We start from the raw sequence: 72,089 nt of genomic DNA, 5'->3' as shown, positions 1-72,089 counted from the left end.
TGAAATACTGTAGTTTGTACAGATGTAAACTGAAACTTCAAGAACTGTTCATTTGAAAATGTGTACCATGACACCAAGATTTACTTAAGCTAAGTCCTTTCCTCAAAGGAAAAAAAAAAAAATATATAGACTTGTTTTACAGATCATGTCAGAGAGTGCATGAGACCTTATGCATAAAAATGTTTTATTCTCCAGTTTGAATTGTACATAGAAATTAGATAAATATTATCCTACTTAATGCTTAGAGAATTTTTTTGCATGATTTGAGAACCTCTCACACTAGGAACTTTGTTTCAGTACCTGTGATCATGCCTGAGTCAAACTGTTCACATTTACTCTGTGCCACTTGATGTACTCTACTTTATGGATTTGTTTGCCAGTTGATAAGGCTTTTCAAGTATGACCTGAAAAAGTTCCAGTTTTTGGTGGGTCTTTTTCTTGTTTTTTTTTTTTTGACTAGTGTTTGATGACTAATACTTGCATGTATGTATCTATACTTCACAGCAGTCCTACGGAGCTTTCCTATTCTCAGTTGTCTTTCTGCTTTTTAAGTACGTGCATCCCAAGATTCTTTTCCACATCTGTTGTGCTGTTTCAGCATCCAGACCTGTAGAGGACAAATCAAAGACTGGTAAGATATGCCCTTGATACTGACAAGGGGCAACTCCTTCAAAGTCAGGGTTATCTGTTTTCACAGTGATTCTCACAAACGTTGAGGACATTTGTGTAGAACTCTGGAGGATTTCTGGAGGATTAATGAATCTTGATTCTTCTGAACAGCCAAAGAAATGTTCTGTTTCAGTGCAGACAACAGGCAGCATGGCAGAACTGTACAGCAATGAGATAAATAAGGACATATTTCCCATTCAGCAAGTTTTTGAAGTACATTGTCCAGGTCAGCAGTCTTGTGTGTTTCTTCAACCTCCACTAATTCTTGCGGTCAACCTCTCTTATTACTGTTAACCTTAATGTTAGTCTCTAAAAATTTATTAATGTTACATTAATTACATTAAAGTAAAAATTCAATATCCAGTTTTATAAGGGCTACATGTGAAAATGCAAGTGCAGTTAGTGACCTGAATTAATCCAGTCAGCTCTTCCTTAGCCTCTAAATAAAAAGCGTAATCTCAAAATCTATGTCACACTGCACAATGCAAAGCTCAGTGCTGATGTCTGCTCAATCATGACTTAGAATCATAGAATGATAGAATTGGTCAGGTTGGAAAAGACCTTAAAGATCATCAAGTCCAACCACAACCTAACCATACTACCCTAAATCCAACAACTATCTGATAAATCATGTTCCTGAGCACCACATCCAGATGGATTTTAAACACATTCAGGGATGCTGTCTCAACCACTTCCCTGGGGAGCTTATTCCAGTGCTTAACAACCCTTTCTATAAAGAAGTCTTTCTTGATGTCCAACGTAAACTTACACTGGCTCAACTTGAGGCCATTTCCCCTCATCCTGTCACCTGTCACCAATGAGAAGAGACCAACCCTGCTCTTGCTGTAAGCACTTTTCGGATATTGGAAGAGAGTAATAAGGTCTCCCCTCAGCCTCCTCTTCCCCAGACTTAACAGCCCCCGTTCCTTCAGTCTCTCCTCATAGGCCATATTCTCCAAGCCCCTCACACTGTCCTTTGTAGGACCTGCCCCAGCACCTCAATGTCCTTTCTGTACCAAGGTGCCCAAAACTGAACACAGTACTCAACATGGGGCCTCACCAGTGCCAAGCATAGGGGCAGGATGACTTCCCTAGTCCTGCTCACCACACCATTCCTGATACAAGACAGGATGCCATTGGCCTTCTTGGCCATCCAGCCAGTGTCTCACCCAGCCATCCAAACCGTGGGCAGACGGCTTCTCCACAAGAATATTGTGGGTGAGAGTGTCAAAGGCTTTACTGAAGTTCAGGTAGACCACATCGACAGCCTTCCATTCATCCACTGTGTGGGTCACCTTATCGTAGAATGAAATCAGTTTTGCCAATCAGGATCTAGCATTCATAAACACACGCTGACTGGGCCTGATTAGCTTGTTGACCTTTAACTGGTCCATTATGGCTCCCAAGATTATCAGCTCCATAACCTTCCCGGGCACCCAGGTGGGACTTCACACAAACTGTAGCATTATGTGGTTCATTACAACAAGAATCACAATTTCACAAAGAGAAGTAATTCCCTTATAAGAAGGGATGAGAATAAATGACAGAAGGGGCCAGAAATCTCATAACAGCTTCCAGAAATGAAGTTAGAACAGCTGACATCTTGCTCAAGAAGACAAAGAAATTTAAGCATCTAGTTAAAGACTTTTTGCACTAGTCAGCACTGTTCTGACTTGAAAAGAGCATTTAACATTTCCACAATAGTTCTCAGAGGTAGCCAGAGGCAGTTCTTGGAGTCTGAAGAAGAGACAAATGATTTTGCACAAGTTCAAGTTATTACTATAGTTATTATTATTCCTCAGAGACCTCAATGGCCTCAGGCAGTGCAATGATTCAGTTGTATGTGTGAATCATTGAGAAAACTGCATTGTTAGAGGAGAAATTTCCCATACATCACTTTCCTCTATATGTCAACAGAATCACTGGTGGTGGAAATTGACGTTCTGTTTCAAAATACGGTTCTGAGCACAGTGGTCATCTCTGCAAGAGAGATGAGCCAGATCTCTCTCCAGATCTTTTATCTTTTCAGTAGATACAAAATTTAAACATCAGATGAACATAAGGGGATTTTTTTTTTTATAATAATGTTTTTGTTTACAACTGATTGGATTCTTGTAAGACAAAGTACACCAGACTCTGAACACAATAAATGGCTTCTGAAAACATCAGTCTCAGTAAAATACAGTGCATGAAATGATCTCTCTAGCTGAAGAAAAATGTTTAAGATTTGTTATTTATGAAAAACAGTTCTCTTTTTCAAAAAAGTGTGATTCACATGCTTAAAGGTTTTGATGCACAGAGTCTTTTTATTTTTACCTTCAAGAAGGGAACACAGATCCTCTCTGAATTTGTTGTTCTTGCCAGTTGCCATCTGGAGAGGAGCACCACTCTTTCTCAAATTCTCTGGCTTCTGCCACATAAGAGGAACTTTCCTTTGTAGTCATAATGTAGAATTCATAACTAGAGCAAAGAAGCAGGCACTTACAAGGTAGGTAGAGCCCAAAGTCATCCACTTCAAAACACTCTTATCTGTTCAGTCCATTGAATGCACACTCCACTGTCAATCTCTTCAGAATGACTTAATTTGTTTTACCATGCAGAACTCTAGTTAACAGTTTACAGGGCACCCTGTTTTTCTTCCAAAATATTAGCAATAATTTAAACATGATGAGCATGTCTTGTGTATTTGGAGCAGTTTCTCCGTTTTTCCTGTGTAAGCATGAATTTGTGACTGGCATTAGAGAAACAACTTTGCTGAGTAACCAGATCATCAGTGGCTAAATAAACATCTCTTGAACTGCATTTCTGAAGAACATTTCATCCTTGTGTAGCAGGAAAAGTATGAGTGCATGGATCCCTCATAAAATGGTATCACATGGGAATTTGCAGGTAAAAACATTGAGAAAGTGCCTACTTTCAGTGCTTTATGGCCCTAAGATTGGAATGGCAGGGATAGATACTAAAAGCAGAGGTCTTCATAGTATTTTCATTCATGCAGTCTCCACTAAGCATGACAGATCTGTGTTATGGTCATTTCCCAGCACATTCTTTATCCCCTGATCAGAAAATTAAATTATTTCAAAAAACTTTCCTGTTTTCTACTCCCCACTCCTTCCTGGTGCCGTCACTTCATTTGAGCAGCCAAATGACTTATCAAATTAGTCTGTGCTTTGTGTAGCTAAATCAATGCTGTATGGAGATCTCAGTCTATTTGTATGAGACACGGCATACAGAAATTTTGCTTTCTGTTAGCTGATGGCAATTTGAAAATACATTGGTACACCAAAAGGAGATCATATAATCATAGAATCACCGAGGCTGGAAAAGATATCCAAGATCATCTAGTCCAACCATCCATAATTCCTCACTAAACCATGTCCCTTAGTACAACATCTAACTGTTCTTTCTTGAACACCTCTAGGGATGGTGAAACAGCTCATTCCAGTGCCTGACCACTCTTCCTAAGAAGAAATTTTACCTGTCATCCAATCCGATTCTCCCCTGGCACAACTCAAGTCCTCCCTCTAGTCCTATTGCTAAATATGAGGGAAAAGAAGCTGACCCCCATCTCACCACAACTTTCTTTCAGGAAGTTGTAGAGAGCAATAGGGTCTTATTTGAGCCTCCTCTTCTCCAGACAAAATAATCACAGTTCCCTCAGCCACTTCTCATTAGACTTATGCTCCAAACTGCTCACCAGCTTTACTGTCCTTCTCTGGACATGTGCTAGGGCTTTGATGTCTTTCTTGCACTGAGGGACCCAAAACTGAACACAGGACTCAAGATGCAGCCTCACCAGAGCTGAGTATAGAGGAATGATCACTTCCTAGCTCCCTTGCTGGCAACTTGATTTCTGATACAAGCCAGGATGCCATTGGTCATTGGACTGACACTTCCCGCCAGCTTTGTGTCATCTGCAAACTTACTGAGGGTGTGTTCAATTCCCTTGTCTAGATCATCCGTAAAAATAGTAAACAAGACAGGCCCAACTACTGACTGCTGGGGAATACCACTTGTGATTACTCACCACTCTCTGGGCCCTGCCATCCAGCCAGTTACTTATCCAGCAAAGGATGTGTCTGTTCAAACCACAGGCTGCCAACTTCTCAAGGAGAGTACTGCAGGAGACAGTGTTAAATGTTTTGCTGAAGCCTAGGTAGACTACATCAACAGCCCCTCCCTCATCCACCAGGTGGGTCAAATGAGATGAATTAGTAGAAATGAGTAGTTTGAACACAAGTCCTGCAATTCTGGCTGATTTCATCTGGCTCTACTGTATAATCACAACACACCACATAGGCAGATCCAGAACACAAACAGCTAGCACACCATCTGGAAAAGACACCACAGGATTCTTGCCCAGAGAATGCTATGTGCTCACTTTGAAATACGCCCCCTGTTCCTATGCCATTGTTGTAGAAATGAAGAAGGAAACAGCTGGCCATGTGGACATAGTTATTGCAGAATACAGTTTCTGCAGTAGGGTAGGAAAAAAGGTCACTGAAATGGTCCATGTGTAATGAACTATCCATATGCACATGACTGACTTGACTTTAGAGATCAGTTACTTTCACTCCTATCTTTTGTTTCCCCAGTAATTTAAACTCCAGCACCGATGCCACAAAAAATTTGTACATTATAATGGAAGATAATGATAATATGTTAAGTTTCATGATGATCGTGCATTCAAATGGCATTACTTTTGGCTAAGCAGAAAACTGGTGCTCACAACAAACTAGTTCTTCATGTCTGTGCATCCAAAAAAATGAAGCAAATTTAGTCAGCTTGTCAAGATAAAGTAACTTATAAAAACATCTTTCTTTTTGAAATTTTAAAGTAATTTAGAGAAGAGCTTGTTACAGGTCTGTATTCTAAAGGAAATGTCACAGTACAATAGGAAGAAGAAAATGCTGAACCTCTCTGGAGTGTGACTTAGTCTCACAGAATGAGTAAGTATGAGGAAATTGGAGCAGGCAGATACATACTGTTGGCTTATTGCTTGTCTGGATTTTGATATCATTTATTCTACCAGAAGTAAAGATTAATTGATTTGGATCTTTTCCAAGGTCTGTGTCTGTTTCCACCATCACGAGTACCTGAAGACCTGTACTACAACTCAGACTGTCTACAGAAGGGAACTCTGTGAAGGGTTACGCTAAGACACTGGGGAGTCTGTGTCTCCCGTTCTAGTTGCAGTGTCTAAACTCAAGGATCACAGGCATTCAGCTCTCAGAAAGGAGTGATTAGGCACCAGAACGAGACAGAAGAAACAAACCTTCTTTTCACTGTTCTCAGAAACGTCAAGAATGTCCAGAAGGTGTATACTGACCATATTCCCAAGGACTCACACTTCGCAGAAGTCACATTATGGTTTAGTATTAATTTCTTTACTTTTTCTTTCTTCTTCTTTTTCTTTATTCCTTTTTTTTTAACTGGCAGAAAAAGGATGTTTGCAAATATGAAAATATCATGTCAGATCGGCAGTACTGAGGATAAGGGAGTGGTTCTGTTTGCAAAAGTGGGTAGTATCCTTTGATCAGTACTCAGTAAATCTGCCTGAGGAGGAAGGTCTGGATTAATTTCTTCATAGGCTTGGCTCTGGGGTTAATTTAGATTATTACTTATGTAAACGGACAGGCCTTGCATAATTGCTATAGAGTGCATTCCAAATACTCATTAGTGAACATAGAGTGGATTTAAGAAATCATCATACGTTGAAGTCCATGCACTTCAAGTGGTACCTGGATGATTTATATGCACTACCAATAGATATTAAATTAAGTACTTTGACACTGGTAACTATATACATAAATAGTCTTCAAAAGCAAGCATTTCCTTCCTTAACAGTTCAATGTGCTTATTTTTTGCAGGCAATGTATGTATCACATTTCTAACATTAGAACTGTAAAATGCATGCACTGTTTCTCCAGACCCCATTTGTTAGTGCAATTTCTTAGTCATGAATAATTTTTCCCTGACAATCTATCTGACAAACTACAGTTCCTAAAATTGCTAGTTGCCTTCAAGCAAAAGGATAGAAATTCCGTTGCTCTTCATTTCCTGAAAATCAATGGATTAGTGCCCCCACCAAAGAAACAGTTTGAAGGGCAAGTTGTTAGTATTTGAACGTATTACAGCAGGCATTTTTTGCACTAGCAACATTAGAGAAGATGGTTAAGAGAGGAAATACTGGAGAAAATTAATAGGGTGCTTTAAGGTAAATATCATAGTGCAAAGAATTACTTTATGAAGAGGTCAGGAAAATCAGATTTATTATTTTAAATCAAAAATAATGTAGTCAGTGAGACTAGGAAAGTGGTCATCTCTCTCTAATCAGCCCTGATGAGTCTGCACCTCAAGTACTGTGTTCGGTTTTGGGTACTTCACTACAAGAAAGACATTGAGGTCCAGGAGCATGTCCAGAGAAGGGCTGGTGAAGGGTCTGGAGTAGAAATCTGAGGAGCAGCTGAGAGAACTGGAATTATTCCGGGTGAAGAAGAGCAAGCTAAGAGGAGTTCTTGTCACTCCCTAAATGAGGCTGTGGCAAGGCAGGGGTTGGCATCTTCTCACAGGTAACAGTGATTGGATGAGAGGGAATGGCTTCAAGTTGCATCAGGGGATGTTAGGTTTTATACTACAAGAAATTTATTTTCAGAAAGAGTGGTGAGGTGTTTGCACAGGCTGCCCAGAGAGAGGGTGGAATCACTGTCCCTGGAGGTGTTCAAGAACCAAGGAGATGTGGCACTAAGGGATGTGGTTATTGGCATGGTGGGGATGAGTTCATGGTTGGATTAGGCAGCTGTAGAGGTCTTTTCCAAACTTAATATTATATGACTATACAATTGTATGAAAAAGGGGAGCATAGTTTTCTTCATTCTGCAAAGAACTTTTATTATACTTGCTCATGAAATAAACAAAAAAAGCAGAAAAACTGAAACATGGATGTTAGTTTGGATTAGTGTCCATTCATATTAAATGTTTTGTGTTGCATTGTATACAAAGTAAGGCCCCCAGACAATTTAAGTTATCCCAATTAGAGCAATATACCAGCTCTCTATTAGTGCTGTGGGAATACATCCAGCAGACAGGAAATAATTTCTATGAGAAATGGTTAGTGCGTCAGCTTGAGTAAGAGTAGCACAGTTAGGGTCAACATGCTGTTGCATGGCCTGCTGTCCTGACTATCATTTTCCTTCTATTCACATGAAAGTGAGAAGTATTTTCTCACTGCAAAATTATGTGAGAAATAATCACCTCAGAATTCCTCCTGGCTTGGATAGACAAAGATTTCTTATGATACAAAGTGCTGACAAAGTCAAATTGCATTGCTTCATATCCACATATTCTTGTGAAAGCTCTAATTCTGGCCTGAAAACAAATATTTTTATCTGAACAAGAAATACAAATCAGGCTTTGCTCTGTTTGTATCTCTGTATTCTAAACTGGTTCTCTTACTGAAATAGCAGGAGGATTTATCCCCATGTTGAGATAAGCCATTATGAGGAAAAGGAAGTTGAAGGAAACTTTGCAGGTCATCTAGGTATTCCAGCAGTGGAGTTCTGATCAGCATTGGTCCCTGAGTATTCCTGTCCACAAATATGAGTCCTCAGAATTGCACATACTCAGAAATGAGTTGTGGCAGTAGGAAGTTCCAGTCCTCATCCACAGCAGGAGGTTGGAACCAAATGATCTTTGAGGTCCCTTCCAACCCAAGCCATTCTATGATTCTATAATTCTGTGAAGTTGACAGTGATCTGCGCTGTGACAGCAGCAGTTGTGATCATTGCCAGATTCACCACTGTGATTTATAGTGTTAAAGTGATACTCTTAAAGTAATGCTCTCGTGAGAGTTGTAAAAAGTATGTGTGAACTCCAGTTTTCATTTTGCAGTTCCTCAGGTTAGCATCTTTCACCCACATGTACTATGGTGTTGTATGACGTATGAAAAAAGTTCAGTCAAATTTTTGTATTGTGCCATTGCCCATTTTTCACAAACTAACTAATGGGCTCCAGTGTGCCTTTCAGAAGTTCCCAATATCAGCAAAAATATTCTGAACACCTGTAATAGAAAATGTTATTTTTTCACAGGCATGTAACTCTGTGAATTCACATAGGAATCTGATATAATCATACACATTAGAATTTATATTTATGTATGAATCCATTGCTGCAGGTCACAAAGGGAAAAATTTATTCTCTGGTAATGCTTCTCATGATGAGATTTTTCTCAGCTATCCTTAAAATACCTGATCACTGCAGAATACAGGATTCTTTTCCTAGTTACAGCTGTAGAACTCCTTTGATATTAACCAATACCCACAACCGGGCTTGGAAATGAAAGCTTGTTTCAAGTCAATTGAATGACTGTTTTTTATTTTTCTGTAATTATTTACTGCCTGGTACAAGAGAAGAGGTAAGGCTCCAGACAAATTAGCGTTCCTTCGCTTTGTCTTTGACACTGAATACCAGCGGTCAGACAGTTTGGCAAGCTTGTTTTCCTCAACTGCACTGCCTTATTTTAAAGTTTTCCTTTTTTTTTTTTTTTTTTTTTTTTTTTAAACAAAGATGAAGATTTTCTCAAGCTAACTGTTGATGTGAATTTTATTTCTACTGCATGGTAGGAATCAACTAAACAACAGTCTTTCTGTCCACTTGTCAGTAAGCATTCAGCAGAGAACTCCCATCAGAGACTAGATCCAGAAACTGTCCAGGACAGCTGCAGAAAACTGAAGAAGCAATTGAAAATTGAAGGCCGGGTTATGGTCCCCATGCCAGTAACATAAATCCTCAAAATTGTTTCAACTGGTAATACTTAGCGGTTTCATAAGCGCTATGCCTTCCAGAAGCGCTGTGTCCTTTTAGCTCCATGAGCCAGGAAAGCCCATGAGGCACTTGTTTCTCCTCATTCCAGCAGTACTGTTTCTGTAACTAAAGACTGGTGGTCAAAACCTCTCGAACATGCAAGTTTCTAGTTGTGCCTTGACCAAGCACTCTGTACCATTTATTTGTTTCTGCCAATTCTATTTCAAAAATCTCCATTTGAAACATTGGTTAATTTTTTTTTTTTTCAATTAATTAACAAAGTCCTAATTTATCTGCAATTTAATGTGGCTAGTTATTGTATATTTATGATAATTTATGCTAATGTGCTCCTATAGGAAAACTCATTTTTGGCTGCTTTTCACTACCTATGTTCCATCTCTGTATCAGATCAGCAACATTGCAAGTGGAGGATTATATTTGTAAGTTCATAAAATATACTTCTCCTATTTTTTTGTATGAGTTTTTGACCTTTTCAGATCAGAAAAGGACATAAAAATATACCTCATGTAAACAAGAAGTAGTGAAGTATTTTTCTTGGAGACAGAGTTCCTATGTCTTTGAGAACAATGTTACTTGAAATGTTTGTTATCGCTTCCTCTTTTAAGCAGTTCAATAAAACAACTTTAAACCAAAGCTACACTGATATTTGGAAAAGGTTAAGATAATATTTTTTAATTATTTTTTTCATCAGTGATTTCAAAGGGGGAAAACACATAATTTAATTCTAATTGCTGGTCCCATTTCCCCAGAATGGGATGTATTAATAAAACAGATGTAATCACAACCTTGCTGAAAGCTCTCATATACCATAGCATGAACAGGGGTAAACGAACCCAAAGAGAATAGGAGGAAGTAGGGATTCCATGAAACACTGTAAAATGGTATGTAAATACTTTATCAGAAAAATGCTATTTATACAATGTTAGAATCAATTAACAGCCAGCCCTCCAGAGATTGATTTCAGAATCACTACCTCTGAGAGGAAATGAAGGATCAGCTAGTGGAGGATATTCTCTGATGCTGGGGAGAAATGGAGGCATGTTGGAGAATCTTGCAGGACTAAAGCAGTTTTTAATTGCAAAAGTCCTCTCTGGGCCACTTCTGAGGCACAGATTGTCGGAGTACAGCAATGCTTTGACTACTCTTTGTACAATTACACCTCATGCCCTGCAAAGGCATGCGCTCATTCTCACGGCCTCGCAGAATGCTGTCTGAAGGCATTGCAATGTTTTTTTGCCTTTTAGGAACCAGTCAAATTTTGGAGTGTGTTACAAGATGTAATTCTGCGCCTTTACTGTTGTAAATAAAAGGTTATGAAGAATGGAGAGAGGATAAAGTGAACAGAAAAGACTAAGAGGGCATTAGTGTAAGAGTAGAAGCTACTAATGAGAAAAAAAAAGATAAATGATCCAAGCCAATGATTCTGGGCAGCCAAAGAGTCTATAATCCTTGGAACAAGTTGTAAAAATTCTACTGTAAAAAAAACCTGTATTTTCATAGAACTGGAAGTTCTTGACTAATCTACAGAAAAGATTTGTAGGTGTTTAGTGGAAGAATGGGATTAAACAACACTGTAATATACTGTCCCATTCATGCCTTCTCTTAATTGGTGAATAAGTAAACAAGATGAAAACTTCTGCAAAGAGACTAAGAGATTGGGGACTGTCTTTCCACAGAAGATCAGAATGAAACTCCAAAATATTGCAAGTTGTCTGAAATCTACTTGTTTGTACAAAACAAAATGTTTTATTTGGTGATTATTTGGTTCACTTTTTTACCCTTTTCATCTGGAATTATTTTGCCCTACTGCACAGCTGATAAAGGCATTTGACCTACAGGGTAAACGGTGCATTTAGAAATAATCCAAGGAAAAAGCCAGGGACAAATACTGAAACATTTTCCTTCCATTCCATATTTCTGTATCTCAGCTAAGAAAACCAAAGATTTGGGAGTTCTACCAAGAAATTTAGAGGAAGTAATTTGGCATCCATGTCAGTGTTTCAAGTCACTGTTAATGCAAGAGTGATGAAGAAAAGCAGGTATTTGAAAATGCCTTTGGAAAGTGTTATAATGGATCTGTTCTCATAAGTGAATGAATTAGGATATAGAACTGGCTTGAAAAATTCCTTATGGGTTTACAAGTTGCAGAAAGTCTCAGGGGAAATGGATTCTGAGCTATAAAGCCGCCAAAGTACACAGATCTGTGTGGTATAGACAACATTTGTGAGCTGACAACTTTCCACAACAAAGATGCCTCTGATACTGAAAACCAGACCTCTCTGTCTGTATCTTATGTGTTAAATCAGACTTAGCATAGACTTTCATTTAAGTTAGCAATTATGAAGAAGGAAAATTCCATATAATAGAAGGGGAAAAAACATGAAAATAAGTGTAATTGTTCTCTATCTAACAAATTTAGGAGGGTTTCTTCCTTGTTTCCTTTGATATCCAAACTCCTGTAGAAATGATTTAATGTTCATTAGTATCTTAGATGTGTTTTGCAAAAATATTTATCCTTCCCTTTCCTTGTCCTTTTCCTCTGTTTATTTCAATGCCACATGAAAATAATGACTCCAACTTACACTACCATTCAAAATTGTTGTTATGAAATGGGCACAGGATCGCTTGTTTGATCACCCACTCGGTGTATGCATTTATATTGGCTAACAACAGGCCAATGGAGATGGTGGATGTTGAAGCCAGCTTTGGTTCCTTCTGTCTCCTTTCTCTCATATTCTCCCTGTATTTAGTTGTCCATTTGTATAAAAATTCTTAATACAAAGTATTTTTCAGACCCTCTCTGTCAAATGTGCTTGAATTTAGACAGCTGATTCAAAATGTGATAGACCAACTACTAGAGTACAATGATCCCACTCCTTTAGTAAACCAGGCAAACACGAGATGGTATGATGAGGCTCTTAATTTCAGAAACCATACCTGTAAGTTCTACCCTCTACAAAACTCTAGCTGAAACTGTGTTTTTCTATAAAAATGATGAATATAACTTAATATGGTTATCTCGCCTTTGAATAATTTCTTTGTATTGTACGCTTGAAAATAGAGCTGTTCAAAATAAAGAGATCTATTTTCCTCATGGAAAACACCTATTTTCTAAAGATTGACAGAAAAGAGTATTTTTTTAGTTCAAGAAGCTGTAACAGTTAAGAGTTTTGAAGGAAAAAGTATTATGAGCAGAGTTCACCAGACCTCCCTCCTTCACAATACTCAGCTTTCTCCTCTGTAAAGGACAATGTGCATTCTATTCCATAGAAGCTAGAAAAGCTTGGTCTGTGAGGCTAATTCTGAGGAGAAAGTCATGTAAGGTGGCAACATTACACTGGAACACCTTAAATTGAAACAATGGTTTTCATTAGAAAATAGGTTTGTTTGTTTGTTTGTTTTTCCAAACAAAATTAAGCCAGTAATTTTCCAAGGAAAAGTAACACTGATAAACATTTTTCACTGATAAACTTACAAAGGTTTTCATATTTACCATTGAAGAGAGAGCAAGAATGGCAACAAATAGAAAACATCAAGAAGCTTCATAACTTGGAATAGAAAAGATGTCTTTCACTTTTAGATGTATTTTGCTTCAGTAGTATTATGTACAAATGTAGAACTGGACCAGTTTCACTGATGGGACAGTGGAACTGAATCTACCATATTCATATAGGCAGATCTTAAATAAATCTGAAACTCGTCCTTTATTTTAAGAGCTATATTTCCATTTCCAAATGCTACAGTACATGAGAAAAGTACTGAAAATAGGCATGACCAGGGAAGAGAGAAGAAAAAAGAGCCACCATTTCCATTAAAAACTGCTGTTTCTTAGCCACAACTTTTCTCTCCAGACACTGGAGGGAAATCTCTAAGAGTACAGTAGAGGCATGGATCTTATGATATCAGATAGCATTTAGCCCTAATCCTTTGACAACAGCACATTGATACACAAGTTAGCTATGATTGCAATGTATAGATAATGCATGATCGTAGTATATCTGATATACATACAACATTATCTGATCAAAGACAACGTGTTGCACATAAAAATGCATTGATACGGATTCGTTGATTCTGAAACTTTAAGTGCAGTAGGAAATGATATGCTTTATTAGCAAAATAGATGAATAGTTTGCAAAACAGTCCAGTTTCCTGCCTCACACCTAGGACACTAACGTTCTTGGGGAGCTTGGATTAATCCAGGTAGCCCTGCATCCACAAGGAAGCCTAAGCAACACATGAAACACAGAGCTCTGGAGCAGTGTAAGCAAATGTGTGCGTTAAAGCCTATGGTAGCAGAAGACCAGAGAGGTGAGGTTTTGATTGAAAGTCCAGCTTCAGATTGCAATTTGAATAGGAGTACATATTAAATGATGGCTTCTGGTTTGTTATATCCACAGGGTTAGTGGGGCTTCTGCCGTTCAAGGAGGTGATTGTGTTTGTTCACAACAGCAAAAAGGAATTTAGGATTTAGGATGACTCTTGGCTTTTTAATGAGAACAGCATATCTTTCTATATGAGTACCTACTTTGTTTAGCAATCATTTCCTTGATTTTTTTTCCAGTCTTTCAAATTTTCTGTACAATTTTTTTTTCTGTTTTCAGTGTATTCCACATGCATGCGTTTGTATATTTATTAGTGAAAAGAAATTGCTTATCAAAAAGAAGATGCAATAAGCAGATTTTAAGGACTGCTGAAGAGGACTTGAAGACTGATATTTTAATAATTATATTTTCCAAATGACTAGTGATTTTGGATGTATTCTTTATATCTGGGACTGCTTAACCAAATCTGAATAAGATCTGATTTTCTCAGAGCAAAGATTTACCACTGGGAAAGTCATATTACCATAGACTGTCCCAGATCAACAACAAAAATGCAAGAGGAGTATCAGACGCCTGCTCTGCCATGGAACACATAATTTCTCAGTCAAAGAATCTCCCCAGCTAGGAAAACTGTCTGGCATTCCAAACATTAAAACACTCTTCAAGAGGCAGCACTACTCATTGTCAGTGCTGTGTGGTATGGTGTGTGTTGCTTGACATTTGTGTTGGGCTTTGTATCTTGGTGAAATCTTACATAAGATGCAGTTACCATCACTTCTAAGGTTTTCTTCCGTGAACGTAGATCTCTTGGTTGTCTGAACACAGGGCTGTAACTCTTAATGAAGATTATACAATCAGCTTCAAATTTTGCAGATCTAAGGGAATAAGAGGAACTGTGCTGGTATCATGGAATGCAAACAGGTGTGTCTTTGCCTCCTCCTTCTACAGAAGTACTATTCTATTAACATTAGTCTGCCAAGTTAGGTATGTCATGTCCCAGCACAACACTGCCTCCAGTACTATCTATTTGGCAGACAATAAACTCTGTTTTCAACGGGTAGTCCAAATATAGTTGAAGGCTGCAATGTTGCAATTGGATTTCAATCATTCTTCCGGTCTGGTAGGTTATGTTCTGAGAAATAAGAGATGAACTGGTTATAACATATAAAAATATCTTCAAACTGTCCCAAGGAAAGTTGTGCTGCCTTCTGTGAAAAAGGTTGTGTCACTGTGTGGCTTTCACTAATGGACAGGTGGCATAAGCCATGTCCTCTGAAGGAACACGGTTGCGATTATTTACATTTCTACAGTGAGCTAGAAATAAAATCAGAGCCATACATACATTAAAGAAAGGTATTTTCTCCCCAGCAGTTTTCCTTGCAGCAGTACACAGGTAAAATGACACAAAGGTAGACAGTGACCAAAGGAGCAAAATGTACAACTCCTCTTCACTGCCTGGGGGACGCAAAGAAAGGCTCCTGGTCCGGAGATTCACAGCCTCAGGTTGCACACACCGCTGAATATTTTTCTCCAGGCATGGGCAAACCTGGTGAACTGTTTAAAGCAAGATAGCAACAATTTTAATAATCTTTAAAGAAAGGGAAAGCACACTTAGGAAATTACAGGCAGTGGGGGGAAAAGGAGGTTAGGCATGGAGTACAGGGAGTAGAGGAGGAAAAAGGAGGAAATAAAGGAAAGAAATGATAAAGTGAAAACAAGTGATGAAAGGACGGGCTACAGAATGGACTGACAATGTAAGAAGGTGAAATAAAACATGTTTCTTAGACAGACGTTCATGATTAGGAGAGGTTATTTCTCCATCATTTTTATTTCCTTGGCAGAGAACAGGGAGCTGTAGGGAGGAGGAAATTGTTTGGTGCTAGCACTGATGGAAACATTCGTTTCAGCTGCAGCTCAGGCAGAGGAAGAATTTCAGACTGGTCAGATCCAGGTGAGAGCTTACAGAGCAGAGGTGTCAGTGTTGGAGGCAGGAGCCCTTAATATCTGTCATAATTCGTCAGGCTTGTACTAAGGAATGCAGCGTTAATGAGGCTTTAACATACTTGCTGCTGCCATGTGACATGCATCTATAAATATTCAAGAGCTGATGGGATCACTTAAGCTCTCCTTCTTTGTTTCAACCTCAGTTCCCATCCCAAACTGAACTGGAAAAATTTTTATAGTCTTTGGCTTGTCTCGGTTAAATTAACCCCCCCACCCCTCTTTCTATACCTCCTTTCCTGTCTACTTCTTCTGAATCACTCTCGAGTGGTGTCCAGGATTCTTTCAGCTCTGGCGTTGAACTGTAGCTTGTCACTAAAAGCATCCTGGCATGTACATGAAAGGGATTTGGAGGTGGAAATGACCACCAGCTAAATCACCTCATCCTGCCTCTATTCAGTGCGGGATTGTTCTTGCAGCACGCTCCCAGGGACTTTGAGTTTCGATGCTTTGAGCAACAGAAATTCCAGCTCCACTCCCTTTGGGAGGGGTGCCTGAGGGCTAATAGATCACACTATTATGCAATTTTTCCTGATACATAGCCTGCATTTTCCTTTGTTTGAAGTCTTTACTCTGTTATTCCTATTTATAACAAGTGCTGGGTGAATCCCAGGTGGTTCTGAGGTTTATTTCTGTTCAAGCAGGCATGCAGAAGGACAGTCTAGTCCACATTCTTTAAACTTTTTGATGCCTTCCTGACAAGGTCCATTATTTCTTCTCTAATTCCGCCCATGGCCCTATAGAAAACCTCATTTCTCTCTATTCTATGAGGACAGAAGGTTGAATTTTGGCCAGTTGTCTGCTCTGGTAAGTCTCTTCTGAGAACAGGCAATAAAGTCCTGAATCTGTAATTCCTCTCTGTTATATACCTTTTCCTCATTAATACCTATAGATATGATTCCTTCCAACAAATTTCTTCTGCTTATCAAGCTCTTGCTGTGCTTTTTGCTCTCTCTGAACTGGTTGGGTTTGTTTATTAATAACTTTTCATTAAACCTGTTCTTGTGATGCATAACCAATACACAGGTGTTTCTTAAGTGGTTATTCCAGGTAATAACATAGAATCTTACAATCAAAGAATGCATTGGGTTGCAAGGGACTTTAAAGAACTGCCATGTTTGTTCCATTCTTATGTCCCTAGGGACAGATTCCCAGGGGATCTCCTTCAACAATCCCTTAAACACCGCGAAGTATGCACTTACAAAGTTCATGGTCCTGACTTTGCACTCTCAGGCCAGTATTCCTCAAGATCACAATCTCAGCCAGGGCATGGTTCCTATGGCCCAAGCTGCCTCCAATCTTAACCTTTTAATGATCTTCTCAGCATTTTTAATCGCAAGGTCCACTAACACTTTACATCTGGTTGGTCTGTCCGATACTTGGACAAGGAAGTTATCATTAATGAACTCCAACAGTCTCCTGGATTGCTTGCAGCACTTGTTTCTTTCCCAGCAGATATCCAGGTAGTTGAAATCCCCCATCAGGATGAGAGCCTGTGAGTCCAACACTTCTTGTATTTGAAGCAAGGAGGCTTCATCAACAGGCTCTTGTTGATCAGCTAGCCAGTAGTAAACTCCAACAAACAGATTCTCTTTATTGATCTGGTCCCTAATTACAATCCACAAGTTCTCAACCTGATAATGGCTGTCTTTTTTAGAGGCAGCTCCTCACAGTCTATCCACTTCTTAACATAGAGGGCAGTTCCTCCATCCCTCCTGCTCTTCTAAAAGGCTTCTAGCCTTTGATCATAGTATTTCAGTGGTGCAATTGTCCCATGTTTCTCTGATAGTAATTAGGTCATAGTTTTCTAATTGTACTTCCACCTCTTCCTGCTTATTTCTGATCTGATATCTTATTTAACTCTCAGTAATCAAATGGGAGCAAGTGGGATCCTTTCTCTTGTTATGAAAGGATTTTGTATGAAAAAATACAATCACTCAGGGGCTGTGAATCATTCTTCCTTTAGAGCTGTTGTTCGCATGTGGAGACAGGCACAGCAGTGGCATCTCAGCATACTCCATGCTTGAAGGCTGCCCAAGCAGTAGTTCAGTCATTACAGATAACACTTTTCAGCAGGTGCACCTTAAGCATGCAAGTTCAGAGACAGCACTGTCAGGACTGTTTGAAATACTTCAGTGTGAGAGCAGTTTTCTCCTAACTCAGATTTCAGAACATACAAGTCATACTGTTAGTAATAATTACAGTGGCTGTGACACAACTCTGATCAACTCTTTCCTCTGTTTGGTTTGAAGAGGTGTTTACATCCAGTAGTCCACATTTCTGTCAGAATGACCTCTAAGCCATAGTAGATGGTGTGTCTTCTTGATCTATTCCTTTTAAAGCTAAATGACAATAAAGTAATTGTTCTTCTGATGCAAGAGAGATAATTAAGAAGTCCTTGCTGCAGCCTAGTTGTCTAGGGAGACATTTATATTATGGTGAATATTATTTTCAATGCCTTTACTGAGGCATTTTCAGTTTTCATACAACAGAGTTCAGTGAGTTCATTGGTTCATTAATATCACTGGTCTCTTAGAAAAAAATCAACTATACACCTGATCTAAATCCAGGACCCTGGCTTTTCCCAGACATGCTTCTACTATTTTAACACTAGCCAAGAGGTAGGGAGAAGGCACAGGGACAGCTCCTGCTGTATGTTTTCTGTGGTTTCAGTAAGTGTGCTGTTAGTCTGCTAGACCCCAAAAGGGAGGCAGGAGAAAAAGCTATCTATGAGGCTTGCTGTCTCACAGGCAGCACAGCAGTAGTTGTTCTTCAGTGGTTGTTCATACAGTGAGAACTTAGACTAGATCAGAATGGGGAAACTGCTTCAGTACTGCAGAAATATGGATGTAAGATGAACAAGGCTTCCAAGGATCTGGTCTTCCTTTGTCCCCTTATGTCCTGAGCAAATGTAAGTTTAGTGACAATTTTCAACATCAGCTAGTACCTAAACTATATATATATGTACCTAAAATTTGAAAGCAAGTTTATAGTGTATGTCAAATGACACTGTCAAGAAGCAACAGCCTGTGATAATAAACCAGTGTATAGCTAGAACAGATCACTGTAGTGGTCAGAGTAATTACTTAGTACGTGGTAAGTAAGAATATTCATTTCCTGAGGCAGATGACTAAAGACATCAAACCAGTGCTAAGATGACTCAGAAAAATTTATGAATGGTAGCATACGTACACAGTGATATCTTCCTGGCATTATGGACTGTAAATGATGGTTATTCCTAAGAGGCAACAAAAGAGGTTCTGTCAGTTGTACAACTACTTTTTATCTGTACTGCTCTCTCAAGTCAAGAAAACATTGGCTGAATTTCAAGACCAAGATTAGGCTCAACTGCCACCACAGTTTTTCAGAAATGTGATAAATATTCTTCAAGAAACAGTTTTCCAGGAAAGCCATCCAACCAGGTTACAAGGTATCAAGAACGCTATCCAAAAATTCCAAAGTTGCTACCACTGAAGATCATTTGCCACAAGTAATTTCACCAAGTTAAACTTCTACCTGTCAGGCTTGCTAACAGACTGACAAAAAGATAGTTAGCACAATAGCACAATCTGTTTAATAAATACTGATTTATTTATGCATATGCACAATTAATCACACATATCAAGCCCTCATTTTGAAGCTATAAAAAAAGAAAGAGGGAAAGAAAGAAAGAGGGAAAGAAAGAAGGAAAGAAAGAAAAATCTCAGTGACAGTGAAAGAAAGTCTGACCACTGTGGAGGTAACAATACACTGGGAAGGCAGTAATAGCCTGAGAGCCATACTGAACATACATACATTCAGTCAGTAAACTTATGACATATTCTCAAGACTGAGTCAAAACTTTGCGTTGTAGAAGCTGATGAGATTTCTTTACGTTGCTACCAATGAAGGCAAGATGTTGAAAATTTATCCTGCTGTGTTCCCTACATATCCCTAGAATATAACAGCAATGAAGCACATAACACTATTGATCTCTGTTGTAGACAACTTAGAATTAAACATCAGTAAAATAATCTTTGTAATTAGAATAATCTTCAGTGCGTCCTGACTAGAATCTTAAATTGCTAATAGGCATTAGAGGTGAGTCATGCTGAACCCATTGAGAGCAGTCCTGCTGAGAAGGTTTTAGGGATTCTGGTAAATGGAAAGCTTGAGGAGAGACAATAGTGTGTGCTTGCAGCCCAGAAGACCAACTGCGCTGCATCAGAAGAGGGTGGCCAGCAGTGAGAAGAAGGTAAATTTTCCCCTCTTCTGAGCCCTCATGAAGCTGCACCTGCAGTACTGTGCCCAGGCCTGAAGGATGTGGAGCTGTTGGAGTGTGTCTGGAGGAGGGCCACAAGGGTGTGCAGAGGGCTGGAGCACCTCTCTTACACAGAAGGGCTGAGGGTGCTGGGCTTGTTCAGCTTGGAGAAGACTCTGGTGAGACTGCATTGTGGCCTTCCAGTACTTAAAAGCAGCTTAAAAACAATGAAGCCATTCTATGGCCATGTGATTCTATGCAGGCTGCTCCAGAAGTAATGCCTCCTGTTTATTTCCATGGAAAGAGCACAGTAACATTTTGTTATAGCAAAGTTTCAGCTACAAAACATTGTTCCTCAACATAGTCACTATCATTAGTTACACATTTTCACCAGCCAAGAACAAATACCTGCATGCCACACATAAAAAGTCTGCATCAGCGGAGGTGACCTACTGTCAATGTAGTCACTGCTGAAATGCACAACTCACAGCCTCACATCCACCTTTAGTTCTCCTTTAGCATTCTGCAAGAGTCAGTGAATGCTAATGGAGACAAATTCTTCCTCAGGGAGGAATTCAGTGACACACTTTTACTTCAGTTGCACTTCCCTGTCAAATGCCATTCTGACAGACTGCACCTCTGCTGCCATCTGCCACACAGATGGCAAGCAAAGTACCAGGATATTGGTGGGAAGATTCAACCTTTACGGCCATATTACTGACATCTGCCTCTAGTGTCTTGGGCCAATATAACAAAATAGCAGGCATTAGTTTTGGAGAAGCCTGTGTATGATTCTGTGCAAAATGTGCACTCTTAAAAATATCATAGAACTCCTTTAATGATTACTGCTATTACCAGGAACACAAAACAGTACTTATACAATTATGAAGTAATATTGGAAAATCCCTAGGTACTGCCAAACAATTCTCGATCATAACTAGACAAAAATATAAGAGCTTTAAAATAACAAAAACCATCGAGCAAAGCTAGATGAAATAGTTACTTGTGGATGTACAACTTCGTACCTCTTTCACCTTTAATCAGCTGTACAAACTCGTAACATTCATTTACTTGTTGGCAGTACTGAATTTATTAAATTTAATCACAGAATCACAGGATCACAGAATGGCCAGGGTTGGCAGGGGCCTCAACGATCATGAATCTCCAAGCCCCCTGCCACATGCAGGGCCACCAACCTTCCATTTAATACTACACCAGGCTGCCCAGGGCCCCATCCAACCTGGCCTTGAACACCTCCAGGGATGATACATTTGGATATTTACCAGTGAAGAGCACTGCAGCTATGAAAGTAGTTAAATTCTCTACTGATTCAATGGGTCTCTCCAAGCCTCTGTTTTCACCGTTCTGCTTTCCTAGGCTGCAGAAAGATTTTAAGCCCACAGTTAACTCAGAGGATGTTTCCTCCTCTTTATCAGCTCCCCAGCAAGTTGTTGGTACTTGCAGTTTTGATATGAGTGTGATCAGATATTTCTTCCTGATACTCATTTCCCGGCTAGTTGAGATTATGAAGGCCTGGCATAGTCTCAAGCATGAATCTTAGCTTTGGCAACACTGCTACAACAGACACATGCTTACAGAAAGCAGGCGGCTAGACAAAACAGGGTAATTTAAAGAATGTATCTAAAAGTACAGTAAAGAAATAACAGCCCCAATTTGATAAGATTGCTGCAAAGAAATGAGATTGTAGGTTGGTAAAATGTGTAAGTTTTGCTTCTTCTACGTGATATAGAAATGACTGCTCACAAAATAAGGTTCCAGTGAAACAGACCAAAAAATGTAGTGAGCACGTGACAAAAGACACCAGGGAAACAGATGATATCATATTCCTATTTCTTTAATGGAAACATTTTGTTACAACTTAGGTATGTGATATTCTTGCATTTTTAAAGTGTGTGAAAGAAAACGCACATAATGAAAAGTCAAAAGGACACCAATGAATGTAGATATTAAAATGACCAAGTTGTAAAAGAAGTAAAATACATTACACAAATAAACAAAAGGTTATATCCACAGTCATGAATACTCACTCTTCTCTACACAAAAAACAACAATAAATAAAATCACATTATATGCAGATAGTTCTACTTACATCAGTACAATATACTGTGCAGCTTTCCATTTTTTTTTTTCTACTAGACTGATAATAGGTTTCTCTGTTGTCCAGTATTTTTACATTAATAATGAACAGTATCACCCAAAATCGGGGACAAAGTTAACGTCCACAGTGTCTATCCTGAGTCCTCTTTGTTCTGTGATAATTACACGGTATGCATAAGAGACACAGCAAATTCTACCCACTGCTTTCATCCTGCCTTTCTATCTTCTCAGTGATATCTTTCTCAGTGTCTTCTCAGCACTTTCAGGCCTGCACAGCAAGGAAGATATTTTTACTTACATGTATCTGCGTATGGGCATGATTCAACCTGGCCAGGTCCTATGTATCCCTCAAATCACATTTAAATGTTAGGTAATGGGGCTATGTAGGATTTAAAATGCAAATAAGCTTCCTGCTGATCCCCTAAAAATTAATTACTGAACAATAAAGACAATGTGCTGTGCAGCCAGGGCTTGATCCCACTCTCAGTACAGTCAATAGTATCATCAGGGGAGAATAATCAATTCCTGAGTATTTTCCCTATATCCACAACGGACATTTTCAAGCTTTGCATCCTATATTGCAGAATTCATTGCATCATCTGCCACAAAACTACATAAGAGATATACCAAATAAAAGAGGACACATTTATCACCTCATGTGGCACCAGGATAACTGGCCATGAATTAGGAACCACGATACTGACTTTTTAGCGTAGCTTCTTTGTCTGTCACACTGCATATGAATTTTGCAGAGGAAGAGAAGTCCAGACCATCAACATCCATGAATCAGCATAGCTGTACTGTTTATGTTTGCTGAAGGTTTCACATACCAATAGCAAAACACCTGATCATAGTTTGAGGGGAGATAATTGTATGTTCCTTGTGCATACCATTTGATTACAAAATAAACCATTAAAACAAGATCATTTTAAAATACCCTTTTTGGTACATTTCTTTGTGTGCTCAAGTGTCCTCTAGAAACATTCACATGACAGTAACACGAAGCAATAGTTCACACTGAGTGGATTTTAACCTTTCCAAAATTTAACACCTAATGAGTCCACATAAGATTTTATGAAGTACTATAGCTTAACATACACATTTTAACAGTGTCATATTATTGAGAAGATTTTGCCTTTGATGAAGAATATTAAGTTAGTGGTTAGTGAGAGATCCTGAATGAACTCTAAGCCTCTCCTTCTGAAAGCTAGTTCTGTATGCTATAAATTTGATGCATGTTGGTTAAGAGGCACTCTGAAAGGTAAATTCTGGAAGAAGTAATAGCATAATAAAACAGTCTACGTAATGATACACTGGACATAACTAAACATGAGCCCAAAAAAGCCTCAAAGCCATGGCAGCATTATCATCTCGATCAAAACCGACCTTGACCTTTCAAAAACTCCAACATTAACTTTTATCCTTTTTCTTCTATAAGTGAGATAAAGGGAGAGATGCACTCATGCCAGACATAAGGCTTCACTGGGGTAAGCTGAAGTTCTTAGGCTTCCTGTCATCCTCCAGAAGAGAAAAGACATGAACAAAACCTGCTGCACAGCCTGCTGACCCCTGTAGACAGCCAGGACCGAGATCTCTCACAGCTACTTGTATTAATTTCATTAATCACTTTTCATCAGTCTCAGAGTCAGAATGTTAAAAGATATCTGAGAATGGAAAAAATACAGGTCTGAAGCCATCAGAATTCATTTCTGCCTCCAACCAGAGATCGGCACAGTGCACACACTTCCATCCTTCCACTTGAAAGGTTTCACACACAGACAAATCTTTTTGTGCTTTCAACAGCAAGAAAGAAGGGCAGGGAGGGAGTACACACAGCATATCTGAAGGCAAAGCTTTTTCCAGCATGTCTTCAAAATATATTCCAAAAAGTAACTTTTGTTTTCCTTGTTTCTAAAAAGGGCCAATGCTGCCTCCTGAAACAGATGTGCCGCAGGACGCATCCCTTCATCCTTCACTGCTGCAAGAGAAGTTACTAGGACGTGTTCCTGACTCACAGAAAAAGAGATGTACCACTGGAAGCATGTCTGCTTCCATTTGCCCCACAGGCAGGTCAATATTGATGTCATTTTTTACAACTGCTAGGGTAAAAACTGTTGCTCACAACACCTAACATCATCTGCTCGTGTCTGGAGCACTGCGCTTCCTGTGAGCTCAGCCCTGCAGCACAGGGTGCCTAGGAATCACAGAACTTCAATTTGCAGTGCCAGCCTTGGATGTTCTTAAAAGGATGCCAGCCTCAAAATTCCACTTAAAATCCATGAAGTTTTTAGCTAATCCAATTTTTTAGCTTTGTTTACTTGACAGGCAACATCAGGCAATTCTGGCTCTGAAACTCCGATAGCAGCTGGCTGGCATGGCCAATGCAAGGTGTGCAGGCTGTTGAACAGCAAGACAACAAGCAGCATGAGCTGAAATTACAGAAAAGCGGCCTTCCAGGGAACTGGGAGCAGGTCTGACTACGTGATGGAAAGTAGCTGTCTCTTTTCAGAGTACTTCTGAAGCTGGAGAAAAGGGCATTAAAAAAATAGGGAATTCAACAGTGTTTATTCCACTCTGGGAGAAAATGAGCAAAAAACCTCAACTGCTTTATTTGAAGAAACAGAATGGCTACATGGCTTCCCTGAAACACAGAGGAGGGTGGTGAAGGATGTGGAACTGTCTTGAGCTCCGGAAAAGGTGGACTGAATTGCCAAAGAAATTTACGACCAGGACTATTAGCTTCCTGTCTTTGATGTCTATTCTTAGCTTTCCAGGAGCATTATGGCATTCATGAGGTGAAAATCGCTCTAGAGCCAAGGTCAGCTAAGGCTGATGCAGCCTGTTCTACTGCAAAGCTGAGAAATTAACTTTGAACTGCTTCAAGATGCTGAGTTTAAAGACTGAAGATACTTCAGTGAGGGTCTGAGTTTGCTTCCTTTGAATCAATGAGAGGTTTTCTTTGTTTTGCTTAAGGAGAGAGTGATTGGATCTGCAAGCCAAAAAATGAAAGAGAGCTCAACCTCCCATTAGAACATACTGTCATGGAGCATGTTCTTATTTTGTCTAGCTCTCATCCTCCCCACTGCTTTCAAAGTATTAACTACACCTTAATAATTCTCCAATAAAACCCTATGAAATACTTTCAATAATGCAATTAAGCATTTCTTAAAAACAAACAGAAAACAGATCAATAAAATTTGTTTTCAAAAATGAATGAATTTAATAAGCGGAATTCTGGCCACAATCCTGCAAAATGCGCAACATTCCTACTGCAATTTTTAGCACTGATTGAATGTTCTGAGCGAAGCACATCACTGACTGAACTGGTAATTAACTGGTTATGAAGAGACACAGCCCGAGGCACATAAACTGTCCGTAAACAGAACTTCTCAAACTATCTAAGGTCCACATCAAAGCATTAGGCAGCTGAATAAAGCTGTGGGTCTCAGCATACTAAATCACAGGTCCTATTGAAAGTTTTGCTTCATCTTTCTCTGTTATAGAGTATGCTGCTGCAGTGGAAGTATATATGCTTCAAGTAAGGGAGTAAAGTCAAACAATTTGTTCATGTTATTCTCTGGAAAAGAATTTTGAGGTGTATCAGCTATTAAGCTGACATATTTGGGAATTCAGTGAAAAACTAAATTATCAGAATTTGCCACTGACCAAAACACAAAGCCACCAGTTCAATTTCACCAGTTACAGGCACAGCTATGAGACTTCAAAATAAACATATGGACTCTGGGGCTAGCCTTGCTCCAATTCAAGCAAGGTGAGATTCCCTAGGATTTGGCTGTGGCCAGTTATGATGCCCTTTGGTCCCAAGTGAGTAAAGCACTTACAAGCTGAAGTCAAGCATGTTTCATGTGTTCTAAAGCGTAGGCTGAATCAAGGCCCTCCTTGTGCTGCTCTGTAATGCATATTTGTAACACAGGTAACTAATTGAAGCCAAAAATGTGGGTTTTGAAAACTCTTTGGAGAATCAATTATTATTACTTTGATTAAACATTTCCTTACTGAAGCATAAAAGTTGTTGCATTGAGCTAATGCACATGAATCAAAAAGGGAAAGAACATTAGATAGTAAAGAACCTCTGATGAATAATGTAAACTCAAGGCAGTTTTTCATCTGTGGTTCTTGGAAGACCTGTGAAGATTAGCATGAGGCCTGTGGAGGGCAGCTATGAAGGGCAAGTTTGTTTATGCTGTAGAGGAATGTACTTATGTGAAATACCTTACACAATCTCCACTCTTCTGTGGGAAAAATTCACAGCTGTGTAACAACTTAGAAAGATTTTGCCCATTAATCTAAAATACTCTAACACATGAAATAGGTTCACCTTTAGAAGACGAGAGGCGTTGGGATGTAAAGTTGTAAAGGCCACCACCAGCATCCCACCAACAGACATTTCAGGAAAAAACTTCCTGAATCCTATATAAAAAAAATCCTATATAAACCTGGTAAGAGGAACTGTCATTTTAACTGAGTGACCTTTCATTCTACTTTTTAAAAAATGCCTAGTTATAATAAGACGTCACAAAACAAACAAGTTGTCCTAACAACTTGTTGCCCCAGACAGATCTCATTGCTCTGATATTCTGCTCTGAATATTCCTGTGCTTTCCGGCTGTGGAAAGCACAGTAAAAAGGCAGGCCAACACTGCTTTGTTCCCTAACTAGTGGCTAGGTCAGTAGCATTTCAGACTGGAAGGACAACTCATAGCCATTACATTTCTAAAAATTTTATCCTTCAAATCATACCCTTTTTCTCTACATCCTTAAAAATTTTCCTTAAGTTTTGCTATGACAAAGTAGTCTAAAGGATAAAAGAAAGCAAAAATAATGAAAGGCTTAACTGCAAAACAAAAGTAGATCGAAGTTATCTCTGAAATTATCTTTTTTTTTTTTTTTTTTTAACCCAACCAACTAACGAAGAACTACAAACAAACAAACAAAACCATGTCCATTGACTAGATAAACACAATTATTTTTAAAAATCTCCAGAAACTAATCAGGAAGTCTTCTTTCACTCCAACTCTATGACAGTATGAATGCTGTTCTAGCCTATACTCAGCTCTGGTGTCCATGAGACAAAGAGTATACACTTCTGAAAACTGTCCATTAGTCTCAGTGTTACTTTGGATACTGTTCCTTTGAAGAAGTCATAAAGGTCTTGACTGAAAAATGGGATGATATAAATCTATCAGGTGAATAATGGCAATCACAGAAAATCCTAAAAATGCCTAAAATCCTAAAATCTACCCAGTTTATGGCCATCATTGATCCTGCTGCTCTCCTGACCATCAGCAAGCAGGTGATGACCACTGCATATGCTAAGAGACAGTGCAATGAAAGAAATAGCAAAAATATTCATATGAATTATTCCATGGAGTATTTCTCCACTGACAAAAGACAGCAGAAAGAAAACAAAGCCAGCTTTTGCCCTTCATTCACTTCCAGCCACCTCAAAATGGTTTCTCTGAATTTTCACTCTGGCTTCTCAAAGTACAAAAAATTTTGTAGAATACAGACTTTAGAGCCAGTTTTCAGAATAACTATTGTGTAAAGTCTGACTATGACTCCTGAGACCAGAAAAGTTCTGCTTATGAAATCAGAATAAGATAAGCCAGAAGATTTCATGCATTACAATAGTCATAGCTGGGTTTTCTCACAGACAGTACTTTTACAGGTCATCTTCATCATTTATATTACGTGCTGTTCATTTCCGTTTCTTGACCAGAAAGACCTCTCATCTGTCTAACGTGAAATAACCCGTCAGTAGCTAATTCATCACAGATTCAGTTTTGCTCCTGGTAAAGTCAATGGCAAAGTTCCCAGGCATACTAATGGCAGTGAGATTAAAGTCAGTCCTAGAGTAGAGTTTTACCATCCCGATTCCTGAAGATAGTTGTGTGTTCAATCGTACAAAGGTGAAGTTAGCCTCACTGACTAATGTGGGACTACTTAATACACACAGTTCATTATCTTCAGGATCAGTGTTATCATCGTATAAGCAATCTGGTAACTGCATTTATATTGTTTAAATAACTGTACACAGGACACACATGCTTAGAGAAGTAAAGGGTTAAAAAGTTTGTTTTATCCATAAAGTCACTTCTTCTCCCCTAAATACTGGTTCTAAAATGCATTTACTGTTGCTGACTTTCCCTGCATGTTACTCCTATCATAAAAAATATGTCCTCAAAACATTATCCCCCTTAAGTTTTAATCCTACCAAAGCAAAAATAGATATTTTAATAGAAAAATACAAGATAAAAAATATCATAAAACTAAAATGGTAGCATTAATGTCATTTTTACACAGAAAAAAAGACCCTCTTTTGAACTGTCTCAGCTATACAAACCCCTTTGTATTTACACGTTTTGGATGCAATTCTGTGATCACTGAAATTAATGGGATTTTGCCACTGACTTCATTGGGAACAGGAACAGGTCCCACACGGACTGTGCCTCTCTGAAAGGTCATGGCAGTAGAGAGAAAAGAGCACAATAAAAACACAAATAAGATTGCAGAATTAGCCCATCTGCTCTGGAGACCTCTTCTTTTTCACTCTTTCATGCCAGTGAAACTCCACATCGCTCACTGGAGTTTTTTTAAGCTCCCAGTACGTAAGAGGGAGAATCAGTACTTTTCTTGATACTACACAAAAAAGGGAAGAATGATTCATGTGTGTTTCCACCTTCCTGATTGTCAGCAGAGTTCATATCATCCAAAGCACCAGCTCCCTCTCAGGATTGAACTCCATGTGTGTAATCCTGCATTTCCTGCAGTCAGGCACAACAAATCAGTGATGCAGGATCATACCCCACATTAACCAACTTTTTCATTTTGACAGCAAACCAGCATTTGTGTCTGTGAATCTGTATTTGATACCCAAAAGTGAAGTGCAACTAAGGAAGGGGGTGGAAGGAGCTAAAAAACGGGAAAAGAGAATGCAGCATCCTCATCAATTAAAACAAATCCGCTGTTCTTAATACATGTCTTAAGAAATATTGTCTTTACATATTAAGTACATCCTATAACATCAAGCTGCATCATTTTTGTTCATGAGATGAAAGACCATGCGGCATAATGTGATTAGTTAATCATTCCTGAGCTTCTGAAAAAAATTAAGACAAAATTACTGAATTACTGCTTAAAAGAGTGAGTTCTTCAAGAGCCTCTTACACTGATGTCTTTGGTTGTGCCCATTCCCCTAATCTTTTTTTTTTTTTCCCCCCAGGAAGAATGGGATTATTTTTCTTCTTCTTTATGCAGCAGAAAAATGAGATCTAATGGAGTCTTCGCGTAACTGCCGATGTTTCCCCATGTTACAGTCCTCCTGTTGAGTTCGTCTCTCAATAGTTATTCTGTACTTCTTTCTGCATGAAAGAAGAGGAACAGAGTGAGAAATCCTTCTTCAGCTATAGGATAACAGGACCTTCCTTATAAAGAATGCCTGTAGGGGACAGCTGTGTTCCAGTTGAAAAATGGAATGTGACAGAATGTGAAACCCTGGTCAAAGATTAAAGTAGTTTGCATTGAAATATTTTACCCAGCCTCAAGAATGACTGTCATACAGCAGTCTCAAAGCATCACGACACAGACATTTGCTTTTTTGAAAAATTCTGATTTAAGTGATTAGGAAGTTTTTGTGAAATGTCATGTGAACTGTGTCACATCACTGCTTTATATTGATCAAAGCCAAATTTCTTTCCTGTGTACAGGGGGCACTTTCTGCAGAGTTTAAACAATGGATTTGACTCTTTATTCAGTTGCATTTCTGACTGAAACTGTATGTTAGCTAACTAACTGTCCCATCTCCCACTGAGAAAGCTACTATGTTTATAATATCATAAGATGAATCAAGAAAAGCGGTGTAGCACATAGATAAGATGTAAATACAACTGCTCATTCAGAAGACATACTTTTTCTTGCATGTCTTCCTCCAGGGCCTTGCGATGGATCCTGATATGCTAATTTATACATCCCTCTGCTTCTGACTGCCTTTCAGTTTCACCTTTAGTATGCAAATCTTCCCCCAAAACCATCAGACTACCATGTTTACTTTTCATGTGTTTATGCTTCCACTGAGTTTCAAGACCAATGCTTCAGAAAGGCATTAGTTCAGCCCCACCTGCACACAGTATTTTTTGTGGGGATGCATCACAAAATCTTTGCATGTCATGATTCCATCTTCTGTTCCACTTGCATGTGTAGCATTAGTCTAAGCTAGGTACGTGGTGGTGGAAGAAGGATTTTCAAAACAACAAGGTTTTAATTTGAATAGTATGACTCAACAGAAATTGTTTACCCACAGGTTCCTAGACAACTACATCTGTATCCATAGGCTGAGAAGTAATTAGAAAAAATACGTTTTTTACTTAATTTATGCTAGTCTTCCATAGGTGAGACAGTGCACACTCAGCAGTAGCTCATCTACACAGACATGCCCTTTTTTCAGAAATGTAGCTCCTTGAATTTAAATCCTTTTAAATCCAAATCTTTCAGCGGAGATTGCATGCTCACTTAACACTGAGTTTCTATGCTCATTTGTATGGATTACAGATCCAGATGATAAAAACAGAGTAATTGGAAGGTGTGTGTGCAGCCCAAAAGCACCCAAAAAAGTGCTCATTTCTCCCCTCCGACCACAAATACAAAGACTGCCAACCCATCTTCATTCAGGTGGATTTCCAACTCAGATTTTAGTGTCAGATGACTTAGAGTCTAAGACCTGTTCCTACAGTGACCTTTGTATATTTCTGTGTCTGCTCAAGTAGGCCTTTTGCCCTATTTCTTGTACTCAACTACCAATTTCTCTCAGTATCAGCAAGACTTAAAAAAAAACAAACAAAAAAAACCCAGAATTACCAGCTCAGATTGGGAATGTATAAAAAGATGCAAGAGCTTCTGATGAGCTAGAATATGAAGATACAGCTGTATTTTCTTTTTTATTTTTTTTTTTTTTTTTTAGGTTTTTAGTTTTTTTAGTTACAGTTACAGTTAATTTGTCTTGTTTCAGATCCAAACAACACATGATGTAAGTACCAAATATTGTTAAGGATTCGATTAATAGTTCTGGTTCTCAGATCTTTTGAAACCCCATTAATTGCTAGTAAACTGACCAAGGTTTTGCCTGTTCATTTTGTTAAGGTTTGTTTTTTTTTTTTTTTTTTTTTTTTCAATAGAGATGTATTTTCATTGATAAAAAGGATTTGATTCTTATATGTAGAGGTTAATTCTACCCTCCTGTTTTCTTTTGCTCTTCATATCATGAAAGGATAAATCATACCATACATAAGATGCTGAACTGATATAAAAATAATTTGGTCTGACAACGTAGGATCAAGTCTCAAGACTTTACATTGGCCAGCAATGTAAGAATTATTTTACCTAAACAGGAATAAAACACCGATCACCCTCTGCTGACCTCAGCTTATTAAGTTAAATGCACAGCTTTGAACTCCAAATGCTCTCTTAAACCAAACCAGACATCTCTTTCCAGCTTCCACTACAATTCCACTCATTGCTCAAAAACAAAGCACGGTACCAGGCAAATGACATAAATTTCTTACATGATCACAAACTGTGCAATTGTTCTGCCAAGCAATACCAATCAAAGAAGGCTTTCAAGGCCAAAGTAATTTAATAAGTTATCTGTGAATGAACAGAACTCACTGGAACTAGTTCCACAAGTAAAGTTACATAGAGATGTAAAGAGTTACAGGATGAGGCCCTGAGTCAGTTATTTTGATTCACACAAAAGTACAAGCAAAGCATATTCACTGTCTACGGGGAAGTGTTACCACACATGATAATGGTGTCTCCCATCACAGATATGCTTCCACGAGCTAAAAGTGTGGGTGATGAGCAAAGAGTTGAAGGAACATTCAGTGAATTGGACTAACCTGAAAAAGTAAAAAGCCATTAGCAATCCTGCTCCAAGTAAGGCACCCACGACTATTCCTGTAACTGCTGATTCTCCTAGACCACCTGCTTGAAAAATGGAAAAAACACCAATCAGAGTTCATAATGAGGACTATTTGCATTCACACATTGGAAAACACACATGACTAGGAAATGAATGACCAATACCAGATAATAAGTGAAGTCTTCAGAGTTTAAGACTCAGTGGGAATCTCTTCTACTCTAGTTCCTGACTGCTTATTTTTTGCCCCTGTTTTCCTTGCAGTTAAATAAGTAACCAAGATCAGTAACAAATAAAGTAAAAAAAGAGTCAAAAATAAAGATTATACACATGCTGTTAAGAAACTGGTCAGGACAGCTTGATCTGAATCATAACACAAACCAGGATTGCAGCATTGTGCACAACAGGAATCAGCCCTGGATATGCCTTTAGCCATTATAACAGAAACAATTCTATTTCATCTGGTTTAGGATCATGACCTGTCATTAGCCAGCTTATTAAAATGACTGATTACTCAACAGTATCAAGAATCTATGCCCTTTCAAGTTAAAACCACAGAAGCTTCTTCTTGTTCCATAGACACAGTGGGTACAGCAAAGCCCAAGTAGGGACTAGTCTTCTGCAAAGAAAATCATTTTTATGTGGATACAGCCTGCTCCCTTTTATCATGCCGATCTGAATTTTTGGAAAACGGAACCACAGAATGGCTTGGATTGGAAGGGGTCTCAAAGATCATCAAGTTGCCAAGTGCTCAATCATAGTCATAGAATGGTTTGGTTTGGAAGGGACCTTTAAGATCATAGAGTTCCAATCCCCTGCTATAGGCAGGGACACCTTCCTCTAGAACAGATTGCTCACAGCCCCCATCCAGCCTGGCCTTGAGTGCTTCCAGGAAGGGAGCATCCACAGGCTCACCGGGCAACCTGTTCTAGTGCCTCACCAACTTCACAGCGAAGAATTTCTTTCTGATATCTTGTCTAAATCTACCTTCTTCCACTTTAAAGCTATTTCCCCTTGCCCTATCACTATCTATCTGTGTAAAAAGTTGATTTCCCTCTTGTTTATAATTTCCCTTTAAATATTGAAAGTCTGTAATGGGGTGCCCCTATAGCTTTCTCTTCTCCAGATAGAACAAGCCCAGCTCCTTCAGTCTGTTTTCATGAGAGAGATGCCCCAGCCCTCTTAGTCAGAGAAATATTAAGGAAATTAAACTGCTCCTTCCTTTTATGTTATCCCTGAGCATTTGAGGGGTTTGTCTCTACACATCAGGATGTGCGCTTAAGGTCATCTGAAAATCCCCTCCCCTTCCCTCCCCTCTCCTCTCCTCTCCTCGCTAGTTGTCCCCTCACAATGCCTTCCAATAGCATTGAAAATCATGCTGCACTGGGTAAGTGAGCACTGGTAGAACTGAGCTCCACACCTGCTAATTGTTGATATAATTATTCTCTGTTCAGGGTTTCAGTTCTATCCTTCCTCATGGCTAAGACAGATTTTACCTTTTAACCCTTGGAAGGTCACAAAGCCTCAGGGTCTTGGGCTGCGCCTCAAGCAGGCACTACAACAACTATCACATTTAAATTCAGGAAAGTGATTCAGAACACATACTACCAGAGGCTGCAAGACTTTGGCTTCACAAAGAATCAGCAGAGGGACACACTCATGATGTCCGACTTAAGACGACTGTGCTAAGCAGTTTAATAAAGCCTGTTACGCTGCTTCACTACAAGGATTCGTCTTCTGACAGCTGCACAGAAGCATTAAGTCTCTAAACTTACATGATTTACAAGGTGTATTGTTTGTGTGCTCCGAAACTCGGCTTTCATCTATTCTCAGCCTGCCATGATTCCAAGGGTATTTCACATTTGATCGAATTTCAAAACGCCCCTGCTTTCCATAGTAGTCTCCGATCACCTATGCAAAAGGAAAGGAATGAAAGATTTTATTATCACATTAGAGAAGTAAAACAAAAAGGAATGCTGCGCCAATTGCTTGGACTCCTGTGTCTGAATGCTGAATCACAAAGGATGTGGCTGAAGGGGTCTTTGGGAAGTTATGCAGTCCATGCTCTGCTTCAAGGCAGAATCAGCTGAACAAGAGCATTCCTGAAAGATGTTTATCCAACCTGCTCTTCAAAGCCAATGAAGTTGGAGATTTGACATTTTCCACAGGCAGTCATTCCAGAAATTATCTTTCCCATCACTGACTTTCCCTAGCATGTAAGCAAAAACTCCCTTCTTGCAATTAGCCATCACTACTTATCCAATTACCAGTCGACATAGAGACTCTTCCTGAAATATCCTTTTGCATACTCACAGACACTTACCTTTCTACCCTCAGTCTTTTTTTTTTTCTGTATAAACCCAGCTCACACAAGGTGTTGTTCTTTTTTGTTTGTTTGTTTGTTTTTGTTTTTTAAACTCTTTCATATTCCTTCTTGAAAGCTCTCCTTGACCTTTCTTCAAATCCTCCATAGCAGAATGAATGCTCAGGACTGTCATGAGACCGGGAGAAAGCACTTAAAATATTTTGCATGTTAGACTTCTCTATTTTGTAAGGTCTAGGAGATACACGATCAATTTCAGTTATCTCTTTAGATCTTCTGCAGAACTACTACAGAGCCAGTCATTCTGTACCTTCTACTTCTGCTGTTGTCTGTATTTACTCAGGAAGGCTATTTTATGCTTATCATCCTGGTAGCAAGGTCTGTTATTTCAGACCAGTCCATTGAGATGATTCACAATTTCAGTCCCATCCCCAATTGTAAATTCAGGGTTTAATTCAAAGTAGCATGCTTTGGATCTACTGCAAAGTTGCAGGATTAAACTGTGCTAGTACTAGGTAACTCATCTGAAAATAATTCCAAAAATTATTTTCACAGTAGTAAAGGAAAAAGTCCAAATATGATAACACTGAAATAGCAACAACAGCAGAAACACATCAACAGTATTAGTCTATAAATATCTATAAATATCTATTAAGATAGAACTAGGTTTTAGAATTATAGTTTTCAAATTAAAGACACTGATACACTGCTCCAGACTTTTACTTAAACTCTTTTTTGAAGAGGAAGAGTTAAAAGACAGATAACATATGCCCTGGTTATAAAGGAGTTCATTTATCTTCCAGTATTTCATCTGGAGTTAAAAACTTGTAAGAAATCTGCTGCATTGGCAGGCAACAGATTTAATTGGGAGATTGTTTAATTTGTCAAATTGGTGTGGGGGAGTTCTCCTGTATCATCAGGACTTAGAAAATGAGAAAGCATGCAGGAAGGGTTAAGAACAATAAATAGCTATGAAGAGACACCAAACAGATTCAAATCAGAAATAGGATACAGATTTTCAAGAAGTAAAAGCGGTTAAACATTGACACATGCATTGAGGGAGTTTGGGAGGCAGCTCTTCATTGTCTCCAAACAAAAAACGAGTGCCTGTTGCAGTGCAAGCACTACCCATGGTAAACTGCAGGGCTCCACGCAAGGGTTAACAACCCACACACCTGCAGCGAAGATCTGTTGGAACAGGTATTCTGTTGTTTTACCAGGACCTTTCAGATTTAAATTCTGAATAATCCTGGAGAAAAGCTCTGCCCAAAAGGATTAACCTGGCTCGGCTCAGTTGAGAAATAAAAGTTCATGTACTGGCATAGCAGAAACTGGCAAAATTAATAAAACAAGAATCAATGAAACAGTATTTCTAGAGTGAGGCACAGGGACAAAAATAAATGTAGCAAATACAAATAATAAGTAATCACACATAAAGTATGCTACTTGTATGTATATGCATCATAAAGTAGAAGAGAAATTAAAATGAGCAACATATTAAAAAAGGTAATATGAAAGAAGTAGAAGATTAAAACTGCAAAGGAAAGAACAATAGAAGGCTAAGAGCAGGAGATTAAACTGATAAAGAGGATAAAGAATTAATGGGCTGAACAAACAGAAAAGACACAAGTTGTTCACACCAGCCTTATCCCAACTAATCTGTACTCCTAACTTCATTTAATGATGATCAGTGATTTGTTGGTGGCGCCCAGGGCTTGACACTGGGGCTGCTTCTAATTAACGCCTTTATTAATGATCTTGATGAGGGTATTGAGTGCACCCTCAGTAAGTTCACAGACAACACCAAGTTGGGAGGGAGTGTTGATCTGCTTGAGGGGAAAAAGGCACTACAAAGGGACATGGACAGAATGGATCGATGGGCCAAGGTAAACCAAATGAATTTCAATAGGGCCAAGTGTCAGGTCCTGTATTTTGGTCTCAACAACCCCAGGCAACCCTGCAGGCTTAGGGAGAAGTGCCTGGAAAGCTGCCTGATGGAATGGGAACCTTGGTGTACTGATGGACAGTCAGCTGAATATGAGCCAGCAGTGGTGCCCAGGAGGCCAAGAAAGCCAATGGCATCATGTCTTGTATCAGGAATGGTGTGGTGAGCAGGACTAGGGAAGTCATTCTGCTCCTGTACTGGGCAGAAAGCACATTGAGTACTGTACAGAAAGGACACAGGTGCTGGAGCAGGTCCAAAGAAGGGTAACAAGGCTTGTGGAGGATTTGGAGAATGTGTCCTATGAGGAGAGACTGAAAGAACTGGGGATGTTTAGTCTGAGGAAGAGGAGGCTGAGGGGAGACCTTATTGCTGTCTTCCAATATCTGAAAGGTGATTGCAGTGAGAGTTGGGCTGGTCACTTCTCACTGGTGACAGGATGAGGGGAAATGGCCTCAAGCTGCACCAGGGGAGGTGTAGGTTGGATATCAGGAAAACTACCATTACTGAAAGGGTTAAGCATTGGAATAGGATCCCCAGGGAGATGATTGAGTCACTATCCCTGGATGTGTTTAAAATCCATTTGGACATGATTTAGCAGAGGATTGTTAATTAGGGTAGTATGGTTAGGTTGTGTTTGGACTCGATAATCTTTAAAGTCTTTTCCAACCTGAGCAATTCTGCAATTCTATGATTAGTCCTACCTCTGACAGTGCCTGCAGTTTACTGCTGGAGTTTTTCAATCATTTTTACACAAGAAAATGCATGAGACATCCTTACTCATGCGAAAAGGCTTCTTGAATTTGTTTTTGCTGCTGGACTGACAAAAATAATAATTTCACCAGACTCCACATAGAGAAAGTCCAGCTCAGTCTGACTACTGATTCACTTTTGAGCTTGCTGGGCTCTTCATGAAGATGAAGAGCAAAAGATTACGAGCAAAACTTATGTTGATGTTTACTTTGCAGCTAACAGCACAACTACCTGAAGCTGTATACTACAGCTTGAATTAGGGCCGTGCATTAATAAACAACCCAGCTATGCTGGGTGCAACTGGTGCTATTCTGTATAGGCTGTTTTTCACTTCTGTTTCTACTCCTCCTTCTGTATCCAGTGGAATAACCCAAGTGTGGCATATGTTGTGCCCAATGGTCCTTCTTACCACTGAGTAAAAGGACTTAAATATTTTAAACAATAATTTCTTATATTCACAATTTATTAGGCTTTGCTAGCATATCAGGTTTCATCTTTTAAATTTTAAAGACTAGCATAAAGTGAAGAAATACATTGGAACTATCAAAGAATTTTTAAGTTTAAAAATTGTTTACAATAATTACTTCAAGAAGTTTTTTTAAAGAAATGATATGGGCTGCAGATTGACATGGTTAAGCAATACTATTTTAATGTATATATTTAACAGACAGATGCCCTCCAAGTAAACAGATGACAGGCTGTTTTCTTACCTCCTGTGTGCCAGCCTCTGGGTCCGTCATTGCAATCACTGAGAAATCCCCGTATCTGTCCCCATTGGCATCAATGGACACCTGCCCTGCAATGCCTAAAGAATGGCATGTAAGGAATTAGAAAATTAATTAGTTAAAATACTGAGCCTTTCCAAGGAAAACAAGAAAACAGTGGACAGGTTTTTACAGACTGATATGACAGGAAATCTCATCAGTCTCCCAGCATTTTTGTTGGCATTCCAAAAGAAATTGTAATTTCATCTCAGTGTCTGCATTCCTGAATTCTTAACATTTCTCCTTTTTAAATATCAAATGTGTGAGCCTGTTTGGGGAATATGTGAGAAAAACCTCATCCAGTAAGCTGGCATGCAAGAACACTAATACACTTAATGTGGGTTATTTACAGAGCCCTGAAACATCTATCGATGCCTCAATAAGAGGCCAGCTCATGTGTGGCAGAGAACTCAGCGGCACAGCCCTATGTTCTACAGACTTACAGAGTTGCTGCATGCATAGAGACAGTTCAGAGTTGTTTCCACCTGATGGGATACTGAAGGAGTGAGGATAGGAGGCACCATGTGCATTATGCATGCATTAAATCTTGCATTTGTTTACACAGGATTGCCTGTACAATATGTTTGTGCTTTATAGTTTAGACCCAAGTTCATTTCCTTCTTTTACAAGCCTGAGGGAAAGATCTGATATTCCCTCAGGTTAGATCCCAGTCTTGCTCTACAGACTTCAACAGCATTCAGACTTTTAAAACTAACTTGACAGATTATGGCACTGTCCCAAGCAGCCCTTCAGAGAATGAAGTCACATTCAAAATTCTGCACGTGAAATCACGTCTGAATCCTGATGATTTCAGTACTTATTTTTGATTATGAGGAATAAATTAAACATTCATTATAAATTTTTCTAGTCTTGAAGCACCATCTCTGCCTTCAACTACCATTCATATTCCAGGAAACTCTAGGAAACTTGGAATCACAGACTCACAGGATAACTTGGGTTTGAAAGAACTTCAGGAGGCTTCTTGCGCAACATTCAATTCAGAGCAAAGTCAGACAGCAATTCAGAATGGGCTGCTCATGGCTTGGCTCTACCTGATTTTGAAAACTTCCTTGGACGGAAACTGCACAACACCTCTGGGGCAACCTGTCGAATTTTTAACTGTCATGATGAAAATACATTCAGTCTGATCCTCTTGTATGTGTATGCTCTTGCCTTTGATGAACACGGCGCCACCTTCTTGCTGTGTGGGGTGACAGAGCTGACCAAGCACTGACACTGGTTGCCCAGATAGGTTGTGGAACCTACACCAAAAGCCACCTGGGCATGGCCCTGGGCAAGCTGCTCTGGGTGTTTCTGCTTGAGCTGGGGTTAGGCCATATGGATCCAGAGGTCTGCTGACTTCAGCCACTCTAGGATCTGTATAAATCAAACAGGTCCTTGAAACCCACCAAAAAATACCTGTTAGCTTTGATGAAGCTCCAGCCTAACTATAATGAAGACACTCGAGACTTTGCTGTTGCACTTCGTCACCCTAGATATTCTAAAATGTGATCCACTGCCTGACACCAAATACAGCCACTTACAGCAGTGCAAGTTAAACAGGCATCAGTTTACAGCCATGCTACACCAATTACATGACTGAGCCACGAAGTAGAGAATCAGCTTCTCAGTGACTGTTAATCAGAAAAGAGAGGTCAGGTACTCAGCTAGAGCATAATTTCCCTTCAACCTAAAAATATTAGATATGCAACAGGTTAACACACATCTATTTATCTTTTCCCTGTTGAGATGCCAAGAGGGTTTCAACATACTGTGATTTTCAGAATATTCAGTGTTCACCAAAAGAGTTACTGTCAAGCAAGTATTTTTTTAGTATAACAGTAAAGCAAAACTGGACAACTGGAAATTTGATTACTGCAGGAATGGGTATAATCGCTCAGCTACTGAATAACTGAAAGCGGCCACCACAAAGAGCTGCAACAGCATTGCCTACACAGCTGTCTGGTTTCTACATCTGATAGAAGACATTAACTGGGCCAGACACCTCCCTGACCTAAGAAAGACAGGACAGGATTATTAGAAATAAGTACCAGAACTTGCAGAAACTAAAATTCCTATGGGATTTTTAATGGGAAACACTTGTATGTTACTTTCCATCTGAATCAAAGAGTATGAAATTTTAATATTTCCTGCAACATTCTTCCTTAAGAAATGTTTTTAGAAATTTTTAATTAATGAAGAACTGTGTTTCAATCCAGGTAGGAGAATTTTATCTGGGCTCTCTTTATTTCATTACATTACATACTTACATATAGACAATTCTGTTATTTTTTAGATGATATTACAAGGAAAAGAAAATATTCTCCACAAAATGTTTCTGCAGTCATATCATGGTGTCTCTGACAATTAAGCACTAAGCAATCATTTGATCACCTCAGCCATACCCTTTTCTAAGCAAACAATGTCATCTGTGCAGATGTTGCTGGCAGAAGTATATGATGCAGAAAAAGGCATCCTCACCCTGCTGGATTTCTGGGGGGCGTCACCTAATACAGAATGAGGTAAAATGTAAAATGAGGTGCCCAGGCAATCAGATATCTAGATGCCACCGGTTAAATGAGTATCCTTAATGCAACCAGAGCTCTGATTGTCAAGGCCTACAAAAGCAAATTACAAACTTTCAGTCCTGCAGTAGACTCTGGTGAGAATATAGAATTATAGAAGTATTTAGATTGGGAAATATCCTTAAGATCAAGTCCAGCCATCAAACTGACACAACCAAATCTCCTTTAGCGTTGTCCCACATACAAGTGGATGGACAACATTCTGCAATTCACTTCAGAGAAGAGCTTAATGGTAGAACAAAGGATGGCTTGCAAGACAACAAATTGAAGATCTCTTTCAAAAGCAGGTTTATTTTTGTAAATTACACCCGGTAAAGTACTGCCAGAGAAGAAATGGCAATGTGCATTTTGACCTTTTCAACCAAAACCTCTCAGCTCACCTGGACAGCTACATTTTCAGTATACCTTTGACAAGTCACCCAGAAACAACAAATTGGTTTTCAGAAGCAGGGGAAGAGAACATGTGCTCCTGTCAGATTTTACAAGTCAGGTGTGAGAATCAGACACATAACCTCCAGGAGCACATAGTACTATAAAATAATAGTATGGGCACAACAGCTGGTGGCTTCCTGGAGCAAAAAAGTGAGCAAGAAAATAGGCTGTGCTAGAGTATCTGTTCACATGCAGTACAGTCAAACCATGAGCACAGTGTAGCCTAACCATGAACTGCATCCTGAGACACCAGAATCCATCCTTAAAATTGTGTGTTCTGGGAAGTCATAAGTTCCAAGGGAGGTAGTGACACATTCAGCAAAATCTCCAGCTTATGCAGGGCTCTTTGTGGGATGACTGCAACCATTGTAATTTAAAGCAGATCTTATGTTACCTTAATCCATGCTGGGGGCCATTCTCCCTTTTGGTTAGATCACTTTCAGAAACAGAAATGAGTTTTGGAGCTGCTGTGCTTCTGGCCTTCCTTCACAATGTCCACTAGTGACATAGTTAGTGCACTCTAAGAGTATCTGGCTACCAAGTTTTTCTTACATGTTTAATTATTCACTTCTTATCTAAGGGAAAGGTTTCTCTCTCTTAGGGATTTCCATAGGAAATCTTGCCAATTATAAAGCAAAAGACTATTTTGTGATATTGGAATATTACGAGATGAATGAGAATATTACATGATGGATGAATTCAACGACATCACACTCAACCTTCAATTTATGATGATCCTCACTTGGCAAAAGCTCTCACATGGCTTTGCATTAATGGGATGACATTCATTTGCCAGTTGCAGCACATAATCTCAGCCTACAGGATTAGTAGTGCTGCTGCCTCCGTGATAACATGCACAGCTCCTGAAAGGAGGAAAATCCTTCTAGGGCCCAAAAGAGCCCTGGCAAGAAATAACAACAACAAAAAACCTGGCATCTCCTTGCCCTGATACATTCCCAGGCTTTAAGATTGAAAAAAAAAGGTCAAATGGAAAAAATGAGGCAATCTCAGAGCTAATAGATACACAAGAGTAAAGTGAGCAGTTGTAATCTTTTCAAAAACAAAGAAAGCCTGAGAAAATTATTGGTATTTCTTTACAACATCTGTGAGGGTCATTAAATTGTTAGGAGTTTTTAAGCTGAATAAGACCTCTAGGGTCAGTGCAAAAAAAGTTCAGACTGGTAAAAAATGCGAGCTAGTCTTAAAGATCTTTATAGTTTCACACAGATATCTTCCTCTTTCTTAAGAGTGGAACAGGCACTAGTCCTTATTCTGCACACAAAAAAGACCTGATTTTTTATTTTTTATTTTTTTACTGTGAAAGCTGGCTTTCTACCTATATTCTTACCTTCATATGTCCTATTACGTGTTTGCTGAACAATTTTTTCCCCGTCTTTCTTACTGAAACCAAACTTCAGGACTTCCTGTAAAGCCAGAGCATAAAGAAGAATAGCATCGTGGAATCCTTCCACAAACATGTTCACCTAAAAAAAAGAAGAAAAAAAAGCAATGGCAATTGACACATGAAAAAGCATGTGTTCCCAGTGAAACCAATTATCTGCAGAGAATTTCCAAATTAACTAAAACAACAAATTTGGAGGGTGGTTTTTTGTTTTTGTTTTTGTTTTTTCCAACTGTGAGCACATGAAGGAATGCCTCTCAAAGAAAAAATGCGAGAACATTTTTGAATGAAAACAGCTTTTTTTGAATGAAAACAGCTTTTGAAAAGAGTTAACCACTATCTGCTATTCCAAACATTCAAAATGTGCTTTAATATTGTGTCTGAATAGTTCTGCAGATAGGGAGGAAATTTTCTGATCCTGGTTTCTATGCCCAGCCACACAAATTCTGTGGTTGCCCATGTGAATTTCTCTAACTAAGATGCTGAGTGCCTTCACCCCACAGCACTAAGTATGACCTTCTCCCGCAGCACAGAGTCCTTAGCAACTCTGCATTGAGAAGTATGTTCCACCATGAATTTTTTGGAGCACGCAACTAGTGGATTCACTTGTTTAATGATTACCACTTCCACTTCTGGCCCCTGTTCAGCTGAGCATTTCTCCAATAGCAAATGAACAATGTAGGAAACTGTTTACCCTCTACAGTAATGCATTCTCTGAAACTGCCAATAGAAGTTTCCTTTTGTTTTTTTTTTCTTCCACTGCGTGACATTAACAGAATGAAATGTTGCTTTCTAACTCACATAAAGTATCAGTGTGCCAAACCATTTCTGTCTCCCACATGTCAACACAAGCAGTCCCGTAGTTTTTGGTCTGCATCATGGTGAGAAACAACAAGTTAAAAGCAGAATCCTGCAGAAACATTACAGGTTTGTATGCAAGAGTCTGGTCTGCTTCAGTGATGAAGCAATGAATTATTATTACCAGACACATGTGGCTTGAGCAGCTCAGGTATTTCTGTCCTGTAGGCAGCAATTCACATCTCAATCTGGCTTGGTGTAACATAATTCAGAAAGATTTATCTTTTCAGCTGGAAGAATAATGTCCTCATTCACTCATAGTTTCTCTGCAATGGAAAAGTTCCTGATGTACTAAAACTAGCATAGGCCTAAGTACAGATTGCACCATATAATGGGGTCTCTTATTGCCATTTCCAGGGAACAACACATTTCTGTAAATAATCTGGACAGAAAGACTAAGCTTATCTTCCACTGCAGTATATTGACAGAACAAAAATATTGCTAAATAAAGTTGCTGAATACTCAAACTCCCACAGTTTTAGTTAGGCACTGAAAAAGTTAAAAGATAAAAAAATGCAGACAGTTAAGTAAATAACTGCCCCACAGATAAAGAGCATTACACAGCTGATTGGCTGAGCTGAACTAACCAACTCCTGGTAATGTAATTACATGCAAGACATTCCTTCACTCTTAAACCAGTTGCCAACAGTAAGGAGAATTTCAGAATTATTTACTGATAATACAAAAGTTTATATTTCTCTGACATTTAAAATTGGACTTCTAGATAAGTCTGGCCTATGTTTCATTAAGAAAATGCACCACAACTGCAGGGGAAAAGCCAATAGTGCTACCCAAGGCAGAGAACAACTTAGCTCAGTCTGAGAGCCAAAGACTAATTGGCAGCTGCAGCTACTTTGACCTGAAGAGAAAGGATGAAAGAAAAGGTGAAAGTCAGGATTTTGGTGTAATAACAAAAGCTGATAGACAGAGTGCAGACAAGGACAAACTTTGCCAGTGAGGGGGGATAATATTTCAGGATTAAAAAACAAAACAAAACAAAAAAAACCCACAGAGCTCAACAACTGCGTTATATGCCAGCCTCAGAGCCCAAGTGGCCAGTGGATAGTCAAACATGGGCTTTATTGATGTGACACTCATTCTCTTAGGGAGAGAAATGAGTCCATTTAGCTGCTTTACCTCCCTGTTGGGTGATTTACAGCTTGTGGCTGGCACCAATTTCAAGGAAAGTTAGTTTGTTGCTTCCTTTGTCCATGGCAAAGACCTCTCAGTGTAACACAGCAACCTTCAAAATCCATTTTGTCAGCTAACTTGCTCGATCTCCCCTTGCAACTGGCCTGAAAATCCTCCTGTAGACTCTGCAGACTTCCCAGATGAGTGCTGGCAAATCTCACTTAGCAGTTTGGAGAGCTATTGCAGCAGACACCTGCTTTGCCTCTTGCTCAAAAACCCTCATATTTCAGGGGAAAAATCACACTGAAAAATCATCAGAAGATCATCTGTTCCGTCTCAAAGCTTATCCTGCACAAACCCCATCATTTTACCTTTCATTATAAAGCAAGGTAAAACTGGTAACCTATATCATTTTACATCTTTTCCTAAAACAATACTATTCAATAATTATAGCTTGAAAGCACTTCCAATTAAAGCTGTATGTTGGGCATGCTGACTACTTTCATATTATTCCAGTAACATTTTCAAGCACCAGTTCTTGAAAGGAGACACAGCATACCAAAAGGGCATAATGTTTTCTTCCCTTTCACCCTACTCTATCACTTATAAGTTGCCATGCTCCTACACAGAGACAGGGTTGCAGGATGTGCAGGAGTACTCTAACCTACAACGTACACAATACTTGAAACAGGAAGAATTTTACAAAGATCAGTAACGCTGAGAGTTTTTAAGGGCTTGTTGTTCATTTGTTCCCTCTTCTGTCTGCCCAGAGCTTATTCAGGTCCATTTTGCACTCCTGTTCACTTTTGACTAAGATTGTTTACAACAGACCCTTCAGAATAAAAAGAGTGCAAAGACTGTGCCAGACTGTGCATGATACCACCTTCGATTTACTAGAGCAGTGTCCCAAGCCAGATAGTTCCAGGAGTTCCTTCTCGGACAATAATAACTCTGAGTGTTACTATACCTCATGTATCTCATTGGTACAAAGGCTTTTCTTTATTATTCTCCATTTTCTTTTTTAAATGTGACTTTTGTTTTACATTTAGTCTGAATTTTGGCTATCAGAAATGATTAAGCAGACTATTTCCTCTCAACAGTTTTTTACACTTTTTGGCCTGAATTTATTGGTATTCCAGAATATCTGGCAGTAAGAACAAATACTTGTGAAAAACAAACCCCAACAACGAGCTCAAAACCCTCCTTCCTTCAGTGCAAGAAATACACAACCATGAGAAAAAGGATTAAAAAGAGCTAGAGGAGTTCTGCATTTTGTGTCAAACTGTTAAGTCAAGTCATTGTGGAGACATCTTCACAGGTTGCTTCAGTTACAGTCTCCACAGTAACTAATAATCTGTAATTCAACATTAGACAGACCTCGGGATGAAACTACACAGATTAAAAAAAGGCATTAATATTAATATATTAATAGGCATATTAATATATACAGTAATCTTATAGGTAATTAAAGCTCTAATAAAAATATTTTTTGATAAGATTTTCCATTTTGGTTTATGCTTTTAATTTTGTTGTTGTTTTTAATTAAAGCTGAGCTTCAAATGTTGTGACTGTAATTTGAATATCAGGTCTATTAAAATAGTGCTGGCTCCAATCTCTACTGCACAGCAAAGCCATCCAACCATGCGTGTCATCAGGCAGCACTGAACTTCTCTGGAGGCTGCAGTGCAAATAAGTGGAAGGCCTCTGCCAAGATATATTCCCTGTTACTTTCACACTTGATTCAGGGTAAAATACAACTAATGAGCAGATCCTTTCTACTCCAATTAACCATATTTTGTCAGAAAAGAATTTTAAAAAAATCACATTAATTTTATGCAGTTCAAAGTTATATAGTTCCCCAAGCAGCTATAGTGTGACCACACAATCCATATATACCAAGGTGTTAACAACATACACAGCAATGCAAAATAGTACCGACATGGAAGACAGCCAAGCTGCAACTATGCAGGTCCTATAATTTTCCATACCCTGCTCTCTTGACTGTTAAGTAACGTTATTCTCTTCCATCTGAAACTGCTGAGATCTGAATCCAAACAATTAGAGTAATTTACACCACTTCAGAGCAAGGTAGGGGAGTAATGATGATCATTACTACCTCTCAGTGCAAAAACAAATACCTAGCGTTCCCCAAAGCAGATGTTTGAATCTACCTCCCTGTACATTCACAGGGATTTTCCAGTTGTTGGACTACCGCCCCAGCCAGAACTAGTGAGTACTCTGCAGGAACTGCATGGAACATACCCAGACTTTTTAATCCTTCTTCAGCAACTCAACTGTAACAACTATTCTTATTTTATGAGTTTTTCCAAGAAACCTTCATGTTGTTCACTTTTCTACATCCATTCCTGGATGTCTAACTCTGGTCATCTTCTGCTGAATGACTCACAGTCCAGCAACACACTCTTCAGAAATTTTTGAACTGTAACTTCTATTTGCTGATACTGTGCTATTGCCACAGGTGCTGTCACAGCTATAATTACAGAAACCTGCCTTCTCCAGACAATGCTATTTCCTCAATAATAATTCGTAACTGCAAAGCACACATGGCGTTATGCCAAATTCTGGGCAACACAGATGTAACCAAGGAGAAACTCTTAATGTAGCTGCTGATACCAACTCTGTGTAAATATATAAGCTGGCACGTACTCAAGAAGTCATTATACCAGAGCTTAGGACTTGGTTGTCAAAAGGACAAATAATTTTCCAAAGCCTCATTTGTAATTTTGGGCTGGATTCTACATCACATCTTAGAAGAGGATGATGAGCATTCCCAAGTGTGAGGAGATGTCATATAGCAATAAATCATCCTGCTTACTTTATTCAAACACTGTTGCATTTCTCAATGGATCATGAATTCAGACTTTTACAGGAAGGTGATGTGCATGCAGAAATCCAAATGGGCCTTTTTATACAGAGGTGCACGCTATTCTGTTAGAGAATTCTGCAAAGTTAGGATCACACTGCTTTAAAATTACAGGTTAAAATATCAGCCTCGACAAATTTATTAGCACTGCACTTGAACAAAACATCACTTCCCTTTAACCTTAAGAAGGCTTTTTCCAAGTATATTGCCTGCTCTTCTACATCTCCTGGTATTGGTACAGTGGTGATGCTGACTGCACTGGAGACAGAGATGTGAGCCTGTCTCTAATGCATGACACAAGAGTTTTCAGTTTCAAGTGTAAGAGAGAAGACTCAGGTGGATGAAATAGGAATGTGAGTACCCCTGAGACTGAGCAGTGTAATGCAGCAAATCTGCTGCTGACCACCAGCATGAAAGAGCCTGAAAGCATCATTTTAGAGACAAAATATTTAGACAGATCCCAGCTTCTACTGATTCTTGCAATTGCATCTACTCTCAGTTGCAGGAGAAAGGGCAACAAAATTCTCTCCTAGATTTTCTTCCTGCCCAGATGATTAGCTAGGGCTGGCTTGCTATGCCAAACCCTTGTTCCACCAGTCAAGGGGATGCTTCCCCTGACTTATCACCTGCAATACAGTGAAAAATTGCCACCCAATTCAAAGCCTGATGCAAACCAGAAACTGGTCCATTGTTCAACAATGAAATAAAAGAAATGTATTTTTATTTTCTTTTTGTTAATTAATAACTAGTGTCTGGAATTTACTTAAAAAAGAAAAAGCCTCTAATTTCAGATAGGATTTTGTCAGTTAAGTTTATTTTCTTGATAGGGGAAGAAAACTAACCACAGAGCCATCTCTCTGCTTTTCTATCTCCTCCTCATTCTTTATGTTCTCTTCCTTGTCTTGCTTAATATCCCATTCTTGAAAAACTGGGAGATTTACTTACTGTCATCCAGCCAGAGCAGCCACAAGCTGCTCCTTTGTTTCAGCAGTGAATTGAAGCAGAGACCTATTCAGTTCTAGACTGCAGGAGAGCCTCACTGTAAAACTTTGGTGCTGCACGATGCAGCCCAGCCAATGTGCAAGTGCACAATGGAGGAGCCCCACCACCACGCTGCTTCTGAGAGTTGCCCATTGTTTGCTTATTTATTGCTTGCAACCCTCTTGCATCATCATCTAGGAAATAGCTTTAAACACCTAGTGACTGCTGCCAACAGGCTGCACAGAGAGCTTTCCAGATGTAACCCAAACCTGCTCTTTCCATTAAATACAGGCACGGGAATCTCCAGCTCAGCAGATTAGATAGAGCCTTACCCACAGTCAATGCACGTAAAGGCGCTCTCACTGTCACTGCTGAACTTTGGACCAAACCCTGCGGTCTGACATCACCCAACCCAGGACTTTCCGCAGATCTCCAGGAGCACAGCCAGAGCACAGGGATGGCGAGTGAGAATTGCCCCAGTCTGGGGATCAAGAACACTTCTGGAGACCTGGAGACAGACTTCCCCCCCTGCAATCCTCTATGGGCTTAATTTCTGGCTCTGCCAAACATGCACACTGATTTCATCAGCAAGCTGATTTCAGCCACTTTACCCATCTGTAGTTTGGATTCTACATTGTGTTTTAATGCTGTTCCCGAAGGAGTACAACTGCTATAGCCGTTACGCAGCACTGCTTTGTATCAGAACTGAGCTACCTCCAGAATAAACATTTAGGGGAATTTTTCCTTTATGTATAGTTTACATACACAATATTCATGTATTTAACATTTCTCCAAGGACTCCAAGCTCCCTATTGAGGCAGAGTATGTATTAATGGATTCCCACAGCTAAGGTGGAATACATCTCACCATATTCACAAGAAATTTCTAAATGTAATTGATCAACACAAAGGATCTTTAGCACACAGAATTATATAACCACTGGCTGAATGCTGAAAGGATGCTAACTATAAAAGATATAACCATCATTTAAAAAATTTGACATTTATAGGATTTCCTGCCTTCTAACAAACAGTCCTTCATGTGATGAGTTACAGAACTACATTCAGAAGCTGTATTTCTATTCACAGTGGCAAAACACGAGGTATTAAACAGGCTATTCTTCTCAGCACAGAGAGGAACACACAGAAATTAAAACATGCTTGTCATAAAGAGACTATTTTAAGGACCCTGTAGATTGGTAGTTCGATGATAACCTGTTCTACAGTTGGAATGAATGCTTACATTTTAACTTAGCATTTTATGCAACAGATAGGACATTTTAATTGCAGATAAATATCTCGTAACCAAAAAACCACACCGGTACTTTCACTAGGTATTAAGTTTTAAATGCCAATGAGTTAGCTTTTCAAGCAGGAATATGTTTTAGTTTTCAGGGCGACAGAGTCACTGAACTGAAAAAAATCAGTTCCACTTGCTAAAATAAGCTAACTAGTTTAAATAAATGCAGAGCTAGGACAAACAGGAAGGACATTTTTTGTTAACTGTTTATCTTTGTGCAATTGTTTGGAGTTTTGGACTTCAACTTTATCACCAAACCACAAATTTCATAGAAGTATTTTATTTCCTATACTAGGAACTCTCAAGATCGCATCAGTTCTCATGCAAAACTCAGGCAAAAACCACTATATCACTGTTGTGGAAACTCAGGCTCACACTGAATTTACCTGTGGTGTGTTAGCTTGTGAATAAATACTATGAGAGTGGGCTGGTAAAAATTAGACAGGAAAAAAGCCACATAAGTTTATCACATTTACTCACTGAACTACGGAAGAAAAGTGTTTTTTCTGCTTTGCAGCAAGTTAGCAAAAGCTATCCAACATGGCATTTGCTTTAAAAACTATTGTAAGGTATGGATAAACATGGACCATTTAGGCATGGCCAAAAGCAGTGCTTAGCTCAAAAGTACCCTCAGAGCTAGGATTAGACATTTAAGCTCCTTATTCAGTACTGGGCGAGGAATAGGTACACAAAAATAGGATTCATAAGCTTCAGCACAGTGGCTCACTCTTGACTTCCACCTCCTTGAGAAAGTGGAGGACAGTCAGACATGACCCCATTGCTCTCACCCAGGCAGGTAACAAACTCATTGCAGCATACAGACAGTAGTTTTTAGAAAAAAAACCCACAGGCAGACAGTTATTTCAAATCCCTTGCTCTTTTCATCTAAAAGCCCCAGGGCTGCAACAGCTTTGCTGGCATGAAAGTAATTCATGATTGCATCCTTCCTTGGCGGAGCCTGAACTCTGGCATTCCCCTGCCTGGCACCAGCCACCCGTCTACAGGGCACTCCGGGGCATGCGTGCCCTGGACCAAAACTCAGGTGCTGGGGGAGAAGTAAATCATTTACCATTAAATACCAAGGTAACTGGCCATACTGACTTGTAAACCTCAATGACACAGAACTAATGCAAACCCCCAGGCAGCTATTAATTGTTTTCATTCCAAACACTTTAAAAATAGATGACTTATTTTTGTTATTTTCCTTCAGATACTGAATACCTGACAAAACACATTCTGCTGGCTCCTTAATCCTTCTCTGCATGTGGGGACAGCATTCAGGCATGGGGGCTGCTATGCCCCCTCTACAGTTAAAAGATGTGTGACCTTGGAGGATAGGGTCTGTCTTAATGCTACTTGCAGGCAGTGTAAGCTTCCAGCACTTGGCAGTGAGAGTGCCAGTGTAGCAAGAGCTCACAGACATGTGGCATTACTGATTTCCACCTTTGTAAAATTTCCTGGAAGACTGTCACTTGAATGTCACAGGGTCCCCTTCTATTCTTAGGGATGGATTTTGCAGTATCAGTAGCCCAAATGAGTACAGGAAAGCGTGGCTGAAGAAACTCTATGTGGGATCTGCCTCTGCGGAGGCAGCAGCTCTTTTGCTCCACAGCCCTTGAAACAGGAATACACAATTTGGGTGTTGAAGAATTGCCCCTTTCTTAACATCCCTAAAGAAAACAAAATACTGCAATCTTTGCTCTGTAAATTTTTCTGTAGCTTGAGATGAGCCATGCAGATGTCTCTGTTAGCACACAGCAGGCAGCTTCCCACCCAGGACACTGTTTTTATATCTCATCTTGCTACAAGAAGCATCCCAACATGGGACACAATTTATGCATGGTTTATGTGAATTTGTTGTAGGTTCTTGGTTTTTTTTTTTTTTTTTTTGTTTTTTTTTTTTTTTTCGTAAATTTTTTTTTTTTTTTTTTTTTTTTTTTAACACTTCAAAAAGGAGCTTTCAACCCAGTGTTACTTTCACAATTTACTTAGGGAAAGGGGTAGGTAAAATCTACTACCTGCAAAAAAAAGATTAAAAAAATCAGTTAGCAAAGGTCTCTCATTTTCCAAGTGTCACTTTGCATGAGGCAAAAGGCACAGTTCTTTTTTCCTGCATTCATTCAAACACCAGAGAGACAAACTTGTGGACTACTTAATATCAGCAGCAAAATTCCCATAAATATAAATAAAAATAAGACTTTAATGGGACATACTAGCTTTTGGATCACTAGCAATGCAACTAGCATGCAGACACCTTATAAATGAAAACAGTTTATTAACCTTGCTAAAAGGCATATTTTTCACACTTTATTACTGGAAAATAAAATGCAGTTCTAGCAGGTTCTTCAAAGAAATAGTGCCTTCCCATAAATGTCTGTGTGTCTGTTCAGTAAAGTGGAATGTGAATGTCTACGAAACCAAAGTGAAAACATGGGGCTATGGAAAATATACAACATATATATGAGGATCAATTCTAAACTTCTACATTCCCAAAGAGTTCAGATGTTACTATTTTCAGGTATACCTACTTTAATTTTATCACATTCATAGTTTGAACAGCTTCAAAAATATGCTTAGGCAGACTAGAAAATCTAAACAGAAATCTATTGGAAGAGAATGATAATTTCTTTCTTTTCCTGTCTTTTATGACATCTGTTAACCGCAAATAACATACTATTACACTGTAGCTTTCCCTAAGATTCCGGTTTGGAAGACAGTGATCTTTCATATTATTGAGAAACAATTAACTTCAGCAAAATAAAAAAAAGTGTCCGTTATGTTCACAAAAATTAGCTGTTCAGAGATCAACCCCATTCCTATGGAAATTGAAAAAAGTCTCATTAATTTCACAGGATGAAAAGCTGGTCTCAAAAATCCTAAATATGTTTTACAAATAGAAATCATCTTGTTAATAAGCTGGCATGTGAGCCCATTTCTTTCCGGCTGCTGAAAGCAGCTTGTGGTTTGCTTTTATTCTTTTGAACACAATTAGCAAAGCACTCCAGCAGCTGAATAGACCAATTCATTTAAACAAATTATTCCCTGGCAGAGTTTTAAAAAATCAACCCCAAACTCTCTCCCATTCTGGTGTAGTCAGAAGAGACACAAAAGCCTGCCCTGTCGTTAATTTTGCCTGGCTATGTCTGAAAAACAAGTGGGACATACACTGCTGAATACAGCAGTTATATTTTTACCATCCCTCTCAGTGACATGGCTGAATTGCTTGCTTCTCCCAACACTTATCTTAGCTGGTATACAATCCTAATTAAAAGGCTGACGTAAGGAATACACACAGGGAAGAGTCTGGCACGGATGTTGTGGATGGGATGATAAATTTTATGAGCACAGCTACCTCCCACGTAGCTTTTATTGTTAACTGTTGGAGCTTGAACAGTTCTGATGCTGATCATTTCTCATTTCAGAAAGCTAAAACCAAAAAATAACAGACTTGCCCATTCTAAAAGGTAGTAGCATCTCGCTGATCTAATTAATCTATGTAGCTCTGACTCTGTGCTCATTCTTTCAGTAAGATTTACATGCAAATTGGGCAGCAGTTCCCTCCTCCTGCAGCCTACTTTCAGCATTGCAAAAAGGTCTGTGGGTAGGATAAACCCCGTGCATTCACCCAGCAAACAATACTGTCATGTAGTTAACATGGCAGAAATATTTAATTAGTTGCACTTTCAGCTTTTAAATGAGAAGAAAAAACAAGCCATGGGTGGTCTGTAACCTCAGACGAGCAAATATCCCAGGCTGTAAAATCACCCCAGCTCAGAATACGGGTTAGATTTTAAAAAAGTGTTTATTGAATCCTAGGCCTGAGTCAAGAACAGAAGATGCATTAAGAACTTCCAAACTGCACCATACTGCCAACTCATTATGTGTTCATCATTATTTAATAAAAATGGCTTATGCATATACTTTAACTGAAACACTATTTATTCATAAACATTTTTAACTAGAATATCTGTTGGGAGTTATGTACATACCAATTCAAAGACAGTTTCAAATTCTTCTGTCAAGTAAAAGCACGCAACTCCCATTGCTGCCTAAACTAGGCTACAGGTCTGCAAGCAGAGCTATTCCCATATTTTGCTGTTAAACCAAGGGTCTCAATTGCTCCAGAAAGCCCAGAACATGTTGCTGTTAATATCTTGGCAATAAATCAACATTGGAAGCTGATTAAAATGCTGTAAGTGTAATAACATTAAAGCAATTCTATTGTCTCTATGCCTGAACTCTGTATCTGAACAGATTTTTGGAAAAAATCCCACTTTGGGTATATTTTTATAGAAAACAGCCTCTAAGTAAGCAGTAAATAAAATGGTCAGGCTTTCTACCAAAAACGTGGTGCTTCTTGAAATCATGCAACAGGATTGTGCAGGCAGGGAACACTATCCTCTACAATTACTGACTATCCAGACAATTATAAGATAACTTCTCAGAACCACTTCATATCCCTTAAATTTCACAGCTGTTTTGTTAAAAAAGTGTTTAAAGAAACTTCTTCCTACACAACAGATTCCCTGACAGAAATTGTCTTTCTCACACCTTCCTGCTCACTCAAAAGATGTGGACTCTTTTACTTTTCCCACCATCACAGTGCAACACCCCTGCAAAAACAACAGCAATTTCTGACATGGAAAAGATGCATCCAGAACACATGTCCTGATTATTTTTTTTTCCCCCACTTATTTCTGTGTGATTTCACAGCTGGAGATGAGGATGACCAATACTCTTTGACCTAACAGTCCTCTAAGGGCCACATGTGTTCTCTAGTCCAGCAGTTTGACAGCTGGTGTTTTAGGACTTTGCCCCTTCTGTCTCCCTTATCTTTTCTTCTGTCATCTGGTTATTTTCCATTTTTATTATATTGTTTTTTACTAGATAATAATGCCTTTAGGATTATGTTGGCAAGAGGCCAGGACAAAATGGCAGCGCTAACTACTTTTGTTTGAGTTAGAGTCACTATGAGATAATTTAGGCCATAGATCCAGGGCCCACTTTTCCCATAACACTGCAAAAATCCACACAGAGAAGCAGAAACACTAAATGCTTCAAATCCAAATTTCTCTGAATTTGTCCTCTTGGGACACAGCTTGCAGAAACGGATGAGGATTACATTTCAACACCCGCTGATAGGACTTGAGATAGACTGTACCACAGATCATCTTTCCCCACAGGTTTTGTTTCGAGGAGCAGAAGCCAGCAGAGAAAATCTGTCTTTGTCACTTCCTAGCCCTCTCAGCTGAATGACCTCTCCCTAGAGAGCTTCCCTTGGAGAAAACAGCGCAGGTCAGCATGCTTTGAAGCTAACACTGCCACTTTCCTCTTACGCTGCCAAAAGAAGTAGTTAATGAGGTGCCTATCCACTACGCTCATATCCTTCAGAGAGGAAGGAACTGGCTCTCACTTTAGCTTCTTACTTCTCCTTGAAATGTTTTCCCTCTCAACATGGCAGCAAGACAACCATTAGAGAATATGAGCCATCTCTTTCTCACTGTCAAAACTGAAAAAAGGCAAAATCCATCATAAATGGTTTTGCACCAGAAATTTTATAAAAATTCACGTACACACGTGAATGTAACACACTCAGTGTTTTTGTTATGTTCAACCCAAGCCCAGTGCTCTTAAGTTGTATTTCCCCACTTTGTTAGAAAGCTGTGAAAAAGCAGGTGTGGAAGAGTTTGTTGTATGGCACGGAAGCAGTTGGAACAAGGCAAAAGCTCTGAATCTCAGGTAGGAAGAGAATATATGATGAGGCGGTCCTCTGAGCTAGGCAAAAGGTTGATGCTGAGGCAGTGGGAAGCGAGGCACCCCTGCAGCTGCCTTGAGACTGCCAGGAGCATGACCAACCCTGATTATATAAGCAACCACAGCCTGAGAAAGAAAGACTTCCAGCAGCAAGTACAAAAATGTTGAAGGAGTCTGCCCAACAGCCTGCTTGCAAAATCTCTCCCTGTTAGCACTGGAGGGTACAATGGATGCAATTCTGCTTGACCATATCACAGCTCTTATCTGTCCAGTGGCCTTAACTCAGCACCTATGCTGAACTGGCTCGAGGTTTGCAGTGGGCTTCCATCCTACAGAACAGCAAAGCTTCCTGATCCAAATCCTTTTCCCTAAGACAGCCTGTCATCCATAAGCTGGGCAGACAGCATCCTGAGCTCTCAGTAGTTTGAGCTTTCTTTCATCTGGGAAAATGTCACACTGCTTGCATTAGAAATGCCAGAAATGACTGAGACTCTTCAAGGGTGACTGATCTTTAATATTCAAATTTGCATTTCTCACCAACCACAACCAAGAACAAATGGCAATTTTTCAAGATACATGTCTTGCTAAGTGACATCTGCAAAAAGGCACGTAGAGGGAAAAGGGAGGAACAGCACAAATTAGTTCCATGCATTGTTCAAAACACATTTAGTAGGTTCTTCAGTGAGTAGCACCTTGAACTTGCCAGCTGGGATTTCTCTAGTAATGTGAGGCAAAGAATGCTAACAAAAGATTATTTTCTGACACTCTGAAAGCTTCATTTTTACAATACAAGCCACTGATGTGACTCAACATAACATTTAAATTAGTACTTTTCAAGAAAGTAAATCCACACTTTTGCTCTGAACTAGATGATGATACCACCACAGGGGAGAGAGAGACACAATTCTTAAAGAGCTGAGATAGGTATCTATGCGGAAGCTAGTGAACGGGAGTTTTGTGTTACTTTCTTGAATTCAGAGCATAAATTCCCTCAAGTCTTCCTTTAGGAATGCTCTGGATGTCTCTCTCTTTCAGCCAAGATGACTGCTTTCAAGCAAATTCAGCCTTTCTGCAGAATATTAATTTCATAGTCTACTTCCCAGCAACATTTGAATTTGTTTGAAAAGCAGCATAACATACTGCTTTAGTTTATGAAGTCAAAATTTTGCCTGACTTCATGGGTTAATTCCTCTCTTTGTAGGCATATATGATAGCAAGAAAAGCTTTGTCTCACATTCTTAACTGCAGGAGATTCAAACTTTTTCCCCAACAGCCATTATTCCTAGTGAGCTGTTCATATTACAGCCCTTCCTTACTACAAATGAAGACTGATCAAACTCTCTTCAAGCATCACCTGTTTCTTAACATAAATGTTTAGGATGTGCACAGAAGTGGCCACAGACAATGGTGCACAGACCTAAACACATCTATTGTAGCTGCTACTTGCTTTATCCTCAGGGAAGAAAGAGAAAAAAAAACACTGTATAGGCAACAACAAGTTTTTTAGAACTGAACAAGGCTGTTTCTGTTCTGAAGAGGCTCACTGCTACTTTTGCTTTAAGAGAGCTTTAAGTTACTTGAAAGAGATGCTAATACCTGAAGTGTGATACCAAGTACTTACATAGTCATCCTCGTGCAGACCTTGCTTCTGAACAGAACTTTTCACTTCTAGGGAAAATTTCTCAAACTCAGGCTTCACAGTCCTCAGCAGAGTGATTGTTTGGAGGTATGAGTATGCCTTCTTTGCTTCAAGGTCATGCTTGTCTCCTCTCCTCCAAGAGCCATTTCCTAAGAGAAAAATAGGCACATTTTCAGCTGCAAACTAGGTTCCACTACAGGACCACCTTCCTTTTTCCATCCAAATGTCCCCTTTCCCATACTTTAGGGAGATGATGGAGTACAAGGGAAAACTGAACCTCCTCCAGAAGCTGGAAATCAGGCAGTGAGGAATGGCTGATGGGAAGTAAACGTGCAAATGGAAAGACAGCTTTACTCCCATGCTGTGCTTGCTTATTTTTAAAGGGTGGGCTGAAGTCTAAATATGATGAGAATACATCTCAGAACAAAGAACAAGCCAGATCTTGATCACAGAAATTTAAGTTACAAGAAGTGAGGGTGGATTTGACCACAAAGTTTTTATTTCATGTCACCTCATTGGCAACACTATTTAGTCCTGGGCAGTCAGAATGGCTCCAATAAAGTCAGTAGTATGATCAACACCCTCAATAGGAGGTAGATGCTGTATCTACTTCTCTGACAGCTCTCCTACTGCAGTCAAGAAGAAAACCATGTGGGCAGCAGCTGCCAGTGCATCATTTTTCTTAATGGAAAAAAATACTTACAAACAATCAGGATTCTGTGTCTGTGCTGCATTTTATAGTCAAAGAAGGGAAATAATTTAACTCAGAATACCAGTAAATTAATCATAACTTTTAAAGCAAGATAGTTGACTAGCTGCTACATAACAGAAAAATCCTATCTAATGAGCAGTGATGCTAAGAGGTCCTGAAAACCTGATCTAAAGTCTCAGTGAAAAGGTTGCCCTGGGTCAGATTCTGTGCTATCTTTGCATAAAAAATTAATAAAAGAGAGAACAGTGATAGCCCTGAACAGTGTGCCTTAAATACTTAGAAATGACTCAGAACTAGACAATCTTTTTATTCTGGAACAACCATGAGAAACTCCTGTCATGGCTAAATGAGCAATGATGAAGACTAATACTAAGCTCCTGAAGGTAATCAGGGAACACACATGACCTTGGGATAAGAGTGGATGTGCTCCTCTGCTATGGTTAGTAGTATAATATAATATTTATTTATATAACTCTAATTTATAATAGTTATAATATTTATATTATATTTAATTTTATTTATATTAATTATATTAATATTTATAATAGTTAGAGGACCATGATGCTGTCTGAACCAAAATAAGTAAATGCTTGGGGAACTTTGTGCTTAAAAATAATTTTTTTTTTTCTTTTTTTTTTTTTTTTAAAGGAAGATACTAATGGCATAGTGACAACAGAGTACAGGCGTCAAACCCTCAGTAATGTTTACATGGCACTGCAGCCTGCAAGGAGAGTCTGTGTGAGATCAAATTCATGTACAAGACCTATCAGGCCCCCCTAAAGCAGGTGAATACCCAGTATACCAGATACTGTTGCTGGGATTTTGTTTTATTGAACAAAAACAAACAAACAAAAAACCAACAAGCAATAAAGGCAATGGAAAAATTGCTCTGCTTCCTCAAAGAGTGTGGAGAAAGCAATGAAAGGCCTGCATCTCTCAGGATAAAAACTCTTTCCTCATGGTGATTCTGGATCAAAGGCAGCTTCTGTTACAGAGCACAGGGCAGGGAGATCAAACCCAGCTGTGCCCTGAAAAATACTCTCATTAAATGGAAACTCTTTTGCCTCTCTTTTACCCCAGGAAAGCCTTACTTATCACAGCTCAGCATCAGCAAGGATTGGTCACAAGCAGTAATTCTTTTTTCCCACCAGCTTTTTTTTCCAGCTCTTTCATTCTCTTACAAAGAAACTCAAGAAACTTGACTTGGTTTGGGGTCAAAATTATGTATATCAGGACTCCATTTATCAGACTGGGTGGAAACACTGGACAGCAGCTATCATCCTGTAGCACAATTTTGCCCTGAGAGGCAGCACTGCTTCCTTCCTTGCCAGTACCCAGTCCTTCTCACTGATTTCAAAAAATACATTGGAGGATGCAAAAAAGGGGTACAAACCTTGCTGGAGCCTTAAAGCTTGAAAAACCTCTGTCCCAGTTGGGTACCTGCTTTTCAGAAGTGCAGCACTTAAAGTATGACAGAGAATGCAACATGGAGGGGTTTGCTATGGCTTTGCACTTACTAAGGCAGACTTCTAAGAAGAGTGGGTTCATATTAAAAAAATGATAGTGCTGGTGGAATGTGAACAAATTTCTGTCTTGGACATTATACATATTTATTTTTAAAAATACTGACACTGAAACAAGAAGTTGCACTTGCATAACAGAGTTCCTGAAATAATTTCCATATTTAAATTCCTTCATGGATTGTTTTGTGGGATGTAATCTTGCCACAGTACTTATCTGCAATTATTGCTCTGTTGGCATTAAATGCGTCTGCTCTTATGAAAAATTAAAAATATTCAGAACAGAGGGCAACAACAAACTGCAATACAGTCATCTGAGCTTAAAGGGAAAATGCCAATCGTCTGTCACATCAACTCTTAAATCATGTGCCTCTTAAAATTCCAGCACCCCTTGCCACTGGGAACAAAGAATTCACAGAAAATGTCTCTACATTTCCCTACCACATTTGCTTCCTGCATGCAATGACCACCTCAAGTCAGTTTCCAACAGTTATTTTGCTCCTCACTGGAAAAATTTGCAAAGAAACAGAAAAAATGATTAGAAGAATTATTCCATAGAAGCATCAAGAAATTTCTGATAACTCAAACAGGAGGTAGATATTTGTAATTTATCCCTTGGAAAAGCTACAAGTAGACTGAACTAACTGTAATGCAAAAGGAAGAGGATGCTGAGACCTCCAAGACAAATGGGCACATCTCTGTTGAGCGCTTTTGCAACATTGCCTCCTAGTAAACACCATCCTGAAATGCAAAACACATTACAAAACACAGCAGCATATATCCTGCAGCTGCTGCTTTTACATGAGCACATCCTGCTCCACAAAGACCTCTGTAACACAGCCAGTCACTCTGCTCGTTTCATCCAAGGTAACAAAATCACCAGTTTTAAGGCGCAATTCATCTAGGCCATTTCAGACACTTCAAGATGAGGTGAATCACCATTCAGGGGTGCCTAACTTTCTCCTGTGACTCCAAAAGGAGCCCAGCTCACATGCAGACTTGTACTTGGGACCAGATGAATCACTTCTAATGAAATTCTACTCTCTGAGATGAAATAGAGCAGTAGCATAGCAGAAAGAAGCACTAGCAGCAGCGAAGGGGCTATATGATCAGTGGTTTCTAGGCACAAGTGAAATCAAGTCTGCAGAGCTCCCACAGTCTACAGAAAGCTTGAAACATCAGAGTTTTGTGACTATTGATACAAGTAAACCTTTACTTTTTCAGACTGGTCCTGATTGAAGCTGCAGTGACAAACGGTTCACTTATGACACAAGGGATGAAGTCATTCTGAAATTCAGTCAGCTAACAGACCACCTTGACTTCAATCACTGGCTTTGATCTTGCTCTGCAAATTTATCTTTTAGTTATAGAAGTAATTTCCTTGTTGGCTGGTAGAACTTGGCACTTCCTTAGCTAGCTTAGAAGGCTTATGTAGTGCTATCTTTGCTTCTTTACGTACCTACAACTCTGAATTTAAGCAGTTACACATGTTCATTATAGAGCTTTTCAACTTTTTTTTTTTTAAGATAATCTCAGAGGTGATAGATGGATAATGAAGTTTAGTGATAGATGGATAATGAAGTTTATGTAAGAGAATTTAACTTGCAATTAACTGATTCGTTAAACAAAATACATCATCTTTTTGTGAATATGTTTTTTTTTTCCTCTTTATCAGCTTTTCAAGGATTGAAAGACAACAAGTTTTCCTCCTTTCACACAACTCCTGCTTTTCAATTCAAAATGAATCTGTTATTTTAATGGATTAGCTCAGGCAGGCAGGCTGCAGGGGGAAAAGTATTTTCTCCGCACCTGCAAAAGAAGCTGCTCTGTTCAAAAGCCACTTTGACACTTCTAGAATCTAGACAAAAACTTCCTTCAGCTTCAGCCATATGACATTTTTAAGAACTGTCAGTAAACACATTGTTCCAGTATTGCCTTCCTTTTAGCTTAGGCAGCTGAGAACAGGTTTAGTCTCTGTCATGTACTGACATAACAACAATGTAACTGAACAGGGATGTATTTTGAAAAGAAAAGTATTTAATTTTTCAGTTAATTTAACTTGACATATCATGTCATATTTATTTGGAATTAAGTAATTTGCTATTATCTACCCAAACCTAGCACATTTAGACAGTCTGTGCTTTTGCTTGTCAGTGCTTTCTGTTCAACACAACAGTGCTGGATAGTTCTGCACATACAGTTTGTGATCAGAAGTAAACAGGGATGTATGGAACTCCTAGCATAGAAGTGACTACTGGAGACCTTGGACCTGCAGCCACACATTCCCACTGCCACCCCTCATGCCTCCTTTCAACTGGCCACATGAACCAGGGCACACCGGAGTGCCAGGAGAGCCCCTGCTCTGACATCCGCCAGTCACAAGGCTGGGGATGGCACAAGCAGCCCCGTGCTGAAAATGCACACTGCAGTGTGGGGTACCAAACATTTGGCTGCTTAATATGTCTTTTTGGTGCTGTCTCCCCTAAAAGTAACCAAATAAATAATACCTGTAGTGTATTTCCTAGAATCACAGAAAGGCTTGGGTTTTGAAAATACCTTAATGACCTTTTATTTCTGAATCCCTCTTGAAGGCAAGGACGCCTTTCACTACACTAGACTACCCAAAGCCTCATCCAGCCCAGCCATGTTCACATCTCCAAGGATGGGGCATTTACAGCTTCTCTAGGCAGCCTGTGGCAGGGCCTTCTGATCCTCTGGGTAAATAATTTCTTCCTCATGTCTTATCTAAATCTACTTTCTTTTAGTTTAAAACTATTCTTCAGTATCCTGTAATCCATTCAGTTGCAATTTCATAATCTAAGTAGAAGACAGGGAGAAATGGTGGTGCATTCAGTACAGCACGTTTTGAGACTAACAAATCTAAAAATATTATCAGGCTTACAAAAGACTTTGCAAGATACTCAGGCAGGAAAAACATTACCATATGATGAGCTGTTGAAGAGTTCAATATTGAAGAAAGCATAGTCCCCATTGGTCATTCCTTGCCGATGAGCAGCCAACATGATGTTCCTGATTGTGTCACCGCTGGCACACATAATTACAACTGGTGGAAGAAAACAGAAAACACAGATAAGAGGGAGTTCAAGAACTTTGTGGAACAGATTCTTTAGCATGAATGCTGCCAGACACAGTGACCTGAGCTGTCCTCCCAGTGTTGCAACAAACGTGACAACATAAAGAACAAAGTTTATTACCCAACTGCTGACAGAAGACAGGCATCAAATACAGATTGACATTTTACTTGCATCTTCTCTGAAAATAATTAAATAGAGCCCTATATTATCCTCTTTTCTTACTCCTGCAGCATATGACAAGTTCTGCCTTCAAATTTCTTCAATTACATCTATTTGCAGAGTTGATTGCAATCATAAGCCTTGGTTATTATTTTAAAGTGTGCATAAAACAATCTGAATATTAAGTAGTAAGATACAATGACACTACCATTTCAATTTTATTGAGTTGTTTGGCGTAGATTTTTGCCTACACTCATGTTATCTAACATTTAAATACCTAGTCTACAATTTGTTGCTCTATGATGGTAGTATAGAGGCAACACTTCTGCAGCTGTTTCACTCCATCCCTTGACAGCTCCTGGGGATTCTGTAGTACAGATCTGCTCACGATATGATTTTATCTTCAACAACCACATGATAATTCTAGTCAGCCACCTCTGATGGGACACAATGTTCATGCTAAATGAGTGCCATTTTCAGACTCAGAAGACTAAATGTGGATGAGAGATTAAATGCCACAAAGCCTCATTTATGATGGAATAGAAGCCAAACAGGGGCTTCTATGCCTACAAGTCCGAAAAGCTGTGCTCCACGCAGATGCTGTGCCACTGTGACAACCCAGTGGGATGAAAGCTGTGACAAATCCCTGGAACTTGAACGTCAGCCCTCAGCCCTGCAACCCAGCTCTCTTTCTTCCTGGCAGGGGCCAGGAATGGAGGCAGCACCTGGAGTTTTTGAATGCTCAAACAGCCACCATTGATCTTCAGCAATAAAAAAGACCTTCGTAGAATCATAGAATGGCCTGGGTTTAAAAGGACCACAAAGATCACCTAGTTTAAACCCCCCTGCTATGTGCAGGGTCACCAATCACCAGACCAGGCTGCCCAGAGCCACATCCAGCCTGGCCTTGAATGTCTCCAGGGATGGGGCATCCACAGCCTCCTTGTGCAGCCTGTTCCAGTGCGTCACCACCTTCTGTGAGAAGAACTTCCTCCTAATATCTAACCTAAGCCTCCCCTGTCTCAGTGTAAAACCATTCCGTCTTGTCCTATCACTATCCACCCTTGTAAACAGCCACTCCCCCTCCTGTTTATATGCTCCCTTCAAGTACTGGAAGGCCACAATGAGATCACTCCAGAGTCTTCTCTTCTCCAAACTAAACAAGCCCAGTTCCCTCAACCTTTCTTCATAGGAGAGGCGCTCCAGCCCTCTGATCACCTTCAGGCAACCCTGCCTAAAAACGGAGCGTGCAAGCCAAATCCACAGCTTCTCACCCTGACAGATTTTGTAGCAGTGCTCCTCCGCCAAAGAAGACCTGGGAGTTCCAGTGGATAGGAAGCTGACATGAGCCAGCAATGTGCTCTTGCATCCCAGAAAGCCAAAAGTAGCCTCGGCTGCATCAAAAGAAGCATGGCAACCAGGATGACGGAGGTCCTGCCCCTCTGCTCTGCACTGGTGAAGCCTCAACTGGAGTACTGCATCCAGTTGTGGAGTCCTCAGTACAGGAGAGACATGGACCTATTGGAGTGCATCCAGAGGAGGGCGACAAAAATGATCTGTGGAATGGAACACCTCTCCTACAAGAATAGACTTAAAAAGCTGGGGCTGTTCAGCCCAGAGAAGAGAACGCTCCAAGGAGATCTGATAGCAGCTTTTCAGCATCTAAGGGGGAGCTACAGGAAAAATAGTGACAGACTCTTTAGCAGGGTCTGTGGTGATAGAACAAAGGAAAATGGCTTCAACTTAAAGAAGGTAGATTTAGATTGGATATAAGGAAAAGTCATTTAGAGTGAGAGTGGTGAGGCACTGAATTGCCAAGAGATGTAAATGATGCCCTGTCTCTGCAGACATTCAAGGTGTGGCTGGATAAGGCCCTGAGCAACCTGACTGAGCTGTGCATGTTCCTGTTCATTGCAGGGGAGTTGGACTCGATGACCTTTAAAGATCCCTTCCAACTCTAAGAATTCTATGATTCTATATGTCCAATGTGTTTTTTCTCTTTAGAGTAACTATGATGACTGAAAAGTCACTTTCCCAATCATAGGGGAAACTATGCTTCTTGCCACCCCATCCTCCTGCAGATAGAAAGCAGGAATTCAGCAACAGAGAGAAAACCATCTTTTGCATGAAGCATGTTATACCATAAACTTTTATACGCATTTATGGGACTATCAGTATGAAGCTAATGACAAGAGACTGTTGCAAAATGTTTTGTCATTGCATGCTTTGTGGCTATATCCTATATTAAGGGTGTAAGATGTTGGGATGACTACACGCATGTTTCCAAGAATTCTGTCAGGCATGGCAGGGCTCAAAAACTGCAATAATGAATGCAAATATTTCCACTCCCATGGTAAATATGAATCAGAATTGTATTCAACTTTTCTGGTTATAAGTGTCTGCTATTATAAGAAATTAACATTTGGCCTATTTGGCATTTTTACTCAGCCAATGCATCTTCTCTCATCACTTCTCTGGTTGGATGCCATCACAGGTGTAAAGTTTCAGAAGCACCACCAGGATGAATCACATTTGGTATATCCCCACCTATCAGGAGAGCAATACCAAGCAAAGTTCTGTCCTACTGATCATCACAGCCGAGTAACGTAACAATTTCCAGAGCAGCAGAGCAAGGCGCACTTCATGAGCTATATTAGCATGAAATAAAAGAAGAATTTCTTGCAACGAAATCTGGACCAAATCTTTTCCAGATGAACATCAGGAATAAATTTGTCTCACTGTTCCTAATTTCAGGATAGGTGAGAGATTTCCTTCTGTAATGTTTCCTTTCTGCTCACCCAACTCTCCCTTGACTTTGCCCATGTAATTCATGTCTATCATAGAACTGTAACCTGCAGATGAAATCAAGATTTCCGTATCACCATATCATCAGTGAAAGATTTTGAGCAAATGGAAAAAAAAAGAAAAAAAAAAAAAAGAGCAGAACAAAAAAAAGACTACTTTTAAATATGTTAAGTAATATTTTGTAAATCTCTAAAGGAATGTAAAGAAAGTGATATTAACAATGTGGATGTAATTTTTAACCCTGCAGGAGAGCTAAGAGTACATATTTCAAGATTTTGAAGCAAATATGCTACGGGCAAGTCTCACAATCTTCCAAAAATGTAAATTATACTTATTTGATCTACATCTGTACCTTTTAATTGCACACACAAAAATACGCACGTGCACACAGGCACAGTGTTATCCCTTCAGGACTATACACACAGAAGACAGTAATTCTCATACTTGTATTCTGTATTTATTGCCTAATCCCGCAAACACTTAATTTAATTCCAGTTAAAGGAGTCTCTCTCTTTGCCAAGCACTTACCTCAGACTATCTAGAACATGTACTTACTATCAGCCTTATCTAGAACATGTCTAAGCACAGTACTGAGTTCTTGACTATTTTGGCCTACAGTATCAGCTCAGTGAACCAAGCTTACTAGACAGCTTTAACTGTTAATGCAATGAAGTGGTTAACTTTTATAATTGTATTTTTCATCATCATCTTCTTGCATCTCTAGATCTTTCCAAGTGGCTCCAAAGCATGGACTGACCAAGATGAGTTTGGTGGCCAAGTGGGCCTGTGGGCCCCCAAGAATCTAACACCAGCCCCCAGACAGCTGCAACCCAACCCATGGGGCCAGCCTTTGCCCTGCAGGTAAGGAGAAGCACCTGGGTCTCCATGGGCCACCTGGTGGGATGACTTCTTTCTCAACCCCTGGAGGGTCTGGGAGCACATATCCTGTACTACTTAAAAACTGTTCAGAAAAGCCCTATCACTCAAGTTACAGCCACCACCAGCAGTGATCTCCAAGAAGTTAGAGAATGCTGGGTAAGTGCACAGGATGGTATCACTATAGATATGATAGTGGAGCCCTTAAAACCTAAAGAAAAATTAAATGCTTTGAACAGTGTCACATCATCCACCAGTCCCACTGTCCTATGGGGGGACCTCCTAGGAAGCCAAAGAAAAAATGAAGACCTAACCCAGTAAGCCAAGGCACATGGTGTATCCATCACAAGATACACAACTTTTAAAGTGCCATGACAGTCTGGAAAATGTCGTAAGCAACAAGACCACCCCTCAGATCCAGAGGAACATGCAAGGTAAGCTATGCAGTCAGTCCTTAAAGACAGGAATGCACAAGTAGAGGCAGAAAGGCCTCACGTGCTGCATCTCTCAGTAGCAGCATGGACCAGAAAACAAGTTACAAGCTAAGATGGAGAGAGGTACCCCTCTCCCCCAGCACAGCACAGAGCTGTAGAGAAGAACCACAGAGGGCTGCATTTATTCAGTCTCTTGCACTGAACTTACAGAATAAGGTTGAATCAGAAGTCTCAGTTCAACAAAGCATTTAAGTCTGAGCTGAAACTAAGCCTCTCTTCCTTGAGTGTAAGTATGGTTCAGTGGGTTTTTGCCCTTAGCCATCAGTCATGCTCCTGTAGCACATTCAGACATCTGAGCTCCCTCTGGCTAAGAGCAAACACTCGTTTTCTGCTGCTATAGTCACACTGTTATGCTAGGAAAGCCAAACATACACCCAAGTTAGGCTGATTAAAAGCAAAAAGGCATCTTTTCATACATAGCTGTTTCCTCTAGCACTCACACATTTCTTTACCTCCATTCAGCGTATTTCCCTAAATGGCAATTCCTTGGACAGCTCAATTTTAAGCACCTGCTCCAGCACTTCTATAAAGAAGAGTTAAAGCTCCACATATCCAGAGATCTCAGCTATCCCCTATACAGTGCCCAGAGTGCACAGAAGACATCACAGCAGTGTAACCACAGCACCAACACCAGACTGCTAAGTCAAAGCCCTGTGCCATGGTAGCACAAGCTGAGCCAACACAGCACTATCCTCATCTGCTCAGTTTTGATACTGTTTCAATATTAAGCAAACAGGGATGTAAATATAGCACAAAGTATTTTTTATGTCTATTGTTCTACTAAAAAAAAAGCTGAGAACTTTCTTTAGCTTGATCCAGCAGTCCTGAATGGCTCCTCTTTTCTTCTAGCAATAGCTTACTGTGGAAATTTATGGCTGGTCCACTTAGATGAGCCCATGTATCCACACACTGCTTGATACAATCTCACCTTGAAGTACACTTAACTACAAACTTTACATCCTGAAGTACTTCACGCTTTTAGTACTTCATGATGCCAAGCCAGCTCAGCCAGCCCATGGGTGACTTTCCAGCTTTCTTCACAAGCCACTTATAAACAGGAGGGAGAATTACTGTTTACAAGGGTGGATAGTGATAGGACAAGGGAGAATGGTTTTAGACTGAGACAAGGGAAGTTTAGGTTGGATATTAGGAGGAAGATTTGCACACAGAGGTGGTGACGCGCTGGAACAGGTTGCCCAAGGAGGTTGTGGATGCCCCATCCCTGAAGGCTTTCAAGGCCAGGCTGGATGTGGCTCTGGGCAGCCTGGTCTGGTGATTGGTGACCCTGCACATAGCAGGGGGGTTGAGGCTCGATGATCTTTGTGGTCCTTTTCAGCACAGGCCATTCTGTGATTCCTTGATTTATCTGCATATGTTTTTGTAGCAGCTGGTGGCAATGTAACTACACACTCATGGGTTATGCATTCAAACGTGCCTTGAAATGACCACTAACACCAAAGGTGTTAACTACTCCACAGGGTTTCTAACAGAAGGAGAGGGAAAATGATCCCCATGGCAGGACATAGCACAGTGAAGAAAAAGCTACCTTTGCTCAGCCTTTCAACTTGCATGGAGATGGTTAAAATCTCAGAGAACAAGCAAGAGATTCATTGTTCTGCATGTATGAGCAGAAAGGAGCAATTTCAGCTGTGGATGAGCACATACCACCAGCCAATTTCTTCCTGTGCCACAACACCATCCCAATGCAGTCCCAAGGGCAATCCGTGCTTCCTGATGCAACAGGTGAAGCTCTAAGGAACTCTAGCAGGCAAAGCTTTGCTCAAGGCAGTCCCAGTCTCCAGCAAGCTGCTGCACACCTGACCCAGGGATGCTTGTGTGGTCCTTTTCCCACCTATCCCAGAGGACATCCCTACCCAACTTTCTGTTCCAACCATCACACCTCCTGCTCTGGTCCCCACTAAACAGGCTAGTGAGACAGCGGGCAGCCCCACTGCTCCATCACGGAACCATTTAGATCATCCAATCCAAGAACTCTTAGAGCATCCAGTCCAACCGCCAACCCATCATCAGCATGCCCTCTACACCACGTCCCGCCCCGCGTGGCTACCACTCACCCCTCTCGCCAGTCTGAAGGGAGCGAACGACATCATCGATGTCGAGGTGGCGGCTGGTCTCGTCGAAGCTGTGCACGGCCATGTGGAAGGCCTCGTCCTGGAAGACCACATGGACGCCTTCCATGGCGAAGTAGCAGCTGCGCTCGGGGTTGCTGTCGCTGTAGAGCAGCGTGGCACGGCTCCACTGATGGTGGCGGAACAGGGCCAGCAGCATCTCGCCCATCTTGGCGTAGGCAGGGGCCACGCGGGTGAGGTGAGAGTACTCGCCGCCCTTGGCCCCGAAGCCGGCGGCCAGCGCCCCCGCCGATAGCATGGGCACGTCCCAGTGCGCCGCCAGCCGCGCCACCGGCGCCGCCGCGTACTCGCAGACGGGCCCCAGCAGCAGGTCGGGCCGGCGGCGCTGCAGGGCCACCATGTCCACCAGGCTGAAGAGGGCGCGGTTGCCGCACGCCGAGTCCTCGTAGGTGAGCTGGAAGGCGTAGCCGGGCGGCAGGCCGGCGCCGCTCTCCCGCAGACTCCGCACCGCGTACTCGATGGCCGGCCGCACCCGCCCCAGCGAGAAGAGGTAGGCGTCGTCCTGCGGCAACAGCACCAGCACCCGGATCAGCTTCTCCTCCTCCTCGGCCGCCGCCGCCTCCGCGCCCGCGGGGCCGCCGCCCAGCGCCGCCCGTGCAGCCAGCACGCAGCAGAGGCTGCCGAGCAGCCAGGGCGGCATCGCGCCCGCCCCCCCGGCAGACCCCAACTCCGGCAAAGTTTGCGCTGCCCCGTCTGCCCGCCCTCCCGCTCTCAATTGTTCGGTCGTGCTTTATTGCTCAGGTGTTTGGCCAAACGAACAACCTGCCCTAGCCTGCGGGTTACGGACGGCGCATCTCGGCGTAGCTCGGAATGCTTTGGGTTTGCCTTTCTCCCTCGGTTCCCCCCACTCGCCCCCCCCGCAGGGCTGCCGGCACGCTCCCTCCCCGCTTAAGTAACGCGGGAGCGGCGGCGGCTTCTCCGCACGCCCGGCGCCGCGCCGCCGGGTTTGTGCGCAGGGAGGAGCCGGCCCCGCCGCTCCCGCCCGCCCCCGCCCTCCGGCGGCCCCCCCGCGCCCCACACCTCGCCCACGGGCCGGGCCGCGCGGAGCTGCAGCGCGGGGTTGAGCGCCGAGAGCCCGGGGGCGGCCAAGGTGTCTGCTCTGGCAGCCGGGGCTGGGAAATACAGGATTCCGCTGCGCTTCAATTCTTTTCAGTTGTGCGGGGGTTTGAGCACCCCGCAGGCTGGGAGTAGGGCAGGGTTCGGTGCTGGGGGATGTGCGCAGAGAGGAGGAGGGCAGCGCCGGCGCTGGGGGTGAAGACTGCACACCAAAGCGGGGTGGGCTGCGCAGGGCTCGCGTCTCCTCGCCCCGAAAGATGCCCGTGTCAGCAAAGCCCCACAGGCTGCCACCCCTGTAGTCTGCTAGAGAGTCCTTCTGAGACCCCTGTGGTTTTTTGCCCCTTCCCACCCAGTGTGGCTCTGAGGCACGATTTCATGCCGCAAGGAGTTGAGATTTCCCCAATGAAGAGGAGACGAGTGCTGCTCTGAGATTATTTTCTTGGGGGGAAAAAAAAAGAAAACCTGCTTTTTAAATTCTCTTAAGAGCACTGCCTGATCAGAGCATGTTAAATGCAGCCCTATGCACCTCTCTTTGCTGCTCATCAGGCTGCGATGCTTAATGCTTTGTTACAATCCATTTAAAATGGAAGAACGGTTTTGGAATAAGGAACGGTGTCAGTATGAAATGTGCAGAATGTTTTGTGAAGGAGGCTTTTGGACACCTGATGCTTTTCAACAACAAATTCCTGGAGGATGCCTTGCTGTGGATTTTTCTATGTACGCATCCTCAAACCCAGAGCAGGGCTGCACAGTTTGATGTTTTGTGATTACTCAGAGAGTGCCAGGTTTGCATTAGAAACTGCTCCTCACTTTACATGAAGGATTTGTTTAGTTCATCATGGAGATTGTTTTCAGGGAAGTGTGTGAAATCAGTTGTTGCTGCCTTCACTGTGCAGTCCATGAATGGGATGGTGGGAGCCCAGGGGTCACCACCACCTCACCTTTAAGGTTCCTTGATAACAAGGGAAAGAAAGCTGTAAGTGTTTGTGCAACTACAGCTGAGAAGTGTAATGAAAAAACGGATAATGTCACATGCAGAAATAACCATCCAAAAATATTTATTTATGTATTTAGGAGCATTGATCTGACAGATCTCGATGGAATGAAAAATCTCACAAATGTAAAGATGTGTGTAGCTTTTCTGGGAAATGTGCCTCTAATGTAGTTTTATTTGATTACTGAATTTGACATCAGAGTGTTCTTGAAATTTACATGAACATCCACCCTGGTGAAGCTTGTTTTGTGTGTTCCTCTACTATAAGTTATGTCAGACATTTTCTGTTGTAGATGACTATATGACACACTGGAGATTAAGCTGAATGTTACAGTATACAGAATGCCAGCCATCTACACCACAAAGCCTGCAAAAACATTTTCTTCAGACACATTTTGAAATGCTGACCTTTGTAGTCATTGCTTTATGCTGAACCTACAGATGTGTTTACAGCACCAAAATCTGGAAGGATCTCTTTTGATTCCCCCTTCCCCAGCAGAATATCTTCATTTTACGTGTGAGCTCCATACTATCCTAGCTGTCCTCTTTGAGTGTAAGCTGTGTAAACATGATGGAAGAGATAGTAAGCCCATAAATCACATGGTTGCCTTCCTTCACTCCAGCTACTCCCTGTGAGGTAAAGCACTGCTGGGAATGAATAAGAGGGAGAAGCACGGCCAGCCTGGGGGGTGGAGGGAGAAAGACATTGAGCCAGTGCTATTTAACAGCAGTGTAAATTGGTTTTGATGCTTTTGGAAAAGATGTGGCCTGCAGTATGTGGTCCTTGCATGAGCAATTGCATTCTGCAGTGTTTCTGCAGGCCCAAAGTGTCACAAACGTTTCAGTTGTTTCCCTTCATCTTAGCAATTTATAAAGGTGAATCCTGGTGATTTATTTATTTTTATGAGCCAGACAGTTATGTATGAGAATTTACTTGTTAATCCCAATTCAAAATGTCACTTAATCCACCTCACCATTTGTTCACTTCCAGTATTTTCCATAGCTATAAATCCAGCATTTCTCCACTGACATTTTTTCAGCTGCATAAATGCTTTTTTAATAGGAACAAATCCTGAAGTTGTGAATCAGTAGCAGGCAGAACGCCCATGGACTGCAGCAAGAGCAGAGGCCTCAAACCGGTCCTTTAGGACTAAGGTCATTATAGACATAGGCTGTTTTCCCCACAGAAATAACTCATATACAAATCAAGAATCACTTGACTCACCCCAGCTAGCATTAGCAACAGTCTGAGTTGCCTGCTAGAGATTAAGAAAATTCTTCACAGACAGATTCGCTGAAAACATAGTCCCCCCTAGAGGCTGAAAAGCTGAAATATTTTAAAATAAGCCATACTGCAAGTATATTGTGCCATTCA

At 40.3% G+C, this 72,089-nt stretch overlaps 1 protein-coding gene across 1 annotated transcript; it reads right to left on the bottom strand.

Annotated features, from left to right (window-relative positions):
- Positions 1 to 27,117: 27,117 nt before the first annotated feature.
- On the bottom strand, positions 27,118 to 69,304 carry NPR3 (natriuretic peptide receptor 3). The gene is made up of 8 exons (XM_042825730.1): positions 68,590 to 69,304; positions 62,027 to 62,149; positions 56,836 to 57,002; positions 42,254 to 42,389; positions 37,835 to 37,929; positions 33,882 to 34,017; positions 32,087 to 32,174; positions 27,118 to 29,557 (listed from the first exon to the last, which is right to left on the bottom strand). Exons 1-8 carry the CDS (start codon positions 69,302 to 69,304, stop codon positions 29,446 to 29,448), a joined length of 1,572 nt encoding a protein of 523 aa, XP_042681664.1. The 3' UTR covers positions 27,118 to 29,445.
- Positions 69,305 to 72,089: the final 2,785 nt, after the last annotated feature.

Source organism: Centrocercus urophasianus, unplaced genomic scaffold (genome assembly GCF_019232065.1).
Source record: "Centrocercus urophasianus isolate 14NV4802_14NV808 unplaced genomic scaffold, USGS_Curo_1.0 seq_25, whole genome shotgun sequence".
Taxonomy (NCBI): domain Eukaryota; kingdom Metazoa; phylum Chordata; class Aves; order Galliformes; family Phasianidae; genus Centrocercus; species Centrocercus urophasianus.
This window is presented reverse-complemented; position numbering and strand designations above follow the sequence as displayed.

Bases quoted from the DNA above. Each gene is read 5' to 3' on its own strand.
- NPR3 (XM_042825730.1), bottom strand. From the start codon at position 69,304: ATGCCGCCCTGGCTGCTCGGCAGCCTCTGCTGCGTGCTGGCTGCACGG. The intron at 32,175-33,881 runs GTAAGTTTAGAG...CCATTTTTCAAG, and splicing joins CAATACACCTTGTAAATCAT to CAGGTGGTCTAGGAGAATCA. The intron at 29,558-32,086 runs GTTAGTCCAATT...TCTTTCATGCAG, and splicing joins ATGGCTTTTTACTTTTTCAG to AAAGAAGTACAGAATAACTA.